Below are 72,089 nucleotides of genomic sequence, written 5' to 3'. Positions count from 1 at the left end.
AACCCTTAACAAATGCACGATGTTCACTTTCATGGAGGAATTTAATGGAAACTTAATGAGTTTATGGTATTAATGTGTTCATTTTAAAAATGTTTTAAGTTAGATATTACTATTAATGGACTTATTACTCACATTTCAAGAATCACTCCAATTATAGAGAATTTAATCATTAAAATTTGTCAAACCAGATAGAGAAAGCAGAAATTAAAACAGTAACATATTTTAAAGTACTCTTGAATTTAATACTGATGTTATAAGAAGGTGACATATAATAAGGAGGGGGTTCCTCATTTATATTAGTAAACAGAAATAAGGAGGGGGTTCCTCATTTATATTAGTAAACAGAAAACTGATTATTCACCCAAATTTTTCTTTTTTATGCATGTAATTTTAAAAAGAAGGAAGGATTTTTGAATCAAATGAAAAAACAAATAGTTAAATAAGCAACTACACTAGAATGTTGTGCTCACTAAAATAGATGTAAAACAAAGTGCCAAGGAGCAGAGAACAAGTGAAATTCATCACACTTAAATGAGAAAGGAGGAAAATGTATTCCAGAGAAGGTGATATTTGAATTTAGTCTTACATTCACATTAACTAGGCCCATGAGAGGTAGAAGGATATCATAGGCAAAGAAAATATGCAACATGGAACACTGTTTCAAGAGTTCATGGCATCAAAAGGGATATTGGAGTAGCTTGAATTAAGGTAGTGGCAGGGAGGATAAGAGAAGAGGATGAATTAGGGACCTATTTCAGATAGTTTAACATACCTTGGATGACTACATGCAGAGTGGGTGTTTGGGAAAATCTAGGGCATTTGCCAGATTTCTGACTTCGTTGACAGTAATATGTGGTAGTACCATCTGCCACAGTAGGGAATACAGGAGTAAGAGTGAGTTTGTAAGAAATGGGATGAGTACCATCTTGAACATGCATTTTGGAGATGCCTGTAGGAAATCCATGTGTCCCAAGAAGCTGAATATTTGATACTTTGGGTATATGACACAGAAAGAGATCTAAACTGAAAATATAGCATTGAGATTATGAGTATCTTATTTGCTTCAGGATATCTTGTTATACACAAGACCAAGTAGTCAGGATACATACAAACTTGTTTTGGTGGGGGAATCATTATTTTCAAAATTAGTGTCATAAAACATGTAGGCATAGTGTGTAATCAAAGCTTGATCTCCAGGACACATACCTGAATTAGAATTCTCAGGGGTCTCCCAAAGAGTAGACATTCTTGGAACATGGGGTATGGAAGAAGATTGGCTTCAGGTTGATATGACTGTGGAGCAGGGCTGAGAAACAGGTCCAAACGACCAGGCAATTAGGGCTTAAAAAGCAGGTGATATGCATGAACATTCACAGCAGCATTATTTCAAAAAGTGGAAATAACCCAAATGCCCATCAGCTGATAAATGAACAAATAGAATGAGGGATATCTATACAAGGAATATAATTCAGCAATAAAAATGAGGGAAGTGTGGATATGTGCTACAAAATATATGAAATTTGAAAACATTATGCCAAGTGAAGGACATTAGTCACAAAAATATTGTATGATTTGAATTCTATGAAATATCTTGAACAGGTGAATCTATTGAGCTAAAAAGTAGATTAGCAGTTTCCTAGGGCTAGTAAAGGGGAATAAGTCTGAGGGAACTGGAAGGCAATTGCTAAAGGGTATGAGGTTTCTTTAAGGAGTGATGAAAAGTTCTAAAATTGATTGTGGTATTGATTATACAACTCTGTGAATGTACTAAAAACTACTGAATTCTATACATTAAATAGTAAAATATACAGTATGTGAAGTATATTTCAATAAAGATGTTACCACAAAATTTTATAGGTTTATTTCATAAATGAATATTTCAGTACCTATTGCCTGTCTACCCCCAAAACAAATAATATTCATACGATGGATTGTTAAGTGAGAAAAACAAGTTTCAGAGTAAAGCATATCTCTTAAAAGTAAACATTGAGGAAATACCTATACTATATATTTGTGTTTGTGTAAACTGTATGATGTGTCCAAATGCATTCTACTGTCATGTTACTAAATAGAACACAAAAATTTATGGAAAGATAAACACTTTGCTTTCAAAAAAGAGTAGGAATGGGGAAGAAAGTGGACTGTTACTTGTTACCTTTCTAAATACGAGTCTAGACATTTTTCTATTCTTAAGATAAGCAGGCTATACTTTTATATTTTAAAATATTAGTACAAAATGTATAACCAAAACCAAATGTGGCTCCAGATTTTGAGTCTCCTTATAAAAGTAATGTCTCCCTTCCTCTCTTGCCTGTGTCCTACACTGAGCACCCATTTTGGCTCTCAGCCTAAAATAGAGCAATTCATCCCAGTTCAACCCAACCCTGTATTCATGGATAGAAAACTAATCCATGCTTAAAAATAGAAAAATAAAAAGGAAAAATTAAAGCAATGTTAGAATATTTGAAGATGTTAACAAGTATTTCATTTGGTTTTTAATTGACAAATAATAATTTTCATTAGCTTCTTTAACTATACATAATATTAGGGTTAATTTTGACATAATTATACAAGCTTGGGATATATTGACAAATAGTAATTTTTGACAAGCACCTACTCTATGCCTAGAACTTTACATCCAGCCTCTAATTTATGCCCTCAGAATAAACCTAGGAGGTAGGCATTCTTATCTCTACTAGACATACAAAGATTCTTACTCAAGGAAGTTAGATAACCCACCAAGGTTATATAGATGTGAAATTAGAAGTATGTGTCTATCTAGTTCTTTCTAAAACCTCAATAAGTTTTATATCAGACCCTTGAGTTCATAATTATGTTTTAAAAAGAAGCTGCTTAAACTATATATGTGCATGGATGAATATGGCATAAAGAATCCATCTATTATATATAATTGTAATGTACCAATAAAAATAAATAAATAACCATTAAAAATAAACTTATCAAGTTTTAGAATGAAGAAGGAATAAACTTCCTTCAGGCTGGACCAACACAGGAATATAGAGTAAAGATATGAAAGACACCAAGAAGAACAATGAAGTCTGGGAAATAATCTGCAGTCCATGAGAATTTTGGAGAATAGGAAGTATATTTTAAATGGTGATGACTTTGACAATTATTTGCATACTTCAGACTTTTTTTTCTGAGGATACTGAGATCCAGTCCCAGTTTTCAGAGACAGCAAGTTGAGTAAACATAACACACAAGAGTTCCATAGTCACTTCTGCCAGTATCCTAAAGGAAAATTCTTCATTCTGTCTAGGTCTCCACATTACCCCATATAACTTCATCCAGTTTCTATTTTTATTTGTTTATTTATTTTTATTGGTGAATTACAATTATTCATAATAGTAGGATTCACTATGCCATATTCATACATGCACATAATATACTTTAAATTGTTACAAGGTACAGCAATTTAATCCTACACCTCCCCAGATGAGGGTGAATAACAAATAAAGAGCACACAGTAAGGCTCCCATTAGTCCAGGCTAGGATTCATATTGTAACTGTGTCTTTGGGGACATTGGCCTTACAGACAGCAGTATGTTGGAGCGAGCTTGTACCAGTTTGCAAAGGGCTAGATGGTGCACAATCTCTTCCCAGTTCCATATTCAATGACATAATTGTGTACAGTGGGAACATTTATACCATGGATGCTGGTAAAAGTTCCAAATCTGAACTTTTTCTCTAAAGACTGCCTCTGGAAATTAACACAGATTGGAAGTGATAAGAGAACCTATGAGGAAGTTTTGAGCACATGGGAAGATGACAAGACAGAGAGGATGGCATGATATCCATTGCCTGACCTGACCTGAGTAAGGGTACTTGAACAAAACAGAGGAGCTCTCCACAGCAGAAGCATTGGGTACTAAGCACCACTATTTGGATATCCAAGTTGTGATCTACAGTGGGGAAGGAGAATTTTGTCCAGTGTGTTCTGTTTATTTTGTAGATGATGGCTTCAATAGTGCAACGAGAACTGAAGGAAACAATTCCTTTTTAACATCTTAAGGGTTCCCTCTGAGAGTGCTGGAAACAATGACAATGCCTGGCTCCATTTCTTAAAAGTTGCAACTAAAGACTGAGGTGGCCTTGTTTATGAGACTATGTGAGGCACTCCTGTGGACTCTCAGAAATAACCAAAGTTGACTTTGAAGGAAAAGGTTGGAGATCTGCTGTCAGTAGGCGGGGTCTATGATATAGCTATATTTGGACCTTAATAATAATATTGCCTCATATTTACTCCTCTTTATGAGATCTGCAGAATTCTGGATTATGGTTATTTTATATGCCCATTTGGATTTGGTTCAGATTGTGCTGGGATGAAGCCCACAAATTTGGATCCCATATGTCTGTATGATAGGCAGACTTCTAAGATGACTCATGATTCCTGCTTCTTGGCTTTTACATCCTTATATAATCCCTTCCTGTTAAGTGTGGGCAGGATGTAGGGACTTGTTCCTAATGAATACAATATGGCAAATGATGGACTGTCATTTCAGCAGACTGTCTCTATTGCCTTCTTAGTTTGCACACCTTAATAAGGCAAGTTACCATATTGTAAATGCCCACATTTCAAGGAACTGAATGTAACCTCAGGCCAATAGCCAACCCATCAGTTCAACAGCCTTTGAGGAACTGAATCCTGATAACAACTATGTGAGTGAGCTTGGAAGCAAATCCTTCTTCAGTTGAACTTCATGTAGTAAGACCATAGCCTTGAGTATGTAGTAAGAGTCCCAGGGCCAGAGGAACCACCCACCTAATTTATGCTTAAATTCATGACCCACATAAACCATGTGCTGCTTTAAGTTGCTAGGTTTGGGGATAATGTGCTAGGCAGCAATAAGTAACAGATATAGGCTGGGATGAAGGCCACAGACATTTGTGGATTCAGTTTCATATGTGCACTAACAATCATAAATACTACTACAAAAACAGGATAGTTAAAAGATTGCAGACTACTAAAAGAGGTAATACCCAGTGGTGTAAAGAGATACAGTGAGAAACAGACTTTGGAAAGACAGGTAAATCTCGTTTCAAATTCTGGTTGTCAAGCACAAGTCAAAGCCAAGGCTTGACAGATTTGACCAGTAAAGAAACATAAGTCCTTTTTAGATCCAGAGAATTTATTATATAGACACTGAAAGGAAGAACAGGCAAATACATCAGCTCTTCATGTCCCTTAAACAGAGAAACATTGAAATAAAAGCAGCTAAATGGCTATAGCATGAATGAATGCACATTTTCACGTTCATATACAAGAATCATTTTGCAATGCTATCAGTTGTCTACAAGTTAGAGTTGTAAATTTACTTCCATAGAATCAGAAGCAGGTAAGGGGGAAAGGTCTGTAGTTTTCCACTGAAGTACAAATTTTTCCTCACACCATTGTTCAAGTGCTATGAGAATATGAACTTATTTAAGATTTGCAACAAAGACTAAGAATGATAATGTTATTATCAGCATTTTGTAAAAAAAAAAAAAAGAAATATAGACCAGAAGTTAAACTGAGCCATTTAAAGTCACCCAAACTGAGTCACATAGCCATGTTTTGAACTGAGTCTATGCTGTGATGCACTACCTCTTCCTGCCTCTCAGTGGTAAGCCAATCAGCTTGGTTGGACAAAGGTTCTGAAGAAGGAAATATCAAAAAAGGGAAGTTCCCAACTATTAAGGTCAGGAACTCTAGAGAACTGAGAAAAGGCACAATTTAGATGATCAGGTTGTTCTTCATCTTCCAGAAGCTACTGTTTGTTGTCCTCTCTGAATCAGGAAAGAATCCAAAAGCAAAACAAAATGAAGTTTCTGTGAGGGGCAGTGTTTTCTTCCTTGTGTAAACAAGAAAACCAAGACACACAGCAGGTACTATTCCTAAAATTCTGGCAACTTTCGAACTATACAACAATTGCTAAGAAGTACCTCGGTCACATGGCAGCCACATTTCCTATTACTATAGACAAGTGAAAATCCTTGGTGCCAGGTTATGATGAGCTTCTTTTGTGGGCCTGGAAGCCCTTTATTTACTTTGAATCACAGAGACTGAAAACCTATAGTTGGCACAAAATACACTTTCTCTCACTAAAGCACTGCTAATCTATGAAGGAATTCCCCCCCCCCAGACATCTGATAATGTGTGGAGATTTGGGGTTTCATAAATGGAGAGTGAGGGGTATTAGTGGCCCCTAGCAGGTTAAGGCCAGGAATGCTGCTAAACACCTGCAATGCTGCTATCCACCTGCAATACACAGAATAGCACACACAACAACAAACAATGGCTGGGAAACCCTGTCCTAGAGGAAGGAGTGAGCTGAGCCAGTGACTTAGATATCACTTAGAACATCTCCAGGAAAAGAAGTACATTGAGAAAGAGGGGACAGATGGATGAGTACAAAATCAGGCATCACTTGCATCATTTTTTACTAAAATAGGTTCCTCAGAACAGCTATTAAGATGATCCAATGGAGTCCCAAATGGGTTTCTATCTTAAATTACTGGATTTACACACCTCCTAGAAAAATCAGACATCTGGCTCATGACTAGAGCCAGTAACTGAGAATCATGCCATAAAATTTAGAGTCTAAACAACCTTTCTTTCCATGCCTGCAACATCCTCAATCGACAATTAGGATCACCAGGCACCTTGCAAAATATCTGGACATCCATTTTTCTGGTTTCTAAGTAGACAAAGAAATATGGAAAACCTGAGGTGCTTCATTATTCAGCAGCAAAATTGATTCACTGAGAGCCCACAAGCATAACCACTTTAACTTAACAGGTGCATTACTATAATTTGAACTGCATAATAGCTAAGCCAAAAAGCCATTCAGTCATTGACAGATATAAACAAGCCCAAGAAATTTAAAAAGAACAGCCTACCCAGAATAAAACTCCAACACATGTTGAAAAAATAAAATAATCTTACTGACAAAAGACCTCACTCTACCAATATAAAAGAGAGAGGGAACACATTTTTTTAAGTAAGCAATACCAGATTTATATGCTTGTAAGGTAGCTCAAATGTACCCACAAAGACAGGAAGAATTTAATATGAATTTCTACAGTGAGACAGAAGAAAGAATAATTTAATCTGCTTTTATCTCTTTGAGAGATAAAGACGTTCACCTGTGACAATCCCCTGTGTACTTCATCTGAGAGTTAATTTTGAAGGTATACATTTACAGGACCAGATAGCAAAAGGCCCCTGACATTTCATTGTAAAATAAAAAGGTTGGACCTCTTATTGACCCTCTTATGGTTTCAAGAAAACACTTTAAGAAGAGGAAGTTTAGGAAGCAGTCACCTCTTAACCCTCAAAGAAAATTTCACCATTTTATTCTTATGTATACAGAGAAAAGAGAAAGGAGGAAGTACTTGTTTAGCTCCACCTAAGTACCAGGCATTTACAGTGTGGTCAGTTCTCATTATTTGCTGTAGTTATGTTTTATAAAATTACTACAAACATGGAATCAGCAAATACTGAACCATTGTTCCTAGTAGAAATGCAGGTTTAGATTCTGGCAAGCATATGTTCACATTTTTATCAACTGATCAACACATAACTTTCTTTGATTTATTTCTGTTTAAAGATCTTATCTCATACATATTGTTGACTTGTTACCATTGAACTCATGGCCAGGAGTACTTCATGCCTGAGTGAAGCTTATCTAACATACATATTTTCTCCATAAGGCAGAAAATCTTCTGGCACTTAGGAACACTAGACAACACTAGACAGCACTTCAGCACTACACTTGGGGGCCATTTTACACAGTTAAATATTCAAAGAAAAGCATGAAAATGCAAAAAATGTGGCACTAAATAGACTGGAAAAGGGTATTCGTTTACAGTATGAGAGCTAGAACAAGACAGAGCATTGTTTGTTTGGCTTCAGCTAGTAACATATGCTTTGGATAACTCAAAATTTTGCCATGCTGCTTCTCTTTGTGAATGTAAAACAGTCAAAGTATTATTCTTGGAGTTACAAATAAATTTTAGCAAGTAGGTGAATTCACAAATGCAGAACTATGAATAATGAGAATCAACTATATATTATCCTGTTTAAACTTTCCAGTGACTTTTCAAAATAGGCATTGTTATCTCTTTTTTACAATAAGTAGTCAATCTGTTGATGGAGAATTCTTGAGTTACCATAACACTGTGCTAAGACTTGAAGTCCATTGAAGGTCATCTAATAGCAACAATCAGACAAAGATCAGTGGTGGATCCCAAGAAGTAACCAGTCAGAGTGGCAAAAGAGAAGAATGCTAGGAGGACTATGTTTGCTGGCACATAGTGGAAGCTCCAGGAATTTTCTGAGTTTTTCCCAAAGCTGTAGAAGAGATTTGAGGAAAGAATTAGTTTTGTAACTTCTAGGCATGGGACGAAGCGATACTACTTTTTAAGTGTTATTATGGGATACTATTTTATCCAGGACTAGTGAAATGTGGAATATGTCTATAAGGTCAATAATGTTCTCCCCAGGGAGAACATTTTATACTAACCCTAAATATGGCACCATTATGTTTCTGTTCTGACTGAGGTTGTGTACATCTGTACAGAATTCTATCACTGATAAATTCCTATAGGCAAAGTTTGGGGATATCTTAAGATTACAATACTTGGCCTTAATTTAGGGAAATGGAAATTCTTAGTATTAGTCCACATTTGATATCTACATTACAAATTATTCTTCTTATAAAAGCACTGGTAGTTTAAAAGAAACTGGGACTAAAGGAGATGACAGATGAAAGGAAGTAAATTCAAATGAATTCTTAATATTCTTCATATATTCTTGTTTGATACCTGGTTGAGGATAAGTTAAAGTTTTTTATTCTAAACTTCATAACTTAAGAGAGTAAGAGGTTTCCATAAATACTTAATCCAGTTCTTTAAGAATGTTTTGAAGTAACTTCAATGAAAAATAAAATAAAAACATTCTGAAGGAACTAAATAAACCCTATTTTTTTCAAGTGCTGATGTTTCCAACTAGATTACTATCTAGAAATTCTAAGCTTAAAAAGCAAAAGATTTAAGAAAAGAAGTCTTATTTCTGAATCCTTAAATCTATTTGAGTGGAAATATGAGGTATTTAAAAAGTCTGTAGGGTTAAGTATCACATAATCGTTTTACCATAATATATATAGTGGCTTTTCATAGGTGTCAACATTTGAGGAAGTGCTATAATTGAGATCACAATAAAACAAATATGTCTTTTTTAAAGAATAAAGCAACTAAGCCAGCTTTAATGGCTCCCAAGGAGCCTTCATGCTTTTGTTTAAATACCTGACTGTCAGCTATTTAGGTCCATTTTAAAAGTTGCAATCAATAGAGAGTGCTCCCTTTTGTCAAAGTCAGTTGTAAAACTGCAAATAACAGACTGGTTGGCCAGGAGACAAATTGCATGAAGTTCTTACTCTGGTTTATTAGGGCCACATCTTGCAAATCAACCATGGCGCCTAGAGAAACATCTTGCTCCTAACTGGTGTCTGATGTCTTGCTAAATGAATTAATGAATGGGCATGTGCACTGGCAATACCAAGGGGACTGGGGAAGACAACGAACAAAAATCTCAACAATTTCACCAATCTCAACAAATAGGTTATACATCTCCAAATAGAATTTACTGCTTCTTCCTCTGAGTCTGATCTTTTCAGAAATATTCAACAATTTCACCTTTTGTTTTCTTGTATTATGGTTTTATTGTCTCTTTTCATAAGTAGGTAGACCAATAAGACAGATTCATCTGGGTAAAGGATGAACTGCAAAGGGGGATGAGTGAGAATGGGGCTATGAAGTAGGTTAAAAATCCTTCCTGCAGTAATACTGAAAATCTCAGTGTTGCAGAGTTATCTTTAAAAAGCTGATCATGCATAAGTACCTATGATGTGTCATTATATGCTAGGATATTCTCCCATTGTACTAATATTTACTATACCTGAATATAATGAGACTATTACCTTATCTCTACATGGGGTACAGACACCCAGGAAAGGAGTTTAAGACAACTCCTTTTACGATGCCTTGAATCTGCCATAAATATAATTATAAGACTTATGCCTCATCTTAATGTTTCTCCTATCTCTAAAAAGCTTTTTAGCTGTGATGAATAAAGTACCTTGAGATTTCTAAAATTGATGGCTAACACTTGAAGGGGGGGGACTCTGAAGACCAAGGGAATATCTTCAATTCAGCAAATATTTGCTGGGCTTATTGTATGTGATTGGCTCTGAGCTGGGTACTAAAAATACACATGAACAAGCTATGAGCCCTACTCATAAGCACTTTTAGTCTAGGTACCATAAACAAACATCTGTATAAACAAATAGCTCTATGATGAGAAGCATAAGTTGTGATAAATGCATGTATAATATACAGTGGGACCCAAAGGAGAGCATCATCAATTCTGTTTAGAAGATAAAGGAAAAGCTTCAAAGAGGACATGAAATTGAACCAAGCCCTGAGTAATGAGTCATTACCAAGGTAGCTCAACCCCTTACAATGAAGTGGTAGTCTTCAAACTTAAATGATATAATGATAGAAAGAAAAAGTTTTGACCTCTAAGAATTGATTTATTCTAATGGTATTTGGAAATGCACATACATCAAGCTGAGTATAAAATCTTTATGCTTTTTTCTATTGTAAAATCAAAACAAATTTACAAATTAAATATGATCAAAGCTACATTGCCAATAGAATCCAAATTAGCTACATTTCATTTAATGTAATGAATGTTGTTGCTGTCCTGAAACTAAGTTGCTGATGTTGCATCTTCTCTTTCTCTGGCTTGGTCAAATGAATATGTGCAAAGTAATATTCTTAAAAATAAAATAGCATGGAAGAGTTTATGAAAACAGTTGCCTTCCCTAGAAGAAACTACTATTTCTAATTTTGCTTCTCTGATTGATACTATTATACTTCTCAATAAATTACTTATGCTGATATCAACCTTAAGATTTTCTGATTTCTTGATTTTTAGATAGAGACAGTTGACTTATCTACTCCTCTTCCCTATATATTACACATAAGAGAACAACAAAAGTAGTCACCTGTGTAACATTATATAGAATTTTAAGCCTCCTTGTCTGGGACTATTAAACATGGGCTCTTCCTTTTTTCTCCTCATTTTGTTAGACTAGAATAATACTACCCCATCCTGTTTTCTCCTTCCCTTTCATGTTCCAACTATTGTCAATTAAATCTTTATTCTGCATGGTAACACTTATAGACTGACTTGTAACCACAGTTAAGTTTCTTATGATTTGGTTTATAGATTGAGTCTAAGTTTTAACAACCTATATACTTTGCTAAAATTGGTTTAACCAAATATTGTTCACCCTAGAACATTATGTCAAAGATCTCAGTGCAGATTAATATTTTCAACCCCTACAATAACAAAACAGTAATATGCCTGATAGGCAGTGAAGAATTAATTCTGATTTTTTTTTAATTTTTATTGTTGGTTGTTCAAAACATTACATTAATGCTGATTTCAAAGGTACAAAACTGTCAGCAAGAGGAATAGGATTGAACATGATGTTTAAAAATCATGTCTTTCCATCCTTTTCCATTACTGCTCTAGTTTTTTCCTTCTCAATCACACATTACCATAACATTTCAACCCTCACATCCCAGGGTAACTTGTAAGGCTTGGAATATGGCATAAAAACACTCCAAGGTCATAAGACATTTGCAGTTTATTATGCCGTTTGAAAGAGAGAAGAGGTTTGATAAAATGAAATATTAAAATGCCTCTCCTGAAACTCTCCTGGAATCCTGTGGCCATCACTGCACAAAATGTTCTCCTTTAGTACAACAAATTAGAGCCTTGGGGGACCCTAGTGGTTGTTTGTTATATTTAAGCATTTAGCCCACAGGCATTTTAAGAGGATTCCATAGGATTCTCCTTAGTTCCTTCCCAATGTTATTTTCTTGAGCTGATCTTGGCAGATATATATGCCAGCTTATTTAAGCAGGCGCAAATTTGGCCAAAAAATCTATAGGCATTCAAAGGTCCTAAAAATGGGCTAATACAAGAGATCATTGAGAGTTAAGAGTGGGATACTAATTACAAAATATCATCTATTTTGCATGAAACTGAAGTGCCAAGTCACAAGAAACATATAGACAACAAAATGGCACCTAAGATATGCTTTCCTTTGTATGACAGAAAAGCCTCTTATTGAAAATGCACAAAGATCAATAATATTGTGGTGAATATTGTGGTAGACCACTCAGATTTCCCTTCAAGTAGGAAGAACTTTACCCCTAGCTGCTGGGAGTGCTATTGGTTATCAGCCCTCATCAGGAACTGCCTCAGCTCAATCTAGCAGATTGGATCAAGCCAGTGTTTTCTTTCTAGGGCAACCTTGTCCAATGATAATCTATTCAGAAGGCATCAAGGCTCAGACCCAGGGCTCATCCCTGAACAACTTTGAAGGAACATCTCACCTATGAAGTTTTTATGGGACTAACTGACAGAACTGCGTTCCAGCTCCACTTCTCCCTAGCCCAATCCTGCTTCCTTCCATAGGTCTTGATCCCATATAGGCCTAATAAATAGCCTCAGACCTTAACTCCAAGTTCCATCTTCAAATCTGCTTCTCAGGCAATCTGACTTGTAACAGATGGGAAGAACTATGTGCAAGTATTTTTGCCAAAAGGCATTCTGATGTCTCCGAACCTGTGGAAGCAACCATTTAATGTGTGTATGGTATTTCAAAGTTTATTTACTGCTTTCATCTCATCAGCATCTCAGATACACTCTGAGTCAGGGGCAATTTTATCTCTGTTTTACAGATCAGAAATATGAGTCTCAGAAAACTTAAGTGATGGATAAATGATTCAATTCACTAAACCACTGGTGGGACTCCTAATGATGATGAGTGTTAAGAGTGGCCTTAGGTTGGGAGCCACTGAGTTTGACTATAACCTCTTGTATAATTTTTCCACTGCCACCAGAACAAATGACCACAACCCTAGTGGCATGCAACAACACAAATTTATTATCTTACATTTCTGTAGGTCAGAAGTCCTGGTGGGCTTAGCTTGTTTCCCAGCTTCATATTTCACAAGACCAGGAACAAGCTGTTGCCTGACTGGGCTTATGTTAGGAGGCTCTAAGGGGGAAAAAATCAGTTTTCAAATTAATTTATTCAAGCTGTTTAGTTCCTTGATGGCTGTCAACCAGGGAATGGTCTTTGTTCCTAGAGGCTTCCCACATTCTTTCTTACACTTTCCATGTGCCCCACCCCCACTCCAGCATCAGTAGGTTAAGTCCTTGTCATGCCTCTAATCTCTTTGAATCTGCTGCATCTCTCTGAATGCCTCTTCTGCCCTCCTCTTCTGTGGCATCATCCTTCTGACTCCAGCTGGAGAAAATTCTTTACTTATAAGGGTTTATGTGATTAAATTGAACCTGCCTGAGTAATCCTTATTACTGTCTATTTTAAGTCCTGTAGCCAGAATTACATTGGCAAAGCCCCTTCATGGCAATACCTAGATTAGCATTTGATTGAATAACCAGAGGATGGGAATCTTGGAGGAGCATCTTTGGAACTCAGCCTACCACATTTCATCACTTGTATATCTAAAGCCAACAGCAGCCCCAAGGTCCAGGAAGCAGGTGTCTCAGGTACATTTGGTCTTGCTAACTTTGATTGCTACTTTTAAGAGGTTAACATTTCTGAAATAAGGCACTATGAAAATCAACAAGGTTACACATCATGTTTACACTCAGCCCCCATGTCTTTGAGATATACCACCATATACAGTCCAAATAATATTGGTAGTTTTTTATGGGCAGGGTTTGGCAAATGTTCCTAATCATAGTATTTACCTATTTCCCAGGGATCCTTTCTCTGCATCCTGATGCAGTGCATCTGTGAGGGGACTGCAGGAATTTATAACTTTTGAAGTAACTCTAAGTCACCTTATCCTAAAGGAAGAAGAGGATACACTGTCATAAGACTCAGGTCCTTTCCTGCCACTAGGCCTTTATGTTTGCTGTTCCCTTTGTCTAGGTTATAACTTCCTTTGCTTTTCACAGGTCTACCTCCTTTCCATCCCTCTGATTTCAGTTTTCATGTTCTTGTCTAAAAAGAACTTTACTTGACCACCTTATCTACTTGAGATTGTCCTTCTCCCTAATTACATTTCAGTTCCTCACTGTTTTCATTTCCTCTACAGTACTGATCATCATCTGCACATGTTTTATTAAAGTATTTACTTGTCTCTTATCTATCTCCTTAACTTGCATGCAATATTGAACAAGGCAAGGATGCTTTTTTAAAATTTTATTATTTTTAAAAACATTTATATATGACAGCAGAATGCATTACAATTCATATTACACATATAGAACACAATTTTTTACATCTTTGGTTGTATACAGAGTATATTCACACCAATTCATGTCTTCATACATGTACTTTGGATAATGATATCCATCATATTCCACCATCATTTCTAACCCCATGGCCCCTCCCTTCCCCTCCTACCCTTCTGCCTATCTAGAGTCTGTCTATTCCTCCCATGCTACCCCTGCCTACCCCACAATGAATAAGCCTTAGCAAGGATGCTTTTTTTTTGAAAGAGAGAATTTTTTAATATTTTAGTTTTCAGTGGACACAACATCTTTGTTTGTATGTGGTGCTGAGGATTGAACCCAGGCCGCATGCATGCCAGGTGAGCGCGCTACCGCTTGAGCCACATCCCCAGCCCTGCTGCCTTTTTTGAGGTAGCAGTGCTTTTCATATATCCTCTATTTTGTCCTTTGAACTTAAGTTCTCTTGCAGATACTATTTATTCAGCCAATATAGTATTTGAGGAAGGACAGACCTTGCAGGTGAATCCAAGGAAAGGGCAGAGAATGAATTCTGGGCACCATAGAAAGAACCTCTTTGGGTCCCTTTTCTTCACTGCCACTAGGCTTGATAACCTCACTGGTCAGAATTTCACTCCCTGACCTCTTCGGAAGAAAAACACTGGGAGGAAGCATGACCCTCCATTGAAATCCATCAAGCCAGAACAGGGTGGAGAAGTAGATGCCAAATGTGACTGGTCTTCCCACACATCTCATCAACTCTTTACCTGAACAAAGACTCAGCCCCAAGAAATTCAGCAACCTGAATCCTGGGCCTGGGCCAACATCCTTAGCAAGGAAAGAACAGTCTGCAGTGATGACTGTGCTGGAGAAGGTTGGGGCAGGGGTCTAGAATACTTTCCTCCAGCCAATTCTTTCAGGTAGCCTCCAGCAACTCCCCCACTCACTTCCAGTCCTCCTTCTTCAGATCACCACAGACCAGACCAGTGCAAAACAGCTTCCAGAGTCCCATTTACAAAGGTTATTATTGTCCTGTTGTTATCAAATTCATGCTTTAGTCTCATTTTGCCTCTGCAGACTCACTATCTTGATAGGAAACTGATGGTCTCAGGTATCCTGAGTAATTTTTTTTTTAATTTTTTATTGTTGGCTGTTCAAAACATTACATAGTTCTTGATATATCATATTTCACACTTTGATTCAAGTGGGTTATGAGCTCCCATTTTTAACCCATGTACAGATTGCAGAATCACATCAGTTACACATCCATTGATTTACATGTTGCCATACTAGTGTCTGTTGTGTTCTGCTGCCTTTCCTATCCTCTACTAGCCCCCTCCCCTCCCCTCCCCTCCCCTCTTCTCTCTCTGCCCCCTCTACTGACATTCATTTGTCCCCCTTGTATTATTTTTCCCTTTCCCCTCACTTCCTCTTGTATGTACTTTTGTATAACTCTGAGGGTCTCCTTCCATTTCCATGCAATTTCCCTCTCTCTCTCCCTTTCCCTCCCACCTCTCATCCCTGTTTAATATTAATCTTCTTCTCATGCTCTTCGACCCTACTCTGCTCTTAGTTACTCTCCTTATATCAAAGAAGACATTTGGCATTTGTTTTTTAGGGATTGGCTAGCTTCACTTAGCATAATCTTCTCTAATGCCATCCATTTCCCTGCAAATTCTATGATTTTGTCATTTTTTAATGCAGAGTAATACTCCATTGTGTATAAATGCCACATTTTTTTAATCCATTCATCTATTGAAGGGCATCTAGGTTGGTTCCACAGTCTTGCTATTGTGAATTGTGCTGCTATGAACATCGATGTAGCAGTGTCCCTGTAGCATGCTCTTTTTAGGTCTTTAGGGAATAGACCGAGAAGGGGAATAGCTGGGTCAAATGGTGGTTCCATTCCCAGCTTTCCAAGAAATCTCCATACTGCTTTCCAAATTGGCTGCACCAATTTGCAGTCCCACCAGCAATGTACAAGTGTACCCTTTTCCCCACATCCTCGCCAGCACTTGTTGTTGTTTGACTTCATAGTGGCTGTCAATCTAACTGGAGTGAGATGGTATCTTAGGGTGGTTTTGATTTGCATTTCTCTGACTGCTAGAGATGGTGAGCATTTTTTCATGTACTTGTTGATTGATTGTATGTCCTCCTCTGAGAAGTGTCTGTTCAGGTCCTTGGCCCATTTGTTGATTGGGTTGTTTGTTCTCTTATTGTCTAATTTTTTGAGTTCTTTGTATACTCTGGATATTAGGGCTCTATCTGAAGTGTGAGGAGTAAAGATTTGTTCCCAGGATGTAGGCTCTCTATTTACCTCTCTTATTGTTTCTTTTGCTGAGAAAAAACTTTTTAGTTTGAGTAAGTCCCATTTGTTGATTCTAGTTATTAACTTTTGTGCTATGGGTGTCCTATTGAGGAATTTGGAGCCCGACCCCACAGTATGCAGATCGTAGCCAACTTTTTCTTCTATCAGACGGTGTGTCTCTGATTTGATATCAAGCTCCTTGATCCATTTTGAATTAACTTTTGTGCATGGCAAGAGAAAGGGATTCAGTTTCATTTTGTTGCATATGGATTTCCAGTTTTCCCAGCACCATTTGTTGAAGATGCTATCCTTCCTCCATTGCATGCTTTTAGCCCCTTTATCAAATATAAGGTAGTTGTAGTTTTGTGGATTGGTTTCTGTGTCCTCTATTCTGTACCATTGGTACACCTGCCTGTTTTGGTACCAGTACCATGCTGTTTTTGTTACTATTGCTCTGTAGTATAGTTTGAAGTCTGGTATCGCTATACCGCCTGATTCACACTTCCTGCTTAGCATTGTTTTTGCTATTCTGGGTCTTTTATTTTTCCATATGAATTTCATGATTGCTTTCTCTTTTTCTATAAGAAATGCCGTTCGGATTTTGATTGGCATTACATTAAACCTATAGAGAACTTTTGGTAATATCGCCATTTTGATGATGTTAGTTCTGCCTATCCATGAACAGGGTATATTTTTCCATCTTCTAAGATCTTCTTCTATTTCTCTCTTTAGGGTTCTGTAGTTTTCATTGTATAAGTCTTTCACCTCTTTTGTTAGGTTGATTCCCAAGTATTTTATTTTTTTTGAAGATATTGTGAATGGAGTGGTTGTCCTCATTTCCATTTCAGAGGATTTGTCGCTGATATACAGGAATGCCTTTGATTTATGCGTGTTGATTTTATATCCTGCCACTTTGCTGAATTCATTTATTAGCTCTAATAGTTTCTTTGTAGACCCTTTTGGGTCTGCTAGGTGTAGAATCATGTCATCTGCAAATAGTGATAATTTAAGTTCTTCTTTTCCTATTTTGATGCCTTTAATTTCTTTCGTCTGTCTAATTGCTCTGGCCAGTGTTTCGAGAACTATGTTGAACAGAAGTGGTGAGAGAGGGCATCCCTGTCTTGTTCCAGATTTTAGAGGGAATGCCTTCAGTTTTTCTCCATTCAGAATGATGCTAGCCTGAGGCTTAGCATAGATTGCTTTTACAATATTGAGGTATGTTCCTGTTATCCCTAGTTTTTCTAGAGTTTTGAACATAGAGGGATGCTGTACTTTGTCGAATGCTTTTTCCGCATCTATCGAGATGATCATATGGTTCTTATTTTTAAGTCTATTGATGTGGTGAATAACATTTATTGATTTCCGTATATTGAACCAGCCTTGCATCCCAGGGATGAATCCTACTTGATCATGGTGCACAATTTTTTTGATATGTTTTTGTATCCGATTCGCCAGAATTTTATTGAGGATTTTTGCATCTAGGTTCATTAGAGATATTGGTCTGTAGTTTTCTTTCTTTGAAGTGTCTTTGTCTGGTTTAGGTATCAGGGTGATGTTGGCCTCGTAGAATGAATTTGGAAGTTCTCCCTCTTTTTCTATTTCCCGAAGTAGCTTGAAAAGTATTGGTATTAGTTCCTCTTTAAAGGTTTTGTAAAACTCTGCTGTATACCCATCCGGTCCTGGGCTTTTCTTAGTTGGTAGTCTTTTGATGGTTTCTTCTATTTCCTCAATTGATATTGGTCTGTTTAGGTTGTCTATATCCTCCTGACTCAATCTGGGCAGATCATATGACTTAAGAAATTTATCGATGCCTTCACTATCTTCTAATTTATTGGAGTATAAGGATTCAAAATAATTTTTGATTATCTTCTGTGTATCTGAAGTGTCTGTTGTGATATTGCCTTTTTCATCCCGTATGCTAGTAATTTGAGTTCTCTCTCTTCTTCTCTTCGCTAGCATGGCTAAGGGTCTGTCGATTTTGTTTATTTTTTCAAAGAACCAACTTTTAGTTTTGTCAATTTTTTCAATTGTTTCTTTTGTTTCGATTTCATTAATTTCAGCTCTGATTTTAATTATTTCTTGCCTTCTACTTCTTTTGCTGTTGTTTTGCTCTTCTTTTTCTAGGATTTTGAGATGAAGTATGAGATCATTTATTTGTTGGTTTTTTCTTTTTTTAAGGAATGAACTCCAAGCAATGAATTTTCCTCTTAGAACTGCTTTCAATGTGTCCCATAGATTCCGATATGTTGTGTCAGTGTTTTCATTAATCTCTAAGAATTTTTTAATTTCCTCCTTGATGTCTTCTGTAACCCATTGATCATTCAGTAACCTATTGTTCATTCTCCAAGTGATGTATTCTTTTTCCTTCCTTCTTTTATCGTTGATTTTCAGTTCCATTCCATTATGATCAGATAGGATGCATGGTATTATCTCTACTCCTTTGTATTGTCTAAGAGTTTCCCTGTGACATAATATATGATCTATTTTTGAGAAGGATCCATGTGCTGCTGAGAAAAATGTGTAACTGCTTGATGTTGGGTGGTATATTCTATATATGTCAATTAAGTCTAGGTTATTAATTGTGTTATTGAGTTCTATAGTTTCCTTATTCAACTTTTGTTTGGAAGATCTGTCCAGTGGCGAGAGAGGTGTGTTGAAGTCTCCCATGATTATTGTATGGTGGTCTATTAGACTCTTGAACTTGAGAAGAGTTTGTTTGATGAACATAGCTGCACCATTGTTTGGGGCATATATATTTATGATTGTTATGTCTTGTTGGTGTATGGTTCCCTTGAGCAGTATGTAGTGTCCCTCTTTATCCCTTTTGATTAACTTTGGCTTGAAATCTATTTTATTTGATATGAGTATGGACACTCCTGCTTGTTTCCGAAGTCCATATGAGTGATATGATTTTTCCCACCCTTTCACCTTCAGCCTATGTATGTCTTTTCCTATCAAATGCGTCTCCTGTAGGCAGCATATTGTTGGGTCTTGTTTTGTGATCCATTCTACTAGCCTGTGTCTCTTGATTGGTGAGTTTAAGCCATTAACATTTAGGGTTATTATTGAGATATGGGTTGTTCTTCCAGCCATATTTGTTTATTTATGTTACTAAACATGGTTTGTTTTCCTCTTTGATTATTTTTCCCCCCTTTACTGTCCTACGTCCCACTGTTGGTTTTCATTTTTATTTTCCATTTCCTCTTCCTGTAATGTTTTGCCAAGGATGTTTAGAAGAGATGGTTTTCTAGCTGCAAATTCTTTTAACTTTTGTTTATCGTGGAAGGTTTTAATTTCATCTTCCATCCTGAAGCTTAATTTCGCTGGAAACACAATTCTTGGTTGGAACCCATTTTCTTTCAGTGTTTGAAATATGTTATTCCAGGATCTTCTAGCTTTCAGAGTCTGTGTTGAAAGATCAGCTGTTATCCCGATTGGCTTACCCCTAAATGTGATCTGCTTCCTTTCTCTTGTAGCTTTTAAAATTCTCTCCTTACTCTGTATGTTGGGCATCTTCATTATAATGTGTCTAGGTGTGGGTCTCTTATGATTTTGCACATTCGGCGTCCTGTAGGCTTCTAGGATTTGGGATTCTGTCTCATTCTTCAAGTCTGGGAAGTTTTCTCGTATTATTTCATTGAATAGATTGCTCATTCCTTTGGTTTGAAACTCTGTCCCTTCCTGTATCCCAATGACTCTTAAATTTGGTCTCTTGATGTTATCCCATATTTCTTGGATGTTCTGCTCATGGTTTCTTAACAGTCTTGCTGAGCTGTCTATGTTCTTTTCAAGTTGAAACACTTTATCTTCATTGTCTGATGTTCTATCTTCTAAGTGTTCTACTCTGCTGGTAGTATTCTCCATTGAGTTTTTAAGTTGGTTTATTGCTTCCTGCATTTCTAGGATTTCTGTTTGTTTTTTTATAACCTCTATCTCCCTGTATAGTTGATCTTTTGCTTCTTGGATTTGTTTATGTAATTCATTGTTGAAGTGATCTTTCATTGTCTGATTTTGCTGTCTGATGTCTTCCTTGAGACTCCAGATCATCTGAAGCATGTATATCCTGAATTCTTTATCTGACATTCCATCTGCTGCAGCTATTACCTCTTCTAACGTTGAGTTGACCTGCATTGCTTGTGGTCCTTTCTTTCCTTGTCTCTTCATACTGTTCGCGTTCCTTTCTACTTGGTGAAACTATTGTGCTATTGAATTTTCCCCCTATATATTTATATTGGTCTTGTATAGTTGCAAAGTCTCCCTCGCAGGCGCGGGCGGCGGCTCTGCCCCTCCTCCAATTGGGGCAACGTGCCTACCACGCCGTCAGGCCGCTGGGCCTGCTCTGCCGGTCGGTAGCAGGTCCGCCTACCTTGCAGGCGCGGGCGGCGGCTCTGTCCCTCTGCGGGCCGCTAGGCTTGTTCTGTCGGTGGTCGCAGTTCTGCCTACTTTGCAAGCGCAGGCAGTGGCACTGCCCCTCTGCAGGCCTCTGGGGCTGTTCTGCCAGTGGGTCGCAGGTCCGCCTACCTTGCAGGCATGGGGGGGGCGGCTCTACCCTTCCTCAGGCCACTGGGCCTGTTCTGTCGGTTGCAGGTCTGGCCTGTTCTGATGGTGGTCACAGTTCCGCCTACCTGGCAGGCGCGGGGGGTGGGGGGCGGCTCTGCCCCTCAGCAGGCCGCTGGGCCTGCTCTGTGCGTGGTCACAGTTCCCTCTACTTTGCCGGCGCAGGGGGAGGGGGCGGCTCTGCCTCTCAGCAGGCCACTGCTCCTCTTCTGCCGGTGGGTCGCAGGCCCGCCTACCTTGCAGGAGTGATTGGAAGCTCTGTCCCGCCGCGGGCCACTGGCCCTTTTCTGTCGGTGGTCACAGTTCCGCCTACCTGGCAGGCGCGGAGGGTGGGGGGGCGGCTCTGCCCCTCAGCAGGCCACTGGGCCTGCTCTGTGGGTGGTCACAGTTCCATCTACCTTGCCGGCGCAGGGGGAGGGGGCGGCTCTGCCTCTCAGCAGGCCGCTGCTCCTCTTCTGCCGGTGGGTCGCAGGCCCGCCTACCTTGCAGGAGTGATTGGAAGCTCTGTCCCGCCGCGGGCCACTGGGCCTTTTCTGTTGGTGGTCACAGTTCCGCCTACCTGGCAGGCGCAGGGGGTGGGGGTGGCTCTGCCCCTCAGCAGGCCGGTGGGCCTGCTCTGTGGGTGGTCACAGTTCCCTCTATCTTGCCGGCGCAGGGGGAGGGGGCGGCTCTGCAAGGATGCTTTTATATCTTCCTATTAGGCTTAATAAACTGCTTGATGCTCAATGAGTGTCCAGTAAATGAATGAATGAATGAATGACAAACTGCAACAAATCCATGAGTGTGGCACCCTATTCCTATAACTACTGAGCCATATCCCCAGCCAATTTTATTTATTTTTTTTATTTTGAGATACAGTCTTGCTAAGTTGCTTAGGGCCTAGATAAATTGTTGAGGCTGCTCTTGAATTTGTGATCCTCCTTCCTCAACCTCCCAACTCACTGGAATTACAGGTACAGGCCCCCATGCCCAGGCCCAATAAGAATATATGAAAAAATAAAATAATTTGGTCCAATTTGAATAAACTTTTGAGATGTGGATTCAATAATCAGTGTAATGCTAGAATTTTAACTATTGAGAAAAGGAAACCCTTTTGTTTTATGAGCACTTATTGCTTTTTATCCATATTAAGGTTGACTATCACAGTTGTTTGCTTAAATATGTACCCAAATGTATATAGGCTACCAAGTAAACATTAAAATTTTAGGCTAAAATCTATTTTGAGTGCTTCTCTCTTGGTTACTGTAAGTGGTGAGTCTAAGTCCTACCCTTTAGGGAGCTAAAGCTTTCTATGAAACTGATTTTGCTCATGTATGTGATAGGATTGATTCATGAGTGAGTGAGCAAATGCAGTACTTTCTCTTTCTTTCACTAGCTCCTAGATCCCTTCTCCATCTTTCTCTGTCCTTCTTTGTGCCCCAGTAGAGTGACCTATGTGAGCTACATCACTTGATTCTCACCTCTACTTCCACCCCATGCCACTGGCTTCTGGTTGGTTTCAGCTAAAGGGAAGTACCTGGAGAGTGATTTGAAAATAGGAGATTTTTAAAAAATGGCTAAAGTACTCACTACCTTGGATCTCTGCCAGCTTCACACCATTCTTCTGGTATCACAATTTCTGGGAGTGGGGGAACTTCCATGTTTCCGGCTATCGCTGTGCCTAGTAGATCTGTTCCCACCTTTGCCTCACCAGGCCTAAGATTGCCAATAGCTTTCTAGCTTTCTAATGTTGCTACATGCTGATACCCCAGTATCCTTAATGGTACCCTTAACTCCATCCACACCTCTAAATAGTAAATAGTTCCTTCAGTAAAAAAGAGCTCTTCAAAACTCCCAGGAGAGTTATACTGTTTTCTGCTTGGAATATATATATATATATATATATATATATATATATATATATATATTCACTTTCTTTGGCCCAATTTCCATTCATTTCCACTTAGATGATTATAAGCCTAGAGAAGCTAAGAGGGCATTCCCAAGATGTCATCTCCTACCTGCTATTTATGACCATTCAGGATGGTAGGTAAATGTTTTCCAACAGTCTTTTGTCTGTCTTGATACTTCTGATGTTTTAAAAGACTGAAAATGGCAAAATAAAAATAGTTCACAATTGGACAGGGGCTTTTTTTCTGCTTAATTGAAATTAGAGTTGAGAGTTTAAAGCTAATTTGGATTTCTTTAAATGAGGAAGCCTACTTGAGTACTTACTTTTGAAAGCTTAATTGTTCAGCTTTGGAGCATTTTCATTTATTTTTGAATGATAATAAATCATTTGAGTGGCCTGTTTTGCTTGCAAAGTGCTTCATTTGGCTCTATTTCAAGAAATGAACATGGCAAACAATACTTGTAATATGAATGGTTCAGAAAACAAACAAATAAAAAGCTGATTAAAAAGTCTCCATTCTTTGAATCACAATAAATGGGTCCTAGCACTTGAACAAAACTCATGGATTAAGTATTTACCACTTTGCCTACTTGCAAAGAGGCCACTTTCTACAAATGCGTTTTAAAATACCTTATGCCTACTAATACATCTAAATTTTTCTATTAAAATTTCATTCAGGTAATGAAGTGTTACATGGAAAATGCTTTGGATCTTGGATGGAAAGGAGACATCAGTAAAGTGGAAACATTGGACATGGATCTATCCTTAGATATCGTTGTGAGGCAGGTTGCTCAGAAAACACACCAAGTCCCAGTTTTGTCTAAATAGCCAGCCAGTGATTGCTCCTCACAGGACCCATAACTGTCTCTGCAAGGAACAGCCCCAAGCCTGAGCATTTTAGGATATTTAAAGGCAAAAACCACATCCGGGTTGACATAGCTGCAAACAAGCAGGTACAGAAGCTGAATTGGCAGTTAGAGAGACAATGCAATGGGTATGTTGGTATTTCCCATGGGACTTTCCAGGTTGGTATAGCAGCAAGCAAGCAGAAGGAAAGGTGGTCAAAATGACTCTAGTTCAGAATGTATTAGAGAATGGTTACTGTCTAGACAATCAATCTCTCACAAGGTACATTGCCCCCCCCAAAAAAAATGAAAACCAAAGAGAACAATTTTACATTGCATAAGAATTGCTATTTTGTGTGGCCAAGTATGTTATGCTAGGCAACTATTAATGGATACAGAGGAGGGGCTTTCCATGCATTTCTTACAAGATATGGAGTCTCAGGGTAAAATGGAGTCTGTTTGGTCATTGCCCATATAGCCTGGCCCATAACACTATGACATGTTCTGGAAATAAAATTTTCAACAAGTTACTTCACTTATAGATGCTTTTGGTTTCTTGTCTTTAAATAAATAGTAATAAAACCACCTAACTTCACAAATAATAACATAGTTTGTGTTTCCTCTAAGTAAAGCCTAAGACCAAGATAGAGGATAGGTTGTTCACTTGGGAGGTAATCCCAGAAAGTGGAAATAAGAGAGCAGTATGAGTCAGGGAAGAAGAAAGATAAGAAAATACTGCATGAATGAGCTTGTTGCCACCAACTCAAACCAACCAGGGCATCAATGAAGAATGTTCCTCAAAATTGTTCTGCTGAAACAAAGAAGGATGTGTTTTTGTCTAAAGCATTTATCCAGAGACTTTCTACTTGCTGAAGATGGCTACCAGATAGTAAATCTCTAGCACCTCCAGATGTGCCCACACAGAAGTTAATAGAATCCTTTGGGGCCCTGGGGCAGAAAAGAAAAGTAAGGCTCTATCTGTGTCCTTGAGATTGGATATCCTCAAGGTATAAGGAGCTATCCAACACAGACATGCTGAAGCCATGTGCATGTGATATGTGATAATGTGCCTGTTACAGGAAATATGCTTTAGTTTTTTTTCCCAATACTGGATATTGAACCCAGGCCAAGTGTTCTACCACTGAACTATATCCCCAAATCCAAGAAATATACTTTAAAAACTTTTGTTAAGGTCTGACTTAAAGGAGATGGAGTGGAGAAGTGGAGGAAGAAAGGTTTGAAGAGACATCTGACGTAGAAATGGCAAAGTTCATGACTAGCCAAAAAAGAAAAACCTGGACTGAACTTTATATTTCTATTAAGTTTGAAACCAATGGAGTTTCTTTTTCCACAGCAGAATAGGTGGTAAGATGAGTCAATGAAGAGGTTTTATCCTGAACGATGTCGGCATTTGAATCTAGTTCCCTCCATGTCTGATGTTTCCTCCTTTTGGAGGGATATCCATGAATGTAGTCTTTCTAACCTCTCCATCTAAAAATGACCTGTTTGGTATGAGATAATAAAATGGACTTGAAGAGCCCTATTCCTTTTTCTGCCTCCTTTCTTAAGTAAGGCTATATATTTTTATTATCTCTATCCCTAGTCTTTTATCATAGGCCTGTAGTTTTCAGAGATTCTGATGATGTCTGATTGATTCTGGAGATCAGTGTTAAGACGTTCACTTATGCACAAATATAAGCCACATTTTCCAATATCATAAGTGTTGTCTTTCCCTATAGATTTAGAACTCAGGTAGTAAACAGGGATGCTATTAGTGCTTCTTGGACCCCCACAAATGAAGACAAACTAGAAAGAACTACCAAAGTGCTGCCCATAAACTACAGCTCATTTTAGAAAGACCTTGGTGGTAAACAGAGAGTCTTTAATAATTATGCAGAAATAGGCTATGTTTTGGAAATGAAATAGGAGAGCACACATTTCTAGGAATTTAACAAAGGGGTAGCCAGAAACCTGGACAATGACCTTAACTGATCAAATACACAATTGTGTATGTGTTCAGAGTGTGTGGGTAGAATACACTGAAATACTGGAAATATAAAGGGATGGAGAAAGCAAAATATTTCATTTTGGAGCAAAATGTCTTCTTAGGACATCTAATTCACTGAAAGGTGCAGCATTTTCTGACTATTTCTCTTTCAGGGTCAGACAGCCAATTTTCCCTATTACCAAGCATCGTGGCAGAATTATTATCTCTTTGTGCTTGAAAGGGCCTTAGGAAATTAATCCAGCTCCCTTATTTTCTGCCCCCTCTAAACCAAGGTGGACAAAGTTTTTCATAAAGAGTCAGATAGTAAATATTTTGGTCACCACAGGGTTTCTGTCACACTGCAACTCTGCCATTGTTCACTGAAATCAACCATAAACAATATCTTAAGTGAATGGAATGGCTGTGTTCCAAGAAAACTCAATTTGCAAAAATAGGCACTGTGCTAGGTTTGACCTGCAGGCTATACACTGCCAATCTCTGCTCTGCTCTAAACCAGTGCTACTTAAAATATGATCTGCAGACTAATACCTGTCCAAAACAAATGTTTGTCATTAGTACATAGTAAGCATTTAAAAACTTGCATTATAATTTCACATTGTTGACACCTAAGCACATTATTTTTGGATTGTATTTTTTTAAAAAAATATATTTTTTTAGTTGTTGATGGATGTTTATTTTATTCATTTATTTATATGTAGTGCTGAGGATCAAACCGAGTGCCTCACACATGCTAGGCAAGCACTCTACCACTGAAAAACAACCCCATCCCAAACACATGATTTTTTAAAATAATTTATTCTTATTATATTTGCCAAAAGTATCAACTGCTGATGAATTAGAAATAAAACACCTAATCCTTCACTCATACAGTTTGAAAAGTAATTCTCTAAATGTCATGCATCTTCTCCTCTTCCAGATAAGGAATAAGATTCAGAGCATGGAGCTGATCAGTGTCTAACCCATTCAGTTAGAGAAAGAGTAAGGATTTGAACCCAAGTTTTCCAATTCCTAGTTCAGTGATGTTCTCTTATATGGCACAAATTTCAGTCAGTCTGAATGACTTCATAATTTACAGTCTTCCTAAAAGTCCAAAGTTCATTTCTTTGAGCCCTTAAGTCTGCACAGAAGGTCAGGTGGTAATATGCCAGGTGATTTTCTGTCAAGGTGGAGGATAGAACCCTCTAGCATCTAAACTGTTACCCCTGTTTCTGGTGCTGTCTGGGCCCAGGATTTTGGTCCAGACCAGCCTTCCTTTTTCCAATTATTGATTTAGTATTCTGCAACTTCCAGGCTAAATACATGGGAGAAAATGTAAATAAAAATTAATTCAGGTATTCCTTTTCATCTCTACCCCATGCAAAATTACTGGGTCATAAGGGGAGTCCTACGGCCCTCAATGAAACAAAAGGTATATTATTCTAAATATTATGTGTCCCATCTATTTCCTACCATCCGCCAGAAGATTTTCAGCCCTCACTTCCCTAGGAAAGAAATAGCTACTTATATATCCAAAGAGAATCCGAATAGCTATTAAAAATGCAATGAGTAATTAGGGCCAAAGGCAATGTCAGAGGAAGATAGAGCATCTGACAGAATTTGTAGAGGACTCTTAAAGCCTACAAGTCTAAATGATGCCAAGATTCATTGACCGTGTCAGCAAGATCAGCTTACAGAATGGTTACTTAAAAATGAATGAAAAATATTGATTCAGAAATGAAAAAGATGATGCACTAATATAATTCAGCCCATGAGATAAAATGACCACACCACGGTAGGTCAAGGATCAGTTTTAGATGTAACTGCTGAATTTTATTTTAAGGACCTTTAGATGCTTAACAAGTCTCGTTTTCAGATTTCACTGATTTAGTGTCATTGGTGAATGATTTAGGACTTCGGCCAAAGTTCATCTATTCTGAATAAACTCTACATATATCAGAGACTATTAATATTAGACATTTGTTATGGACTTGATTCATAATTATAGACTTATTTCTAACTCTACATCATTTTTTCTTTTCCCTAAATAGAACCCTGAAGAATCTTGGCTGGGTGACATGACAAGCTTATTTGTTTCATTTTGTTTTTAAATATCTGCATGAAACAAAAGGTACTTGTGTTAAGACATCCTATAATTTAGATATTCTTAGTTCTTATGAGCCTTTTCTTTTAATTAATCTAGATTAATATTGACTCAGATATTTTTTAGCTATAGATGAATATAATCCCTTTATTTTATTTGTTTATTTTTTTAAATGTGGTGCTGAGGATTGAATCCAGTACCTCACATATGCTAGGTGAGTGCTCTATCAATCACTGAGCCACAACCCCAGCCCATTGACTCAGATTTTTAATATCATAGTACTTTTGATATATCTAGGGCAATGAAAACATTCAGGCTTACCATAAAAACAATTGTGATGTGACCTAGCAATCCCACTTCTGAAATTATATCTAAAATAGTTAGAAATAGGATCTCAAGGAGATATTTATATACTCACATTCATGAAGCATTAGTCACAATAGCCAAGGAGTACAAGCAACCCAATGTCCATTGATGGATGAATAGATAAAGAAAATATGGTGCATAAACTCAATGGAATGCTGTTTAGACAAAAAAAATGACATCATGTTACAAGGTACAATATGGATGAACCTAGAGGAGATTATGCTAAGTGAAATAAACCAGTTACAAAAAGACAAATATTGTATGATTCACTTATATAGGGTAGATATAATAATAAAACTAAAATAATCAGGAAATAGAAGGGTGTTTTACCCAGAGCTAGGGGGAAAGAAAAATGATGTATAGTTTTAATGGGTATAGAGTTTCAATTTTGCAAGAAAAAAAATCTAGAGGTCTATTGCACAACAATTTGGATGCAATTAATACTACTGAATTGTACACTTAAAATGATTTAGATGGTATATTTTGTGTTTTCTACCATTAATTTAAAAATAATTTATTTAGTACACACTAAGCTTCTTTATATATCACCACGGAGGTTTAGGAAGCACTGTGCTATAATGGGAAGACTCTACAGACTGTAGCATTGATAGACCAAGATACAAATTCAGCCTTGTCATTTAACAGCTCTGTTGTATCAAGCAAATAAAAGTATTTCTCTAAGCTTCAGCTCCCTTACCTATGATATAGTCATCTCATAAGAATGTTGATCAAACTAAAACTAATCATCAATATAAAGCTTCCAGTATGCTCAAAAATGATAGCTACAGTGATAATAATAACAACAATGATTATGATAGTGATAATGTTGAAAATGACAACAAGTTGTTGCAATGTGCTATGAGAAAAAAAAGAATCAAAGAATTCCCAACCCTAAAGTCCTATTAGTGCTTTGGGTTTTCTCTATTGGTTTCTATCTAGCAGAAAAGTACAACCTTCAGTTTTGCTTAGGATGGTGGTGGGTCAAGGCAGGGGCAAACTGATTCCTTTATGTAACAGAGTCATTTTAAATGAGAGTTGTGGAAATTCCTATTTTTCCAAATTCTTTATTTTTCAGGAACAAAATAACCTTCTCAAATCATGATCTGAGCCTGGATATCAAAGAGTTTTGCAGGTATTAGCCATGAAAATGATAGTCTGTGTTTAAATGCCAGGAAGAAATCATTCTGCGCCACACTTTGTCAACTCCATACTCAGATACATTCATCTTTATGCTCATGTATGTTAGCTGTCATGCAGTCTGTATGTTTTATGGTTTATAGTCATAGATGATAATGCCATGAATTGTAGTTCCTACAGCACTGTCTGCAGTATGGATTATTTTTAAGGCCTACCTTTTGAAACTTTCATTTTAGGAAAAGCCAGTCATGAAGTATCAGGATTTTGACTCTAAAGAATTTTTAATATAGCATACTAGGTTATTATGAAATACAAATGAGAAGAAAATAAAAATGGCCACATAGCTGAAAAGTGGTGGGGTTTTTTCCTACAGTAATCAATAAAAAATTAAGTTTTCAAACAAATTTCAGATTTTGATTATCTAGGCCAGAGGCTGGCAAACTGTTTCTGTAAACAGCCAGAGAATAAATACTTCAGGCTTTGTAGGCCACAGTATCTCTGACAAAACTATTCAACTCTGTAATTAAAACAAAAAAGCAGTCATAAATAAAATTTAAATAAATTAGCATGGCTACATTTATGGACACCAAAGTGTGTTCTAATGAAGTTGTATTTTAAATATCAAAATATGAATTTTATGATTTTCAGTTATCATTAAGTATTATTATTGTTTTGATTTTTTCAACCATTTAAAAATGTAAATGTCATTCTTAGTTGGCAAGCTATATAAATGTAGGCCATCGGCCATATTTTACCTTCAAGCTAGAGTTTGCTGGCATCTGATCTGGGCTGTTTACTCTTTGGAATGTTGTCAGTACCAACAAGCGTCATTAACATTCACATAGTAAAATCCAAACATCTTAGATCATTATGAAGACATTTGTCATCTGACCTGAATTTCTCTCCCATTGCTATGCTCTAGCCATCCTCTCTCCAGATATATCCATTTTTCATCATTACCAGGACTGTCATATTACCATGCATTTTCCTCTCCCTTTCTTCACTATTCCTACATGGTAAAAGCGTACTCATACCTTGAGATGCAACTCCAGTGCCATGGTCTCCATGAAAAATTCCTCAAAGGACTTTTTGCCCCATCAGAACAAATTTGTCATGTGCTTCTGGTTCATAATTTCTTTTGTATACCTCACCTGTGACATAATAATATAACATATTCTCACTTTTTGTCTATATCACAATCAGATATTCATCTCTGTGAGGACACAAAGTGTGTCTTATTAACAAGTGTGTGTTCCCCAAACTCAATTCTAATGTTTTACTTTTTAAAAATGTTTTATATAACTCATAAAACAGTGCTTGTATAAAAGTTCATACAAAGTTATGAGGGAGCATACAATTCAAAACAATGTCCCAGGTTTTACATTTAGTTTTCTAATGATTCATTCAAATCAATGGTAAATTGCAGACATTATGCAATATTTCATTATCTTTGATATAACTATACTCATTATTTTGTCTCCTCATATTATTAACACTGATATCTACTTTGTACAGGGTCTGCCCTTGCTAGAATGTCAGAAAAGCATTAAGACTGGATCTACAGGAAAATCTTTCCAAACAACAGTAATAACCTATGGGCCTCCACCCCTATTTGAAAATCCATATCTACACAACCAGGTAGGCCAAGAGCTCAATGACCTCCAACCAAGAGTCTTGAGATCCCACTCTCAAGAAGAAGGCCTTTGATGGGAAAGATAGAAACTGAGGCCCTCTCTGCAGGAACCTAAATGACCATACCATACCAGGCCAACAACTCTTACTATTTAAACAGCCAATCCAGTCACTTTTAAGTAGACCCCATTTTTTGGTTGATGATTGCTGCTGATTATTCTTAAAAGGAAAGGAAGGTTTGGTATCAACACTGAAAAGGAAGGAACACACTGGCATTGATGATTCTAGATGCACTTTATTCCCTGTCAAATTTTTGTCATAGTGTAGACATGGCAACTTGAACTGAAACAGAATTTGAATACTTAGTACATTCATGACTATCTTCACAAATTCTTTAACAACTTACTAACAGAGAAAACCATAACCACTGTCACCTACTGTGATTTACTATTTTACTTAACATCAGAATGTATCTGTGCTAATTCTCTTCAATCCTTAAGATACAAGTCAAAAAACAATCTAAAACACAAAGAAGTAAAAACCAAAACTTTAGATGGGGGAAGGAAGAGGGATGCCAACAGATTTTATGAAACACAGTTTTGTATTTCTAATATTTCATGTAAAAAAAACAAGCCCACCAGAGCCACATGTATGAATAGAGATGTGAGGATATCATCCAAAGTCAATTCTTAATATAGCAGGTGTTCAATAAATATTTGTTGATGAATGAACTTATGAATGTATTCAGACACATAATCAGAAAGTCTAATATTCCTATAAACATAGCTCTTCTTTGCTTCCTTACAGCCATGCTGGGAAGAGGGTAGAGAACAGCTTTCCTATGACAAGGAAAGAATTCCTGAGGAATTGCCAAACATTTTGTGCTACTTGTAATATGAGCCCTTACTCATGCTGGTGGCAAATGGGAACAGTTTTTATGGCTTCATATAACAAGGGAGTATTTCACAGAATTCTTAGCAAGTAGAGATATAAGGAAATCACCCAATTCCATCAGTCCTTGTAAAATGAGTGGGCAGAACTAAGAGAGATGGCAGAGCCCACAGAAATCCTCCTGGAGTCAAGGCTCAGACACAGCAACTCTGAGGAAGGGTTTGTTCAACTCTACTTGATTAAATAGACATTTTTATTCCTTTGTGATAAATAACTAGAAGTAAAAAATTCTGGGCCAAAGTAGCTATTGCTTAAGCTAATAAGAAAACTAAGCTTTCCCCAAGTACCATTTTAAATTTCCACCAGTAATGTACAAGAGATTGAGTTCTTCCATATCCTCAGTACATGGTCTACTCAGTACTTTATTTTTAATCATTATGGTGAATCTCTAGTGGTATTTCTTTTTTGTTATTAGTTTTATTGGTTCTTTTTAATTATATATAACATTAGGATTCATTTTGGCAGAATTATGAGAGTATGGAATATAATCTGTTCTAATTCAATCTCCAGTACTTCCCTTTTCCCTCCTCTCCTCCCACTCCCTCTTTCCTTCCCACTACTCTACTGATCTGTCTGCTATATACTTATAGTTTTTTTTAAATTAGTGTCTGTGGATGTACATGATGGTGAGATTCACTATGGCATATTCATATATGTACATAGGAAAATTAGGTCAGATTCATTCCATTGTTCTTCCCTACCCTATCCCTCCTCCCATTGCTTCATTCTCCTTTGTCTACTCCATCAAAATTTCTTCTATTTTTGTCCCCCTTTACTTTGGATTAGCTTCCACGTATCAGAGAAAACATTCCATATTTGACATCTTGGAACTGCCTTATTTCACTTAGCATGGTGGTCTTCATTTCCATCCATTTACCAGCAAAGCCATAAAGTCATTCGTCTTTATGGTTGAATAATAGATAGATAGGTAGGTAGGTAGGTAGGTAGATAGATAGATAGATAGATAGATAGATAGATAGATAGATAATCACATTTTCTTTATCCATGCATCTGTTGAAGGGCACTAAGTTTGGCTCCATTGCTCAGCTATTGTGAATTGTACTGCTATAAACATTGATTTGGCTGTGTCACTGTAGTATGCTGATTTTAAGTCCTTTGGATATGTACTGAAGAGTGGAAAATGGGTCAAATTGTGGTTCCATTCCTAGTGTTTTTTTGAGGAAAGTCCATACTGCTTTCCAGAGTGGTTGTACTAATTTGGATTCTCACCAACAATGGATGAGTGTACCTTTTCCCCTACATTCTTGCCAACATTTATTGTTCTTGTATTCTTTTAACTGAAGTTAGATGAAATTTCAGTGCAGTTTTAATTTGTATTTCTCTAATTACTAGATTTTGAACATTTTTTCATATTTTTTGACCATTCATATTTCTTCTTCTGTGAAGTGTCTGTTCAATTCCTTTGCCCACTTATTGATTGGGTTATTTGGTTTTTGGTGCTAAGTTTTTTGAGCTCTTTGTATATTCTGGATATTAATGCTCTGAGGTATGGGTTGCAAAGATTTTCTCCCATTTTTTTACCTCTCTCTTCACACTCTTGTTTCCTTTGTGATGAAGAAGCTTTTAAATTTGATGTCAGGCCATTCATTGACTTTTTTTATTTTAATTCTTGCACTTTAGGAATCTTATTAAGGAAATCAGTTCTTGAGCTGACCTGTTGGAGTGTTGGGCCTACATTTTCTTCTTAGCAGATATAGGATTTCTAATCTAATTCCTAGGTCTTTGATCAACTTTGAGCTGAGTTTTGTGCAGGGTGAAAGATAGGGGTCAGATTTCATTTTACTACACATGAATTTCCAGTTTTCCCAGAACCATTTTTTAAAGGTATATTTTTAAATGTATATTTTTGACATCTTTGTCTAGTATGAGATATCTGTTACTTATGTGGATTTGTCTGTGAGTCTTCTATTCCATTGGTATTCATGCCTGTTTTAGTGCCACTATCATGCTGTTTTTATTATTATACCTTTATAGTATAATTTGAGGTCTGGTATTATGATGCTTCCTGCTTTGCTTTTTTTTTTTTTTTTTTGCTAAGGATTACTTTGGCTATTCCGGGTCTATTATTTTTCCAAATTAATTTCATGACTGATTTTTCTATTTCTGTGAAGAATGTCATTGGAATTTTGATGGGAATTGTATTGAATCTATATAGTGCTTTTGGTAGTAGGACCATTTTGACAATATTAATTCTCCTATCAAAAAACATGGGAGTTCCCAATAACAAATCTGCAAGTTTGAGAACCAGGGACACAGATAGTATAGCTTGTTTCAAATAGAAAAGCATTAGAAATTGTAAGGCTGCTACTACTAATTTTGAAATCTGAAGACCAGATTCTAGAGGTCTGAAGTTCTGCTATCCAAGAGCAGGAGAAGATGGGTTTCTCAACTTCAAGGAAAAAAAAAGGGCATGGGCCAATACTCCTAATAAATTCTCTCTCATATATACATCCGTTCATTGAATCAACTGCGAGCTTTGGTTAAAATCCAAGTGACCATATGTATGTGTGTATTCTAATATGTTAGTCTATAATATGTTAATTTTATTTTTCTCTTGATATTAGTAACCATCAAGGTATATGTAAATCTTCCAATGTGTTTTCTGATTTCTTGGTGTATATGTCAGAATCAAAGAAAATTAATTCCCTACCTTGCTTTTATACGTTGTGAGAACTTATAAAGCCAAAATAAGTACACTATTATTTCATAATTGTAATTTCAATTAATAAATAATAAAACTCACACTCAAAATATTATATACTTAAAATAAATTTGTATTGTTACTACATGAAAATTTATACCATTATCAATGAGTCCTGTTGCATGGCATTTTTGTGTAAAATTCAGAATGCCTCTGGTGTTACATATTAAAATTGTGAACAAAAAATAAAGGAAGAACATGGGAGGTCTTTCCACTTCTAAGGTTTTCAATTTCTATCTCATTTTTAAGGTTTGGAAAATTCTTTGATATTATTTCATTGAAAATAATGTACATTCCTTTAGTTTGTATTTCAGAATCTTTATCAATTCCATTGAATCTTAAACTGGTATTTTTAATGTTATCCCAGATTTCTTCAATATTATTTTAATGGTGTTTAAACATCTTTTCTCTATGGTCAACTTTATTTCCAAGATTATATACTTAGTCTTTGATGCCTGAAAATCTATCTTCAAAGTGCTCTAATCTATTGGTGATGCTTTCTATTAAATTTTTAATTTGGTTTATTGATTCCTTCATTTCAAGGATTTCCATTTGGTTGCTTTTCAGTGAACTTTCACTCCCTGCATTTTCTCTCTGACTTCACTCCTTACATTTTCTTTTAGCTCATATAACAGTTTAACTATGAACTTTCTAAAGTCCTTCTCTGAAATTTCCTCCACTCTGCTATCAATGAAGACCATTGTTGAAGCATTATGAGCTGTTCAGGGTGATTTGTTCTCTTGCTTTTTCATATTGTTTGTATGTCTACCCATTGATGGGTATAGTTCTCACTTCTTTTAAGTGAAGAACTATTTTGTGAGTTTCTCTCTCTTAAGAGCCCTGGGTTGGATGAATGTGCAGATAATAATATTTTAAGTCAATATGTAACCTCTGCTGATCCCAATATCAGCACCACTCTAGACATGCCACTGAACCCTATTTACTAGAATCATTTCAGAGACAAGCTTTGTTCTATTCAACCTTATAAAAACAAAAACTCATTGCAATTGTTCTCTATGTTTCATCAAATTTGTGTATAAACCTATAATACATTTCTGTAATAGGTCAAAAAATTGTTGAATTTAGTAAACTTACCATAACCTTAAGTGAGGGCTAAAATGAGGAAGTAAGAAAGATTGGGCAAAAAGAAGAGGGGGAAAAAATACAGACAGTAGGAGGGAGAGAAGAAGAGAGAAAAAAGATATAAAAGAATACTATACAGCAAGATAAAAAGGAAAAATAGATGAATGGTTGGTATTTGAGGTACTAGAGACAATGCAAAAGGACAAATAGGGGTTAAGAGAAGCAGGAATAAACTAAAGCTAGGAAAACAAAGATAGGAAAATTGATTCCAATTAATATTTTAAACCACTAGATGAAATACATTCAAATGGGTTGAAGGTACAATGTTGGCTATTGGGTTACCAATTATCTTTCAAGTTAAAGAGTTATTTATATGATCAAAGCTGACATTAGAGTTGTTTATAGTAAGCCATGTTCATGTGAAGAAAATCCCTGTTTGAATTTCATTGGGGTTTGGACATTTAGCAGATGTCCATCTGTCTTTGGCTGTGGATCTTTCTTGAGTTGCAGGGGCACAGGATCCAGTTCCCTAGTTGCTATGCACCTCCTACTGGTTTTTCAGCTCAGGGGTCTGCAAGTGACTGATAGGAGGGTGCAATGTGGTGGGTTGGCTGTTTCCATTGTGTGCAGTAGTTCACTATGCAGGCTCTGGAGTGTTCCTGCCCCCCTCTATAAGATCTTTTTCACAGTGAAGATTCTGGTGGCTGTCTCTGAGTGCAGGAGCTCTGGTTGTGGGTTTTCCATGGGTGTCTGTGGTTCACAAGTATTCCCCCAGCCAATGCTGCCCTCTGAGGCACTGTAGTGAAAAGTCTCAGGTGGTTCCCCTAGACGCTGGTTTCCACTACCCCAGGTTGTGGATGGTGGGCATTAGTTCCCTCTGTTTGGTAAGTCTGATGCAAGGTTTTGTAAGTATCCAAACAAATGCCCTTTCACTCACCAGTTGTGGTCACAAGTCAGGCTATGTACCAGTTAAGACTGAGATCATCCCCTTCCTGCTGTGTAGACTCTGGTAATTTTCTACTGTGCTTCTATGTCACTGAATATTCAAGCAGTTTCCCTCTGGTATTAACCTGCCATCCCAGGGACCATCCCTCCTAGGCTTCCACAGTGCCTCCCTACAATGGAAGTGGTTTGGGGCCTGGTGAATCTGCTTTCCTCTGTTCAGAGCCAAAGATTTTTTTTGTTGCTGTCTTTGAGTCAAGCAAGTGGATGCTGTGCAGAGCTTTGCCTGAGTGGTGGAGACTGAGCAAGGTTAAGAGCACTTCCTGGCTAGGTCCCCACCAGCCCATTTTTCTTGTTTGTGTGAGGAGGGAGAGGGAGTTTCAGCAATTTTCAGCTAGTAGTAGTCCTTGTAGGAGCTCTTCTTGGCTGGATTCTTAAGAGATTTCACTGCAGGTGAGTTCCTTTGCAGCTGTCTAGGTGTGAGATGATGGAGTCCTGATTTAAGGGGGCAACTGGTCACCTGAAAGATCCATGAGATACCTGCAGACCCCAGCTCGGTTTTCATTTCATGATTTGTTTTTAAGCTGTTTGCACTGTTTTAAGGATCCTTTGGTTACTGTCACGCTTTAAATTTTGTCTTTCTTTCCAAATATCTTTAAGTGGGTGTGCTTAAGAGATTTTTCTGCTTCCCTGTCTCTCTTTTTCTTTCTGTTTCCCCTCCTTCCTTACCATCCCTAGGTCTGGGTTTGGGGTCAGGACACTCTGGGTTTGCTTTCTACTCTGCTAACCTATCTTCCAGTCTATCTAGATCTCAGACATTGTAACATTAAGTCTTAGAGCATTTATTTTATAACCCACCTCTCAATTCTGCTTTTCCTTTGCTGCCTCTTTGCTGTATCGTGAGGACATCAGAACTCACTGCCTAGCTTGATCCCACCATCTTCCTGTCTCTGTAGTGGTATTTCATTATGATTTAATTTGCATGTTCCTGATGCCCAGTGATGTTTAAAACTTTTTCATGTGTTTCCTGAACATTTATATAGCATCCTCAGTAAGTTGTTCAAGTCTTTTGCCCAATTTTTATTGAGCTCTCTGTTTTTTTACTGGGCTATAGGAGTTCTAGAGTTTGTCATATTTTAAAAAGAGCCTTGCAAATAATTTTCTGAGCATTTGACCAGAATAAATGTAGTTTGGTTCACTGTATTTCACTACTGTCTCACCCATATATAGTATTTATACCCCTCATCATACTCCTAAGTAGTGATACCACTTACACCTCTTTGCTTACTGAACTGACATATACTTTCAACTTGCAGCTGAATTACATGATTTCTACCACAGGTTGCCACAAAAATCCACAACTTTCCAATATAATATATGAAAATAGATGTGGGAGATATTGAATTTCTCATATTGCTATCAAGCCTGTTGACCAAAAGCTATTTGATTCACAAAGCCCTTCCTGAATAGATGGGTCAGTGTTTATTTTCATGGATTTTGCTGTTCTAAATCAAATCAAACAGCCAACAAGCCTTTATTGAGTGCTCTAAGTCATCTCTATAAGGCATTACATATTAAATTCCAGTTCACAAATCCAATTCCTCTTTTTCTGCCCCAAGTGTTATTTGCTTTCTTTTGAAAGCCTGTATTAAACCCTTTCATCATTTTTAGTAGCCAGATAGCCAGTGGGGAAATCAAATTATTCCTCTGAATCTTGACATCATCATAATTCTAGTACAAATAACAATAATCATAATACTAATAAAATATTAACTTTTCATGATAATTCATAGTATGTGCATACAATTCAATTATACTTAACAACTACTCCATAGGGTAGAAATTACCTGTTTCACTGATAAGGAAATAGTTTCAAAAAGTAAAGAAACTCTAAGCCAAGTACAATTCTTCACCTCTATAATTCTAATTATTTGGGAGGCTGAGGCAGGAGTATCGAGAGTTCAAGGCCAACCTGGGCAATTTAGTGAGACTCAGCTCAAACATAAAGAAATAAGTAAAGAAACTCATTGAAAGGGGTAGAGCAAGATGGCAGCTAAAATCTTCCAGTGATTGATCATTTCCCTAGAGACGCACCAGTTTGAGCAGCTATTCATATACCAAACTACCTTCACAAGAACTAAGGAAGCCAGGTAAGAGAGTATAGTGCCAGGTTTTGGTGTATTAAAAAGAAAAAATGCAATGAAGAAGTCAGAAAGGAAAGAGTCACCAATGTCTCCCCTCTCCCAACTGAAAGCAATATGGAGAGAAATGCTTCCACTTGGGGGAGGGAGAGGAAATTAACTTTCAGGCCTTAGACTTGAAACTCAGTACCAGACCCACCACAGCAAATCCATGTGCCAGGTGGAGCCCCATGATCACTACCCCCATGCTATAACCACAGACTGAGCAGCTAGAACTGCATTAGCCAGGCAATTGACTGCATTCACAACCTCTCCCCTCAGATTTGGGCAGCAAAAGCAGGAGCAAACTCCATCCACTGGGCAGCAGGACACAAAAACTAGCACAGGACTTTATGTTGGAGCTTAGTGCTGGGCCCACCATAGCAAAACTCAATACAGAAACCAAAGACCCTATACACAAACCAGAGCTCACAGATTGAGGCTCCAGACCTATCCTGACATTAGGTGGAGACATGAGTGCTGCCTGGAGGGATTTGAGTTTTTGTCTGCATATTGCCAGCCTTAGAGCAGGCCTACAGTTACCTCCTCCTCTCCAGACTGTACAAATCCCTGCAGCTATGAGACTCTGGTGAAATCCAGCTTATTATCAGCCTTGGTGGCCAACCGACTCTCTCCATCACCCATTCCCCAATCTCAGGCAGCATTGCTATCCCCAGGCTGGTGTTTGCACAGAGTCTCTAGACATGCCCCAGCACTAGGCAGAGATGTTTGTTCCCTGAAATGGACTTGCATCACTACAAGCTGTGGCGCACCTGAGACTGTGCAGGCCCTTGTAGCTAAGAGACTCGTGTGTGGCCCAACTTAGTATTAGCCTTAGTGGACAAAGGACTGCTTTTACTTACATGACCCCAAACTGAACAGCATGTCATGGAGCATAACTCTATTTGCTGAAGTTGTGACAGGGTAGTTGGCACAGGACTTTGCCTTAGAATTCAATGCCAGACTGGAAAAACCTAACACTGGGCAGATCCTAATGACTTCTGCTCCCAGATCAGAACCTGCAGATAGAATCTCTGGAACAGGCCCCGTGTCAGGTGGAGATAAATGGACTCTGTCTGTGGAACTGCTCTTCAGTCTAGCATCACCTGTGGCTCTTTGCAACAGTCTTGGGCCACAAGTTCACCTCAACAGCATGCAGTCCATATCAGTGTGTGGGTCTTGGCCCTACCCCACTGCTATGCTGATCTTGGCAGGCCAGATCAATGCATTACATACCTTTATGGTGTTCTTGGTCACACGTATGACATAGGAGCTTGGGGCTGGTCTCTTGACAGTGATTCTGCCCAGAGCCAGGCAGAATCCCATAGTGCCCAACCATAGACTTTTGACTAAGTAAAAATATTCACATATAGTAGGTTAAATTTAACTCAACCAAGTCTATGCCAAGATATTTTTCAATAAAGCTCTCAAAGTTTAAAAGATAAAGAAGTTGTTTTCAGGCAGTAAGAAAAGAAACCATACATAGGGGTGTCCCAATTCATCTGACAATAGACTTCTTAGGAAAAACTTTATAGGTCAAAAGACAGTAAGTATCATGGATTACATGCTACTTGGATTTTGAATTACATGAAGTTTCCATAGTATTAAAGGGAGAAAAATCAACTGAAAATTGTATAACCAGAAAATCTATCCTTTAAACATGGAGAAGCAAGAAAGATATACCTAGACAAATAAAAGCTAAGAATATATATATCTTCCAGGCCTCTTGTACAAGAAATACTAAAGGGAGTTCTTCAAACTGAAAGAAAGAAATGTTAATAAGAAGAAAACATCTGAAAGCATAAAATTCACTCATAAGAGTAACCATACAGACAAATTCACAAAGTTCTAATATTGTGAACATGGTGCATAAAGCCATATCTTTAGTATGAATACTGAAGAACAAACAATTAAAATAACTACATTAATATGTTAAGAGATATACAATATAGAAATATGTGAAGTGGGACATCAAAAAGTCAAAATGTGGGAAGGAATGGTATGCATGTGTAGAGGTTTTTAATTTGTATATTTTCTCTGTTCCTTTTTTGTTTTGTCTTTATAAGTTGCTATAATTTCAAAATAGCTTGTTATAATCAAAAGATGTTTCTTGTAAGTCTCATGGTAACCACAAAGTAAAAAATATAAGAGACACAACAATCAAAATTAACAAGGAATCAAAACATATTTACCAATGAAGGAAGACTGTAAGAGAAGGTGGAAGAAAGGAATTACAATAAAATCAGAAAATAAGTTACAAAAATGGCTGTATCAAGACATTGCCTACTGAAAATTACCTTAAATGTCCATGGATTAAATTCTCCAATTAGGAAGCATATAGTGACTGAATGGAAAAAATAAGACCCCACTATATATTTCTTACAAGGAAATCATTTCACCTTTAAGGACCTTCATAAACTGAAAGTGAAGGAGTAGAATATAAATGTAATCCAAAAGAAAGCAGGACTAGCCTTATTTATATTAGATAAAATACAGTTTAAACCAACAGCAAGGAGAGACATATCATTATATGATGACAAAGGGGTCAATTCATCAAAATAGCAATTGTAAATATATATTCATCCACTTCTGGAGTACCTAAATATATGAAGCAAACATTAATACACCCAAAGGGACAGATATATTCCAGTATAATAATAAAAAGGGACTTGTAACAGCTCACTTTTGGCAATGGTCAATCATCCGGGCAGAAATGGATGATTCCAAATCAGCCAAGAAACAAAAAAACTAAACTGCATTGTAGGCCAAATGGACCTAACAGATATCTACAAAATGTCCCAACCAACAAGAGAAGAATATACATTCTTCTCATCAGCACTTGGAACATTCTCAAGGATATATCATATGATAGTCATAAAACAAACCTTAATAAACTTGAAAAAATAAAATAATAGTAAATATCTTTTCTGAATACAATGCACTAAAAGTAAAAATTGATAACAAGAAAAACTTTGGAAACTATGTAAATATATAGAAATTAAATAATTTACTCTTACCAATAGATCAAGGAAGAAAGAAATCAAGAAATTTTAAAATTTCTTTTAAAAATGAAAACAGAGACATACCAAACCTATGGGTTACAGCAAAGGAGTACTAAGAGGGAAATTTATAGTAATCAATGCCTACATCAAAAGAAAGAAAGAAAGAACTCACAAAAACAACCTATCACTACATCTCAAGGAACTTGAAAAACAAAATTAAGTCAAACCCAAAGTTAGTAAAAGAAAGGAAATAATAAAGATAAGAGAAAAAATGAAATAGAGACTAATGGAAGCTAACCCACAAGAAGCAGGGTGAGGGGAAGAATAGATGTACAGTAGATTAGACAATGGGAAGTGGAGGGAAGGGAGGGGGAATAAGCAAAGAAAGGAAAGTGGAATAATTCTGACATAGTTTTCCAATGTACATATATGAAAACAACACAATGAACCTCACCATCATGTACATCCACAAGAATGGGACTCTAACTAGAATAAGGTATATTTCATGCTTGTATAATTGCATCAAATGGATTCTGCTGTCATATACAACTAAAAAGAACCAATAAAACAATTAAAATAGAATGGTGTCTTCTAGAAGTTAAGAATAGTCAGGGAGGGAAGGATGAGAAAAGGTTGATCAATGGGTAATTAATTAGAGCAAGAAGTTCTGGTGTACTATTGCTATTGGATTGTAGTTATTTACTGTGTATTTCAAAATGCTGAAAGAAAGGATTTTGAGAGTTTTCACCACAAAGATATGATAAATGAGAAGATGGCTATATTTAACCTGAGTTAAACATTACAGGTATGCATGTATCAAAACATCGCATGATATCCCATTAGTATATACAACTTTTATGTTTTTATGTGTCACTTAAAAATAAATTCAATTAATTTAAAAAATGAAACTCATCTGAGATCATGTAAGTATTGACCCTTAAGGAGAAAATCTGATCCCTTGTTTCATAAAAGAGATTACTGGTTTTTCCACATTGCAAGGAATGATTTTCCAAAGGTGAGGAGCTGATTCCAAAATTAGATATGACAGCACAAATGTAATTCTTACTAAAAGCTTCTTTAAAATGAGGTAGCCTAGGAATTTGGTTCCCTTTTCAGTCTGTGTAAAAAATATTTCAATGACATGTTCTTATCATTTAAAAAGAAAAGTCAAATAGTTGAAAACTTGCAAAGAAGAATTAAAAGTCAATTGAAGTTACACTACAGTTAAGTTCATAACCCACTTGAATCAAATGTATGAAATATGATATGTCAAGAGCTTTGTAATGTTTTGAACAACCAATTAAAAAAAATTTGAACATCCTTCCAAATAGCTGATTCTGATTTCCTCTTCACTTTGTTTCTCATGGTCTACACACACACACACACACACACCATATATGTAATTTGGATCATGTGGTGCTTTTGTATTTTTATTGCCAGGTGTCCTCAACCAACCCTAAGATGTCCTAGGGTGTGCTCCTCATGTGCTGGGAAATACTAATCTACTATTACAGTCCTGTACTTCACCAACTTGCTTCCTCTGCTGCTGAGAGGGGTATTGTGAGCTATATCTTGGCTCTGCAGGGCACTGCTATCCTTGCCAGGTGAATGCTACCACTTCCCCACCCTAAGTTTTCAGAAGGGAACATTATTATCTTATTATTCTCTTCATCCTAAATGAGTAATACTATATTTATTTCCCTATCTCATGTCAACATATCACCACTCAGACTATGCCTTTTCACAAGACTTTATAGTGAAGCTGGCAAAAAATAGAAAGTTAAAAAAAAACAGGAGAGTTTGTTAGCAGTAACCCCAATAAAGACCTATCTTTAGAGTCCCTCAGGAAAATTCTTGTCTTTGCTCCCAAGCAACTTCCACAGGCAGTTTATTTCCCACTACGAGAAGCTCATGGGGTTTCTTCAGGTATCATTCTGATCCTAGGTTACAGAAAGAGAAAGGTTCCTTGCTTCATTGTAATGGCCACCTGATCAGTCCTTATTTTATGTTATTTTAACCTCTTTGCAGGATGGTCAAGAGGGAGAATAATATGGTGTGAACCTCATTCAGCTACAAAGATATGGTCCTTAAACATAGGTAAGAGGACATCCATTAATGGAAAACTTTATTAGATATGGAACATCAGGATTTGAATTTACTAATTGATCTTGGTCCACTAGACGTTAAAGCAACCTATCTCAAACCTGTTTGAAACCAGTTACCTGGCATCAGTGACACTAAACTTAGAGGCAATCAATAACAATGAGCCTGCCTCTTGTGCCAACCAGAGAAATCTACTCACGACTCTCCTTATTTGGTGTACTTTTTCTATTTTGTCCTATATCTCTCCCTTTTAACTTCTGCTCAGTAACATGCATTGACTTCACACCTGAGTTACATAGCTCTACTTTTACAGGAAAACAACAAATTCAGTTACAGGACTAATTTTATTTTTTACCATTTATCACATAAGTTAAATTCCCAAAGTTCCCATTACTCAGCCATAAATAAAACTATGTGGAAGAACAAAAATCTCATTAATCCATTTCTGGTTTACTTCACCAATTTTCTCAGCTGCATTTTTAGCACTTTCTCCCTGGGAATTAAAAAATTATATATGTATGTATGTCTATACATATATAACCATAGATAAATATAAAAATGTGCTATATGGCATATATAAAATATGTTGTTATACTTAAATTGAGTCCTACTGAAAGTACTCATTTTTTCACTCATCAATATGTCATGAGCATCTTTTCATATCAGTAAATATAGATTTACACTATTCTTTCTAAAAACTAAAAAATTCTATAGCATTTCTCTATCATAATACCTTTAACAAGTTTCAATCAATACACATCAAGGCTATATATCAGCTTTCTTTTGTCCAGTGGTGATAAAAACAAATTCAAATAAATTTATTCAAAAACAAGAATTTGTAGGATAATATAATTGAAAATGTTATGAGCAGATCAATAATGGCTGGATCCTCAGGCTGAACTCTCAACAAGAACTGACCTCTGTCTCTCACTTTGATTCATCCCTGCTCTTTCTCACTTTTAAAATTTACTATCTCTTCTTCCATGTTGCAGGGAAACAGTGGAAATATATTCACTCTTATGGTTGGTTTTATGTTGGGTTAGCATATATGCTGGCCTATAAAATAATCATTGTGATCAGAATAGATTAATTTGATTGATTACCCTGAATTGTCATCACACAAATGAGGAAGAAAAATCATGGAGAAGCATGATAGACAGCATGGGAGAAGATAGTTCCTCAAAGTAAGATCAGAGTGCATTTGCCAGATGACAACAAAATAATGATGCCAAAACCAACGAATAAATCACTAGAAAAAATGGCAGCTAAATCTCCTCAAATACTGATGTAAAGATGATAAATAAAATATTTTCCAAAAATCTACCAGCATATGCACAACTAAGTTTCATTTATCCTAGAAATTCATAATTTTTTCAGTATTTATATATCAATAAGTTACACTTACCATATTGGTAGGTTGAAGAAGAAGAATACATATCATTATGTCAAGAAAGAAGAGAAAGAGGGAAGAAGAAAACAACACTGACCTGAATCAACTCCCTTTAAAAACCTTTCCTGGAAACCTGCCCAACAACTATTCTCACCTTTCATTGAGCCTTCCTCATCTTCAAGGGGCTTCGAAAAGTCTGGACACACTGATACACCCAACAGTAAAGGAGTTCTGTTACTAAGAAAGACAGGAAAAATAGACCAGAAGAGATGACTCTTAAACTCTGCATATCTTTAATTTCGTATCTACTTGACCTATCAGAGACAGAGATGTAAATCATATTCTACCATGCCATTTCTTACGAAACTTTTTTTTCTGTATATCTTGCTGTGCATTTTACCCTTGTTTTAAAGTGACCCTTGTTTTGTCCCACATTCTTTTATTTTAAATCACTCTGATTCTTTTTGTTTTCTACTATAATCAGCATTTATTTATACATATTATACTTAATATTCTTACATAAAGCATGCTTTTATTTATTTAAATATCTAGCTTGGAGCTTCATTTTTTTACCACTGGAGATTGAACCCAGGGGCACTTAACCACTGAGCCATATCTCCAGTCCTTTTTATTTTTTATTTAGAGATAGGGTCTCACTAAGTTGCTTAGGGACTCTCTAAGTTGCCGAGGCTGGCCTTGAACTTATGATTCTCCTTCCTCAGTCTCCTGGGCTACTGGGATTACAGGCATGCACCACTGTGCTCTGCCATTTTTTTAAATATAAATTAATTTTTATACTTAGTGATAAAACAAACACATTTGGTTATAAATAATCTTTCACAGTGTTTATTTTTTTCTTGACAGTTCCTTTCTTTTTTCTTCTTCACATTCGTTTTTGATGTCTTTCTTATCTCTTGGCTTCTTTCTGATAATTCATCTTAATTTAAATTTTAATTTTTGGTACACATTTCATCTCTGAAGTGTATGATTAATTTTAAAATTAACAATTAATTTTAAAATGGAACAATGTCTACTAACAAATTCATTGGAAATGAAAAAAAATTCCCACTCTTCTCACTTCCCAAAATTTTTTTGAGTTTCATCTCTTCTTGTGATTTTTTTGACCCAATTATTTATCTTAAAAGTATTTATTTATATCACTGTAACTGGTAAGTTTGGATTCTAGTTTACAAGCTAGAAACTCCCAAATGGCTTAAACAAATAATGCTCATCTTTCTTGCTATTGTTCACTTGCACCTCAGTCCTGTTTTGGTCTGGTCCTCAAAACTTCAGTCCCTCACCTCTCACAACCATGTGTCAGCTTCATATGTAGAAAAGTTTCTGTTAGCTCCAAAATCATTTATCAACTTTGACTAATTTTATTGTGCCTGGTCACTATTCTCTGGAGACTTGGTTAAAAATAAATCCCATTTTATAGGGGTTTTAATGTTTTATTGATTGCTTTCTTTAGTCTTTTCCACCTTCACTCTTCAAAGGTAAAGTACACCCAAATTGCATGTTGCAAGAAAACCTTCAATATTTTATTCTATAATCTAAAGTGGGAAAACAAGGCAATCAATTTTCAGCAACATGTTTTCTCATTCTCTGCCAGAGCCAGAGGCACATTACCATGAAAACTGTGTTGTCTTTATGAAAACAAAATGTGCATTCCATCAATGGACACAAGGGAGAAGCTAATTAACTTGCACCAGAAAACAACTATATTTAATCTTCTTGGACAAAATTATATGAACAAAACTCAATCAGTTCAGATTTGCTCAGCAGGCTTCTTGTGAAGTTTTTCGTCTCATAAGGAGTTTGTTCTTGCTTATCTTTACTTGAAAGAGTTCCCAACTGGACAAGGATTGACTTGAGACATGAAATTTTATGCCTCTAGGCAGGAATAATATTAAAAATATTTTATGATTAATCAGGCATGGGAATGGACCAATCAGAATGGATACCAGCTATAAATAATATGTCAGATATTTAAGTGGACAGCTTCTAAAAAGAAGTTGTGACTATGAAAAGCCTTGTCTTATAGGATGAGACACACCCAGAGGCTTCTAACTCCTTTTTTTCTTCAAATCCTGTGATCCTCCTTCCAGTTGGTTCTCCATCATTAGTTTAAAACCTACTTTCAGGCATATCTAAGGAAAACTAACTGGAATTTATGGGGAAGAAGCCAGAAGGGGTATAAATAAAAAATAATAATTTTAGGCAAGTATATGAATTCAATAATTTTCTATAAATGTAGAATTACTATAAAAGTATATTCATGTGTCCAAAACTGGAGCCTAAAAGTCCAAGGATTTGAGGTTCTTTGCAGAGGTCCACCAAGAAAGTTAACTACTTGAGCGTTACTGAAGAACACATATCCATTAAAAAAGAATGTTTTCCTCTGTAATTAGAAAAATCCAAATGTCAAATAAAAAAGAAAAACTTCTTAAAATTTAAAACAAATGAGCCTAATTGTTTAGCTTGATAATATAACCAGAGGAAATAATTAGTTCAAGTGTCCTTAAAACACAGTGCTTTAACTTTGCATCATTAGGATATACAGTACAAAGAGAAAAAAAATAAATGCAAAGAAATCTCATAAAGTAGTTTTATTGTTAACATTAATACAGCATTGTTATTTTGAAACTATTTTTGTATATCAAAGGGTAAAGAAAATAAATGGCACTCTCCAAGATTTTTCTAGTATAAAAAGTCATATGTATAAAACAAATAAGTAAAATGCTGAAATATTAAATTTAAATTTTAAAAAATCAATATAAATACCGTGTGTGTCTGTGTGTGTGTGTGTTCGTTCTAAAGCTGTCTGCTGAAAGCACCTAGAAATAAGGACATATCAGAAACTATGATTCATAAACCCTATTAACTACTGAAAAGAAGCAGGGCACTATAGAGAAAATGTTATTTCTAGGTATAGGATATTAGAAATGCAAGGTGCATCTTGAACATCCTGTTGAGCCAGACGGAAAGGACATATTCAAAGACTAATGGGATTCAGTCAAAAAACCACAGAAGCTAGCTTGAAGGAGTTCCCACTGACAAAATTTTGGGCCATTTAAAAATTGAAAAGTATAAAGAGGCTGTATATTTGAAGAATGCAATCAAATTTTCATAATATTATAACTAAAATTGCCTGGCACATTCATAAATCTTTGCTGCAATAAATGAAAATTGCATGCCTTCCAAAAAATGTAATGACTATCATTAATTGAAATGCATTACCTATATTAAAATCCATAAATCTGAAAGAAGAAAACAACAAAACTCTTCTTTGCCATCATTGCAGGAGATTATTACATCTACTCTTTAGCCTAAAATTTGTATTTAAAAAAAAACATTTTTCCTGGTTTGCAATAGCAATTATATTTTAGAGTAATAAACTGATAAAGCTAATGAGAAAGCTCTTATTCAAAGTAAAATGATACCTGTTAAGTGTAGGATGGATGATTGAATTAGAAAGCCACTAGTTGGTATCCTCTTATGTATCCTTTCAGCCAAATGATTATCCGTAGATGTGAAAACCACTAGGTAAACTGATGGTAGGGAACTGAATAATCACATGGCATTAAAGAATTACCACAGAGATTAAAAATTGCTTGCCAGTGGAAAATGTAACTTTACAAGGGAAGGATTTGGTTATCACCACCTTAACCCAGTGACCTGTTGTCATTATTGAACAATAATGGGACAATCAGAGATAATAAGCCCCCTGAGGTGATGTGGTAGGAAATGCACACCATCACTTATGAAATATTCCTCCCAATAAGTGTGAATGTGAATTAAATCAAGCCTGAAGATCCAACATGCATTTTATAGGAAATACATGGGTTAGAGGAATAAATGATATCATAAGGTAAAAATTGAATAAGTCCAGGAAGTGTAATTATTATATGAAGCAGTTGGGTTCCACTGACCATCAAGGGCTTTGCATAAATATCACATTCTTTACACCGTGCAGGTTAGAACTCACAGGCAGAAGTTTCTTAAGTAGGATGTGTGCAGAACAGAAAGCATCATGAGTGATACTACAAAAAAGGGACTTTCTCATGAATGGTCTTATAAAAGAGGGAGCCTAGGAATTGTGGGCTCGGGAAAGTGAAAGACAAGTGATTGTGTCATTGTTGTCCTCTGCAAATAAAGCCTGGCAATCCTGTGGAAAGTTGAAGCCAATGTGCAGCACCTTCTGCTGGGATAGGGAAAGCCAATTCCAGCTAGTGGAAAACCTGAAAAAAATCACCAAAGGCCATTCAGTGGACAATTCTGTTTCCATAAGAAAGTGATCTCATATAGGACTTCTAGCCTGGTCTCCTCAGCATTTCAGTGGATGGGTGGAGGGATGATTTGGGGGGAGGGTAAAGAAATTTAAGGGAGATCACAATCATATGCAATGCATGCTGTGATTGGATCCTGGTTTGGCAACTACAGAAATTTTAAAGTGAATTGAAGGATAGGTTATATTAGACAATTATTGTGAATTGTACTAGATAATTACAATCATGTAAATATTCCCTATTATTTCTTTAGATACACATACTGAGTGTTTATGGTTCAATGTTGTGGAGTTTAGAAATTAAAATACTTCTGGCAAAAATAGATGAAGCAAATATGGAAAAATCTAGGTGAGGGATATCCAGTATATTTCTATTTTTCTATTTAAAAAAAATATATATATATACACACACACACTTATTGGAATATATACATATTGGAATATATATATATATATATATATATATATATATATTCCAATAAGTGTGTAATGAAGTACATAAAGCCTTCAGATTTAATTATATATTTTAATTAAATATATTCCATGTTAAACCCACTTGAATCAAAGTGTGAAATATGATATATCAAGAACTATGTAATGTTTTGAACAACCAACAATAAAAATTTTAAAAAAATATATTCCATGTTAAGTAAAATATTCAATTACATATATAATTATACATAAATAAATATAAAGAATGAGAGTTTACTATATTATCATTTTCTATCAAGTACTAAATGATTGCAAGCAAGTTGAAGATTTTAATTAAAATAATTAGAGCATCAGTAGAAGTCTAAGCAGGGCCTGAATTATTAATAAATGTGCTAACTGGATGGTGCTGCTGAGAACCTTAGCTCATTTGGATTTAATGGTAGCATACATTATTTCTAATAGTAGATTTAAGATTTCTATAGCATTTTGTTTTAAGGCTTATTTTCAAACATATCAAAATATTGAAAAATAAACATTCCTTCCACCTTATGCCACTAATTCCCTCCCCATAATGAAAACATTATCAGTGTTTTTTTTTCCTCCCAAAAAATTTTCCTATGCAGATTCATTATAAGCCTTCCATACTTTTATATAGCTGCCTTACTATTTTGTGTAAGGAAAAGAAAAGGAGACACAGAGACAAAATGCAGAGGAAGGAAAGAAAAATAGCAGAATGGCAGAGGGACCAAGCTGCCAAGCTTTATTTATATCAATAGGTTACTTTAGGTCATTTGCATCATTAGTACATATTGTATGACTAGGCAGGTTACAGACTTAGCAACACTATACAGCTTATATCTCAGTTACATACTGAGTTGCAATATGCAATGTTAGGAGCTTTGTGCATCTCTCAGGAAAGTCCATTATATAAAGTTACTGTTATGTAGGCAGGTTTAGGCTCAGTGAAACATTGTGGTTGTGTAACAAGAGAGTTCCTTTATTCCAAGGAGCTGTGTGCCTAAGATCAAGGTCAAGGCTGATAAGTCTAACACAGAGCCTCCTCCTAAAGGACATTGCTACAGCAGCCAAGCATCCTGTGTCTTTGCACAGAAGTTTTTCCAGCAGCTGCGTCTTGCACAGAAACTTCCTACCAACCAGGTATTCTGTGTCTTAAACTTCCTAGCCACCAAGCATGCCACTGTCATGAAGCTATCAGAGACCTCAATCCCAAACACAGAACCCCTACAATTTTGATTTTAGGTTTTGTTTTGTTTTAACATTTTATTATAACTTTTTGAAACTTTAGTTATCAACTTTTAGTTTTAAATTTTATCAGGAAAATTCCTAACACTCAAAAGGCAAAAAATAGTCTAATTAATCCCCATGTACTCATCATCCAGCTACACTACTCTTCAGCTCAGAACCAATCTAGACTCCCTTTCTTTATCTCATCTATACTCTCTTTCCTTTAATCTTCATAATTCATAGATCATTATGAAGCAAACATTGTTTGACCCAGAATGCTTTAATGTTTCTTTGAAATGTGTTGTTCTTTACATGACTTCCTCATTATTACGAAACCAACAAAACCCCAAAATTATTTAGTATCATCAAAATATCCAGTCAACATTCAAATTTCCCCTGGGTGGTTCATAAATGCACTTTCGAAGTTGATTTTCTTTAGGATTCAAACAAGGTTCATGTGTTGCATTGGCCTGAAATGTCTTTTAGTTTTGTACAATTTATATGCAGTTTTATTTAATAATACTTCTTAGATGCCGCAGTCCGGCTGCAGCAAAATAACTGGGGGGTGACGAGCAACTTGTGTAGATTGATACAGCAGGAGTAGGAGCCATTTATTGCAGGACAGGAGCAGTATTTATACATTCCACACAGCTTATCTAATTAGCATAAACTAGATACATCAGTCAACCAATAAGGAATCTCCACACTTAATGGCTCGCTTTTGTTACTTCTCAAACCACTCCCTCTGGCATTTTGCCAGGCACCATCCAGACTTGTTTACGAACTCTAACATTCCCCTGGCAAAATGCCAGGTGTTATTTTGACTTGTTTACAGACTCTAACATTTCCCCCTTTTGTTTAATTTAAATAAGGACCATAGTGGTTTTTACAGAAACACCATAAATAACCTGCTACAAACAGAAAGGGAGGATACAAAATGCCACAATACCAAGCCAATTGATGGCTCCATGCAAGAAGCCGTTGGAAAAATTATACCAGCAATGACAATGTTAGCAAAGATACCGAGTTACAATTTGTTATAGATTACAGTTTGTTGTCTCAGTCCAGGTAAAGCAGTCTCTCAATAGATTAACTCACAGTCCAGGTAAATCACAGTCCAGGTAAGTTCTGCAGGCAGCTAGCTTAAATCACAGTCCAGGTAAGTTCTGCAGGCAACTAGCTTGATCCGAAGTCTCATCCGATTCTCAGTGGAAGTCTCGTCCGGTTTTCAGCAACACTGGAAATTCTTCCACCTTGCTCTTCACCGGCACTGGGACGAAGGCAGGAACTCTGGATGGCTAAAGAAAATCCTGTAGCATTCTACTAAGAAAACAACCTTCTGAACAATTTAGTACATTATCTCAAGGTTTTTTTACATTTGAAATAGGCCTTAATAGTGCTCATTACTCATCAGCTTCCAGGTGTGGGAGAACCTTTGTAGCTTAGTTATTGGCATTGAAAATGACCAAACATCAGGGACACCAGTAGCGTCTTCTGCTGGCTGTAGTGCCTGGGCAGCCCCAGATGGCCCTGGGGAGTGTCCCGGACTCAAACTGCTACTGGGCACAGGGAGCAAGAGCCTGCGAGACTGTGCCTCCAAGTCAGGTCTAGATTTGGGCTCTCAGCAGTGGAAGAGCCGGCTGCCGCCATTTGGAAAGCCCTTGCTGCGCCATGACCAGCTCGCGCATGTGGCAGCTGCGGCGCCGATTCACGAACCCTCCGGTAACGAAAAGTATTCAGTAATAGCCTTTTGCTGCAACTTTTTTCCTGATAATCCTTCTTCTTCTGAACTTTCTTTTTCTTTCTGACTAGAGTTCCTGGGCTTCCATCAACACATGCCCTAACTATTCTTGGTTCCACTGGGGTGCCTTCTTCCCTTAGTAATTTACTTCTCACCCCTTCCATATTTTCATCACAAAGACAATACAATACACTGAGACAAAACAAGACACAAACATACTGTATCAATCTTCTCCATTTTCTCGAAATGGCCATTTTTCCTCTCGCCCTATCTGCCTAGGGACGAGCAGATTTGCTCCTGTCCTATCTAGGGACGGGCAGCTTTTTTTTTTTGTCACTTACCCCTGAGTGTCCCGGGGCTCCCCGTAATGGGCCACCATCTGTAGAAGGCCGGCTGGCTGCCAAATAACCGGGGGGTGACGAGCAACTTGTGTAGATTGATACAGCAGGAGTAGGAGCCATTTATTGCAGGACAGGAGCAGTATTTATACATTCCACACAGCTTATCTAATTAGCATAAACTAGATACATCAGTCAACCAATAAGGAATCTCCACACTTAATGGCTCGCTTTTGTTACTTCTCAAACCACTCCCTCTGGCATTTTGCCAGGCACCATCCAGACTTGTTTATGAACTCTAACATTCCCCTGGCAAAATGCCAGGTGTTATTTTGACTTGTTTACAGACTCTAACACTTAGAAATCATTCCAATGACCTATTTTATTTGTTCTATAGTGTGCCATTGTATAGGTGTCCCATAATATATTTTATCTAGTACCCAGTGGCAGGCAGCTAGGTTTTTCTAAGTCTGCTACTGTTATAAACCATACCGCAATAGATAGTCTCAAACATACTTTTTGTGCACATGTGAAAGTATATATGTATACTTGTAAGACAAATTTCTATACAAGGTATTATTCATTAAATAGTATGGGGCTTTGCAATTTTGAAAGAAACTGACAAATTGTCTTCTGAAAAGATTTCCCCAAACATGTTTCTCCATATCCATATCAATATCAAGTACTGTAAAATTGCCTGCCTACATTATAATAGGTGAGCAATAGTAACTGATGTTTCATTTTCATTTTCTTAACTAAGAGCAAAACCATATTTTTATGTTTTTAAGACATTGATACTTTGTTTCCAATGAACTGTATGTGATCTTTGACCACTTTTCAATTGGACTGTTAGCCTTTTCTTATTGACTTGCATGCCTATTATATATAGTAGGGAAATTTGTTACTTCATATATATGTTGAAAATACATTTTCTTGTTTTATTGTTTGCCTTTTAATTTATTTGTGCATTTTCTGATACATTGGATTTTTTAAAAAATTCACATGCTGTGATGGTTCATATACAGTGTCAACTTGATTGGATTAAGAGATGCCTAAGATTAAAAGCTACTGGGTGTGTCAATAAGGGTATTTCTGGGAATGATTAGCATATGGGACAGCAAGCTGAGGGGGAGACACACCATAAATATGGGCAGCACAGTCCAAAAGGTTAGGGGTCTGGACGGAACAAAAAGTTGAAAGAATGAGGAAGTAGCAGCAGATGCAAGCTCAGTCATTCTTGAGTGCATGCTTTGATTGCTGCTGTGATGGCCTGAGAACATCAGACTCCACCTCCCTCTGACTTCCAAATGGGACTCTGGCCACAGACTGTCCAGGGAATTACCAGAACTTCAGTCCTGGACCAGTGATACATCTTTGTTCTGGAACTCCAGCTTCTTGGACTGGGCAATTACTGGTTCCTCCAGCTCTCCCACCTGAAGACAGCCATTGAGGGATTATCCAGATTCTGGTCTTGTAAGACAATTTAATAAATCCCATTTTTGATGATAGACAGACAGACAGACAGATAGATAGAAAGATAGATAATCTGTTGGTTATGTTCCTTTAGAGAACCCTAATACACAACCTCTCTTATATCTATCCCATGATGATAAAATTTCTTCCATGCATCTTTATACATTGGCATGAGAGTTTTCAAAGCTTTCTGCATATCTTTGTAACAAAAAAAGAGAGGCCAATTTGGCTGAGTGATTCCACTCACATCTTTTATCTTCATTGTGAGCACTTAAGGACTCAACTTTCTCAATATAGCACCAGCTTATCCCACCAAAAATGAATACTTTTGTCAACTAATTTTTAGAAATAATGAATAACTTCCTGGATGGTCTTTATTTTCCTTTATTATGTTTAATGATGTAACTGAGTAATTGAAATAAATGATGATTAGTGCTATTTCTCTTGAATATTAATAGAATTTCCAATATTGGTTAATTGATTAAAGCATTTAGTGGAATTGTTGCCTAAAAAGTCCTCTTAAAACAAAAGTAAAAACAATCTTTAATAGAAGGAGCTAGAAGTCATATTTGGTTAGCCTCTTAATGCATAATACTGGATAATGGAAGAGGTAACTTGGCCCTTTTGTTGAAAATGATGCTAAGAAGTTAAATGAGTTGCCCAAGGTCATACAGGGAATAAGTGCTGGAGCCAGGATTCTTACCCATATGTTGAGAGCCACAGCCAAGGGGCCCCAGCAAACTTCCAGCTGCCAGCAAACTTCCAGCTGCCAGCTGATGATTGGCTCACAGCGGCCCCAGCAACATCTAGCTGATTGGCTCCTCTGCGGTGATGCTCATTGGGCTGTTTCCCTGCCCTTTCAGACCACAGAGCTGCTCATTGGGGGACTTTTTTGGCTCCGCCCACGTGACCCAGCCAATCGGCCTCAAGAGCAGGAGGATTGTGGGAGGTGGAGAGAGGCTTGTGTGGGAGAGAGAGGCTTGTGGGAAGCCGGTGGTGGCAGTTGGGGCTCTGAGGGTTTTTCCTGAGAGGCTGTTTTGTTTGGCGTGTGTGGTTCTAAAAATAAAGTTAGTTTCTTTTGACAAGTGGCTCCTGATTGTGCCCAGCCAGACTGCGGCACCCGTATTTGCCAGTTTGGACTCCAGCCACTATCCCGTGTTTTCTCAAAAAGGTAATTTAGAAAGTAGAAAGGGTATTAATGTGAGGAAACCATACTTGGAAAGTAAATTTGGGGTGTTGTTGGTCCTCATTTATCATGCAAGACAATAGTTTCTGCATTTAATAAAAATACTTTGCTTATATAACCAGGAAACATTTATCTTGCCAAAATGTGCTATATTTTGTCTCTCCTTCCCACAATTTTCAAGGCATCACACTATGCTTTTTATAGGATAAATTCTTGATATTTGTTGAATGGACTCTTATTGCTACTCAAAATCTCAAAAGAAATTTAGTGGTTGGTTGCTACTAATGAATCTTGACATTATACGCATTTGCACATGTATATGTAAGATGTTCACATCAATAAAATTTCCTATTTTTTACTGTGAAGATATCAAATCATTTGAAGAGGACATTTCAATTATTAAATATAAAATCCAGAACCTAAATTCGACCAAGGAAATACAATCCAGATTTTCATTTTAATACGCAAAACTGAAGTAATATATAAATAAAAGTAGAATTCTTCAACAAAAAAGTATATGCTAAGATACAGATTTGTAGATATATCAGCCTACTGAAATCTTAATGTGTAAATTATAATTTTAACAACTTTTATTGAATATTCTCCATGTGCTGGGTGCTAGATTTAAGTTCTATCTGATTTACCTCATTTCATCTTCTTAATACACTTTTGAATTACTATAAAATGTCCCCATTTTACAGGTAAGAATACTAAGGCTCAGAAGTCAAGGTAGATTTAGAACTTGAATTAGAGTTATGCAATATTGACCATCTAAACATTTCCTGTTACTCGGTGCTGATCTGCTAGAGCTTAAGGACTCAACTTTCTCAATATAGCACCAGCTTATCCTCCAGTGTATGGCATGACTCAGATGAAGAAGGCTTAAAGAATGATTCATACTTGATAAGTCTTAAAAATCAAGGGATAGGTAAGATTTTAACTAGAAGAGAAAAGAAATGCCAACCACAGGAAGAGAATCATGAACATTATTACACTGGGAATCATGGACATTAATATTTGACAAGTGGATTATGCATTAACTTCAAAAATGTGATGGCACTGGCTATTTTTAGTAGTAATGGCCCCGAACTTTTTTCCATCTCTAACAAATCAAATCAGTTACCAGCAATAAAATCACCTTCTTTTCTAAGATATACATTCCAGACAAGTTAGGAAATGGGGTGCTGTGAATGGTTAACAATAGAGAAAATAGAATGTAAAATTGAGCTTTGTTTTAACCTTTTTAAGTCAAAACAATGAGTGCTTTCACATAAATTCTATGATAAATACAATCTGAAAGTTGAAATGAATTTAGCATGTTACTGTCCTTTGTGATGCAATCAGTCTTATCAATTACAGCCACAGCAACCCTGAGCACCTTGTGAAGAATTGCCAATGAAAGTACTAAAATAAGCTTTGCATAGGCTGGGAGTATCATGACATCTGTTTTCAAAATTACTCTCCTGTAATTGTTGAATCTCATTATAGTTGGTAAAAATTGTATTCTTTCACCTGGGATAAGTGTCTGTGATTTTAAATAGGATCACTTTAGAAATGATGATTGTGACACCATGCTAATATCACAGTTTTGCTATGGTTGCTAAAAGGAGAGGATTCTTACCAATGACTTCTATCACTCTGGATATTCATGGCTGTGGGCAGCAATGAACCTTACATCAAAGGTGACTTTGGCAGAAATATAATGTAATAGTTTATGCACCAGAAATTCCAAAAGTAGAGCAGCTTCAGGGATTCAACAGTGTCACTGAAGATGTGTGTTCTTTCTGTTCCTCTCCTCTGAAGACTTGAAAGTTGCCAAAAAAAGAAAGAAAGAATAAGCAACTTATGATAAAGCCTATAGGGTTGACTTTATCCTAAAGCATGCTCACCTTATAGTAGTAGGACAACTGTTGTTGGCAATCTACACCCATCCACCCTCATTTATGCCTATCAAGTGAAAGGAAAGCTTCTTGTGGGTCTCTCCTAAGGCTGAGAAACCTTCCTTCCCAGATACCCTTGGCAAGTTTCTCTCTTTAGTACAAACTGGCTTAGGGTTGTCCAGGCCTGAAATAATTACTTGAAAGAAGAATGGAATTTCTGTAATTGTTTTGGATACAAAGTCTCTGGTGGTAGGATGGACTCAGGAGAATTAAGCACAATACCTACCATGCCATGCTATTTTAGTTCATTATTAAACTTTTTAGGACATCAAGGAAGCTGTCTGCAAAAAACAGAAGTAATCCCAAGAAATACAATTGAACTTACCAGTCAGTCTCTGATGTATCACAGCCATCAGTGCTATCACTTCATTATTTTTGTGGTCCCAAAGATATTTCTCTATGTCTACCCCCACCCTACCTCTCTCTCTCTCCCTCTGAAATTCTCAAAAAGGGAAAATTACTTTCTTCTTAAGCTTTCAGGATTCATGATATTTCTCTTCACATTGGTGTCCAGCAACATCTCCATCTTTACCTTTTTTTAAAACTTTTTTTTAGTTGTCAATGGACCTTTATTTTATTTTATTTATTTATATGCAGTGCTGAGAATCAAACCCAGTGCCTAACACATTGCCAGGCAAGTGTATTACCACTGAGCCACAACCCCAACCCCTCCATCTTTTACCTTTACTGCCATCATCCAGTATTGACTCTGTTCAGGTGCATGAGTAGATTTTATGATAACTTTAGAAGCATTCTGATTAATAATAACTACTTATTGGTCAGTTGTGGTATAATTGAAGTAATTCATAAGTACAACCCTGAAATCCTTGAGGCAGTACATTTCCAACTTCAATGTGTATACAAATAACAATTATCTTATTAAAATGCAGATTCTGATACAAATGAGTATGTCACTGTCAGCAAGAGCAAGAGGACCTTCAGAAAGGCATGGTGAAATAATGGTACATGAATACAAGGGTGGGAACAGCAAAATAAGACCTCAAGAATTCATATTGCTTCATCTTATTCCTCCTTTTCATTTACCAATCCTAGATCTCATCTTAAGCAGTGCACTGACTCATGGTACAGCAACTAGAAAAACTGCATGTTAGATCCTGTGACCAGTTTTCCAGTTGGCTACCTGGCCTCAGTCACGGTGGCCAACTTGTCTTTGTATATTCCTACCAAGCTCTGGAGTTCTGAAGATAGATGATACCTGTCTGCTCTGCTGCATTCTCCTGTGATATTTTCAGTCTTGTGCCTGAACTTAGCCTGAGGGACCCCACAAGAGTAGATTTGGCCAACAAAGCAGAAAACGTGCAGGAGGGGCCTCCAGAAGTGTTTGAGTAGCTTCCTGTTTCTCCTTTTACACCAGTGTTAGGAAGAATGATAGGCATAGAATGATTCCATTTCTCTCATCTAGTTCAGCGCCTTTCCAAACTAAGCATCTCCTTTTAAGCGTTGCTGAAAACCATTCATCAGTTTCTGCTTGGACTCCTCTGAGACAGCTCATTCCATTTTTTGTGGGGACAGCTCTATATTTGAGAAGTTCTGTATTCTTAGCTGAAAATGGCATCACTGCATTACTTCCTTATGTTGGCCCCATTTCTAATTCTTTCATTCCTTTTCCACTTGGAAATTCTTTAAAAAGTTAAAGATAGCTATTGCTTCCCCTAAGGTTTCTCATCTCCCAGTGAAACATGACAGAGTCCTTTAATGATCCACATTTAACATAATCTCCACACTTTATTATTTTAGTAATCCTCACCTGTTTCTCATTTATCAATATCCATCTTCAAACTCCTTTCCCAGGATATTACCTAATAGCATTTAAATATTGGGACAAGTCCCTACATAACACTACACTAAATATTTCTCCTGGATAAGAATTATTTGCTTGTTTACTTGTTTTCTTGCTTGTTTAAATGGCTGATTCAGAGGACAGACTTTTATGGCATTTGAGTCAACTAAAACATCTAGGGACTTTCTCATACTCACACACAGCAACAGCTATTAAACCAGCTATTATTCATCCCAGGAGATCATTGGTACAAAATAAAAGACATGGTATTTAGACTCAGAAGACATGCATTCAAGCTCTGGCTCTTATGCTTACCAACCTTGGACAAGTTACTTTGTCCTTTCTGGGTCTCTGCTTTTTCATCTGGAAAATATAATTTCTCAGAAGATCTGTGTTACCTAATTAATGGGATTCTTTGATCAACTGAGATAACACAAGTCACTTTCTTGACTGAAACCATGATAAAAATTTGAGTAATGCCCCAGTTAATACCTCATGCTTGTACAATCCTGAACCTATTTAATAACTGAAGATACTAAATCTGTAGTAATGCATCAGGATATTTCCCAATTCAAAAAGACAAATAAAATCAATGAGTTTTGAACCTAAGTTTATAGCCACAGTTTATTCTAAACCAATTTCAATATGGTCACTCTCTTTTTTATACCCATTCTGGTTTTTATGCTTGTGTTTCAGAAAGAATTTGAGGTGGGGCTGGGGTTGTGGTTCAGTGGTAGAGTGCTCGCCTCGCATGTGCGAGACCCTGGGTTCAATCCTCAGCACCACATAAAAATAAGTAACTGAAATAAAGGTATTGTGTCCAACTACGACTAAAAAATAAATTAAAAAAAATAATTTGAGGCAAAAAGAGAAGGAAAAATATGAAACATCTGTGTACCAATCTATAAGAATGAGCAAAATTTGGTGTTTGATATTAATTTTTTTGTTTTTACAACCTTACAGATGAAGTCAAAACTCATTTTTTAGTCCTTCCTATCTGCCATCCTTTCCAGAGTCAAATGCTGGTACAGAGAGCTGTGCATCTTCCCTGTCCATGTTTTTGTGATTTACTACAAAGATAGACATCCATAGACCACATATAATGGTGATTTATATATTTAAAATTGTGTGAATGCTATTATGCCATGCTACAAATTGCTGAAGAGCTGCCCTTGTTGAAACATGAGGTTACATTGATTCATACTAACCAATTTATGCAATCTACACAGAGAGCACAATGTATTTATAAATTCCTCTATTGGCCAATAATTAAGGTGTTCCCCAGTTGTTTTGCAATTATAAATTATGCTACAGTGTTCATTGTTCTAGAGATCTCTGGTACCTCCTGTGCTAGATTTTTCTCAAGGATTTATCCCTCAAAGTGAAATTGTTGGATTCCAGGCCATGCCAAATTTTAACAACAAATATTGTCGAACTTCCATACAAAATGTAGGACTAATAAGTGGAAATTGCACCCCACATCTTTCCAACATTATCAAGTGATTTTGTGATTATCATTTTAATTGGTTGAAAATGGCATCTCATTTTAATGTTTCAGTTTGACTTCCTTTTCATAAAGTTACTAGGCATTTATAGTTCTTGTTCTGCAAATTGCCTATGCTTATTTGTATTATTTTTTCTAATGTGACTGTAAAAATCCAGTCACTTAAAATTACAGTTCCAGAGATCAAAAGTCCAAAATGGGTTAAAATCAAGGTGATGGCAAGGCTATACTTCTTTCAGAGGCTGAGGGGGAAATCTGTTTGTTTGCTGACCTGTGTACTGTAGGATGTTTAGCAGCATCCCTGGGCTCTACCTGGATTTAGTAGCAAACCTCTCAGTTCTGAAAACCAAAAATATCTAGATATTGAAAATTTCCCCTGTGGGGTAGAATCACTCTTAATAGAGCTTTATACTCTAAATCAGACTTCTTTGTCTCCTGTTATACTAACTGAAAGTTCTGTCAGAGATGAAAGTAGATGCACAGATGGGAAAGATTCTATATCTTCTGGAAATTAGAATTATGTAGGTAACTTAGGAAAGTAAACATAAGACTTCAAATGTTGGCCACATGAGATAAGCTGCCCAAAAAGGCATAAAAGCAAGAACAATGATAAACAAAACTGAAGTTTGTGTTCTAGATCATCTTGTATTGGAGAACATGAATCTGTATATTTCTAGTTATAGTATGCTTGGAAATAAAGACTTGTTTTATTTCTAGGTTATTTATAGGTGAACATTGTCTCAATATGCTATGTGTACAACTGAAGTGAAAATTCCTTTCTCATTTTAATCTACTCTCATTTTATATTAAAAAGAAATCATAATCACACATGATGTATAATAGACTAAAATAGGTTCTTTCCAACTGTACCATGAACCTGAAAATTAGATGAGAAAATAATTATGATTTGAACAACAATTTCCATATAATTACAGGATTTTTCTATAGTTTTCAGTTTTTCCGTTTTAAAAGTACAAAATTTCCCCTTGTTTTATATTATTAAATTGTTCTAAAGATGAAAGACACATGTAGTTAACACTCTTTTTTCATTTTTTTTCCTCAATAGTTGAGGAGAAACAAAGGACCTAGATCAAAACTCTCAGATAAATTGGTTTTTCTTGGTCAAGTTGATTTAATATTTTATGCTTCTAAGATGTGTCCAGATAAACCATGGCCAATGTAATTACTTACACAAACCACTCATGAACCCTTTTGCCATTCCTACAGATCTCAAAGATACAAATTACCCCTGGAGACTAGGGGAGGCAGAGCCTCAGTTATAGGGGCAGTGGAAGACATTGTGAGCAAACTTGAGCAAGCTTAGAAAGAATCAAGTGATGGAAGAAGAGAGCTGGGATGGAGTTGCAGGCTTTGGTTTAATGGATGAAACCAGAAGTTCCACCTGCTCCAGATTTCCACTCCTGAGAAATGAGGGAAGAAAGGCCATGGGAAGACAAAGATTCTAGACTTAGATTAGCTGTATGCACAGGCCTAATGGAAGACAGGAGCCCAGACTGCAACTCAGTTGTATCAAATGTACCTTCTCTGAAGATCAGAGAGACACTCATGTTGGGGAGGGGTGAGGGAGTTGGGGGGAAAGCAGACATCTCTGTGGAAAGCTGTTTGGTTTTTCTAATTCACAAGGGGTAGAAGAGCCTTTTGGAAAATGCTAACTCCAGGATTAGAATTTAAACATATTCTCTGACAGAAATGATAACTCTTGCAAGGCCAATTTATAGCATATACTCAGAGCAATAATGTTAATATATGTTAAATATTAATAATGACTGATTGTATCAAGGTTTCTTCCCAAGTTTCATTGCCTGATGAAACATCCCATTTTTCAAAGTCCACAGACAGTTCAAATATAATGTGTCTAATGCTATAAGAGGGTTGCATATAGATAGCAGGAAGAAAAGAGATTATGATGCAATACAGAAGATTGAAATACATATCGGCATGAAGGAAGCACAGAGACAGTGGAGAGAAGCGGGTGTTGATAAGAGAACACAAGCCAACATTGGAAAACTTTAATTACCCTTGGGTGAGGTTGGCTTGATCCAAAGAGGATGGAAGGTCAGGGAAGGAATGAGGGTAGAGGTGGGATGGGAATGACATGACCAGCTTCATTCCTTAGAATAATCATTATGGCAGCAATTAGAGCATGGATTGACCAGTCAGAAGGTAGGAGACCAGATGAGAGATGATGGAGGACATGGGAGGAGGGCTGGGATTAAATAAATGGATTCAAGAGTGCTCTGCAGAGAAATTGTTGGTGTCTCTTCCAACAATCTCTCCCTGATGGTCCTTGCCTGATGAACATCAGGCCTCCCTCCACTGTACTTCCCTGCACTCCAGTTTCCTTCCACAGTCATTCCCCCTACATTCAACTTAAGCAAGAGATAGAGTGTGGGTGCAAGGAAAGAGGCACAGAAGGGTAGTCAGAAGCCCTATTTTTTAATTCCAATTCTATTATTTGTAGGCTCTGAAATCTTGAGCAAATTGCCTAAAATTTCTAACAACTCTTTGTTCCTGCAACTATAACATGGAAATTTCTTTTTACCTGATATCATAAAGTCTTTGGTTTGAGGCTCAAGTATGATAGTGCTATAAAAGTAATATGAAATAACCAACAATTGCTGTTTCACTAATATTGTCTCTATATCTACATATTACCCCCTCATCCCCTTCTCACACATGTATATAGAAACAATATAGGGAAGACAACAGCTTACCATAAAAGAATCTGATGTGAACAGAAAGTCTTAACTTTTTACCGAACTAGACCTGTAACTATGGGAAAGTCACAGTTCTCCTGAACCTTGAATAGCCAACATTTATTATGAAGAATTAAATTTTACTCCATGCATGCATCATTATGTCACAATGAACACCAATATTATGTATAACTATAATTCATTAATAAAAAATTTTAAAAAATTTGTTTGCTAAAAAGTAAGACAGTTTTAACTGCTCGACATGTTCTAACTTATTTAATCCACAGAAAAACTCCATAAGGTAGGTGAAGAATGATATAGCTATCATTCTTCCCATTTTATAAAGATGGATATTTGGGGCACACAGAAAGAAGTAACATGCTCAAGCTACACAATAAGTGGGGGAACTGGAATTCTATTCTAGGAAGTCTGTTTCTAGAGCTCACATCCTTAACTGTTATGCTTGCCTTTTAGCTCTGAGTATTATTTCCATATGGGCATTTTATTCTTGTTTAATGAGTGTATTATTTGTATTCTCCATTTTCATATTTAACTCTATTTATCTAATGTTTAGCAACATTCAAATTTATCTCATAATTTCCTTGGAATACTCTCTCCATCAGTATTTTAGGGATAGGCAAATTCTACAAAGATACGCTATGAGTCATTCCTTCCTATTTCAAAATACTTGATATTTGGTGAATTCAACCATTTTTCTAGGGATCCTATTTTCCTAGTTCCTCATTTCATATCCCAGTAATTCTTTGAGAGGAAACCATTTCTAAATCCACCCTCTCAATTTCCTTTATCACTTGTTTGTGGTCACCAGTTTTATTTGACCCTTCCAATATGTTCTTAAATAAAATCACATGTGACCTTAGTCAAAAGCCCTTTATCCTTGTAATCCACAGAATTTCTCAATCTCAGCTTTAATATCAAAAGGTAAGTTTAAAAAAAACAAACTTGGAATTAATGAATATTTCATTCAATAAATATTTATGTCTTCATACTCTGTCATGCACCTAAGATGCATAAACTACATTGAATTCAGAATTTTTCAAGCTTTATGCCTGCCCTTCCCCTCTCTCTCTGTCTCTCTCTCTCTCTCTCACACACACACACACACACACACACACACACACACACACACACACCACACACACAAACATGCATATTTTTTAAAAATTCTTTCACTTTTATCAAGGACCAGTGAAAGATTTTCTAAAGCTCAAGAAACACCTCTGAAATTTCACCCTAGTATTCACCCACAACTTCAATCATGATGCAGGATAACATTTAGAATTCTTCCTCTTGTACTGGTGTGTAGCTCTGAACCTATTTATAAATAACCTATCTTGTAATTGGGCATAATCAAAAAAGTAAAAAACATTAAAATCTGTTCAATAGTCATTTCACATTGTTTAAACAGTATGTAATTCAGTAGCTTTCAATCTGGGATGATCTGGCACCCTGAGGACATTTGTGATATCTGGAGGCATTTTTGTCACTGCTGTAGGGGAGGGCATTACTGGCATCTAGTGGGTAGAGGCCAGAGATTCTACTGAACATCTAATAATGCACAGGGCAGCTGTGCCTCCCACACAACAGCTCCCCTCATGCAACAAAGAATTACCCATCCTAAAATGTCAACAGGTCTAAACTCAAGAGACCCTTAAAACCTCTGTCAACATTTAATACAATTTATGCTTGCACAATCCAATGTCCTGAAACATGCTCTTCTAACAATTACATAACATTTTAGCCTGCAGACAACTTCAGTGAACCTAAAGTTCCCTCATATTTCATTCATTCTGTAAATAAAAGTATGGATACTATCAGGTTATAAAGATAAACCAGGCCCAAAGCTTATGTAGCCAGAAAAATCAGCCACCCACAGCCATTTTTGACAGTTTTAAAAATTCTTCATTTTAAAAAACAAATAAGCCAACCTAATAAAGTAAGCCAATTTTTTTTCTTGTAATTTAATTTCCTGTTCTCATAATTTCAAGTTTCTAAGACTCAGTGTCATCTGATCTCACTTTTGGCTTGATTTTATGTTCATATGAAAGGATATATCATATCAGCCTTCTTAAGTTTCTAAATTAGAGAATATGTTCTGACATATGACAGCAAAAATTGCACCTTCAGGTGAGATCCAAATCTGAATAATCTGACATAGGCTATGCTGGAAAGGGTTATGTCTTTTCAGTTATCATAGAGAAAAATGTGATTCATTCTTCCCAACCTCATTTCCACAATGAGTTGCCCTTGGAAGAAAATGGCGCCCCTATCAGTTCCTGATAGTTACAGCTTTTTCAACTTAAGACTAATGGCAGTTCTTTGCTTGGCCTAGTGCCACCAAGGACTCTTGGCTCACCCCAAAATCAATCCTCTCAGATACTCTCTTATTTTCATTTAGTAAATTTAGAACATTATGAAGAACCCTTCAACCCCTCTCTGGGATGATATCCAGGAGCCACTTTGCCTAAACAAAGTCATTGATTTTAATGGAACAAATGAGAAAGCCAATTCGTATTGTGTGGCATCCTGACAAAATGGATAAATGCTAGGACTCATTTGTACCAAATTCTATTCCTAATTATAAAAACAACTCTATAACCAAAGCAATCTTTCAAAAGAGTAAATTAGATGATGTTACTCCAAGGTTAAACCTCCTCCATAGCTTTCCATTACTGTTAGGATAAATTCCTAAATCTGCTGTACAGCCTGTAATGTTATCTTCTAATCCCTTCCTTTCTCACCAGTCTTAATGCACTTCCTCTCCATTGAATTCTGTGCTCTTCTGTTCTGGAACTCTTTACATACTCTTTCTTTTTCCAGGAAAGCTTATCCTACGCACACCTGCTCCCTTGATTTGCTTAGGTAATCCTTCTCATCTTTCAGACCTTGGCTTTAATTCATTTTCTCAAAGAAATCTTTTCTTCTTTGCATTAGTCTGCTAAAAAAATTCTATTGGCCAAAACAATTCACATGGTCAAGTCCCAAATCAAAAGGTAAGATTATATAATAAGGCCAAGGCAATAGTATAGAAGTATAGAAGAAGGGGGAATTGGAGTCAAGAAACAACATTAATCTTCCATGTATACAGGTAATGTCTAGGCATGAAAGAGTGCTTATTTGTACATAATCAATTTATTTATAAAGTTGAATGGTTTATCTTTCAAGTTCCTTGTCTAAGTATGTCCTCTACCTAAAGCCCCATCGCAACCCCACAGCATCCTAGTAATATGTTAAGATTATTTCCTTTAGAAACCTCAACAGCTTATTATTTCTCAAAATTCTATGGAAAGCCAATCTAATAGGGGCAAGTCCTAAGCTCTTGTGAACAAGAAGGCAGCCATGTGCCTGAGAAAGTGAAAAACATGCCAAATGGAGTCAACCCAGATATTCTAATCTGACTGTAAGTAAAACTTACAAAATATGGACTACATTCAGACAAAGCCACCTTGTGACATGTTTGGAACAAGGCCAATCCACAACCACAAAAAAAAAATGCTTCAATAACTCTCTTCTGATCAGCATAAGTAACTGCTACTTCTTGACACTCAAGCTTGCTTTAATCCTTCTGCCTGCTTGATAAACATTATTAATGTACCCAATCACCAAACTGTCCCAGCTAGAAGTTGTAATTCTTTAAATCTTCCTGAGAAGATTTAGCTCAAGTTTATGCACTCTAAGGTGGTTTCTTGACTCCAATTCCCCCTTCTTATATCCAGATCCACAGTTCTTCTGGGCTAAACATATCCCCTTGTGGTAACAAGTTTAATAAACCTAATTTTGTTTGAGATGCGTTCCCGGGAGTGTTTAGTCTGTGGGCTTGAATTCACTCCTTTTAGTACTCATTCCTATTCAAAGAGTTAAGAGCGCTGACATGGACCTGGTTGAAAACACACTGAATTTAGGATCTTTAAATGATATCACCAACTGAATTTAGTATTTACACTGACTAGAAAATGTCCTAGCTACTAGACTAGTAGTCACTGATAAAGCATGATGTCCCTCTTCTATAAATTCTGGATTGAATTGTCAGTAATATATTCATAGTGATTAAATTTATAGTGCCTAGACTTCTGTTATGGTTTAGATATGAGGTGTCCTCCAAAAACTTATGTGAGACTATGCAAGAATTTTCAGAAGTGAAATGATTAGATTATGGGAGTTGTGACCCAATCAGTAGGTGTGGCTGGAGGAAGTAGGTCACTGGAGGCATGATTTTGGAGTTTATATTTTGACCCTGGTGAGAGAAGCTCTCTCTCTGCTTCCTGATTGTCATGTCCTGAGCTGCTTTCCTCTGCCATGTTCTTGTTTTATGATTCTCTGCCTCACCTCTGGCCAGAGGTATGGAGTTGGCTGACTGACCATGAACTGAGATCTTTGAAACCATGAACCAAAATAAACTTTTCCTCCTCTAAATTGTTCTTTTCGAGTCTTTTGGTCACAATAACAAAAAGAGCTGACTAAGACAACATCCAACAAGATAAGAATCTGTATGAAAAAATCCATCCCCCACCATAGTAGCTCCTTTTCAGACACAAACTTGCACAGAGTAAGCAAAATCAGTTCTTTTTAAAAAATATTTACTTAATTTTTAGGTAGACACAATATCTTTATTTTAAATTTATGTGGTGCTGAGGATCAAACCTGGTGCCTCATTCATGCTAGGTGAGCGCTCTACCAGTGAGGCACAACCCCAGTCCCAGCAAAATCAGTTCTTACAGGGACCAAGATACCCATTCTTCAGAGTTAGTATGGCCCAAATCCCTGATTCATTTACCCTCACATTTTTTCCAATGAGAAATTTGTACTTTATTATATAACAATGATTTCATTTGAAGTTTGAAGTTACTGAAGAGTGAAAATAAACAGCATTTTTTTTTTTTTTGGTACCAGGGATTGTACCCAGAGGTGGTTAACCACTGAGGCACATTCCCCAGCCCTTTTTATTGTTCTTATTTTGAGACAGGGTCTCACTAAATTGCTGAGGCTTAGTTTGAACTTGCAATCCTCCTGCCTCAGCCTAATGAGTTGCTGGAATTATAGACATGCAGCTTCTAGCAGTTTTGATCGATTATCCAGATTCTAAAATTGTACACTATCATATTACTAGAAGACATGCTCAGCCTTGTAGAATATCATTAATAATAGAATTATCAGTAATTGTCATATTTTCCTGATATAAATTGTTATTTGGAAAAAATAGATATGTATTCAATATCAACCTGTATACCAGATAAAAAAATGTTAAACCCTATTGAAACATTTTCTCAGATATTCAACTAAAATAGCCCTAGAAACAGTAACCTACTTTGTTCAGCATAGTTTAAATTCTGCAGTTTCATAAAGAAGATGACTATTTTTCAGTCAAATGAGGAAGGGGATGGATAAGGGATTTATGAATATTGATTGTGATTTTATAAATATTATTGCAGAGGTCTGAACTCCAATGTTGTCTTGGCTTGGACTTTTTTCTTCTATTCCTAATTTAAAAGACAATTATACAAAGGTGGTAGACATTAGAGCAGTTTGCAAATTCACCTTTCTCTGGGCACATGATCTGTTTGTATTTCCTCACCCTGCTGAACTCAGGGTGGCCATGAGCTTCTCTTTAGTCGATGAAATGCCAAAGGTGATGTATATTAATTTCTTCCAGGAGAAAGCCTTCAAATTGCCACTGCTGGACTCCCTTTTGTATCATTTCTATCACCATGGTAGCCAGCAAGACTCCTGATAATGTAGGATGATGAGACATGGAACACAGGCCCCCGGCAAGCTCAAAATGAACATGTGTAATGTGAAAGGGAAATAAGCATTCATTAAGTAATAGAGATCTTTCACAATAGTTTTCACAACATAATCTAAACTACAATAGAAGTCAGCATTTCTGTTTTTAAAAATAAGACTTTGGAAATAATACAAAGGTATATAAAGCTGCACAGAGTAGCCACTAGATGTATGTGGCCATTGTAATTAAAAATTAAGTAAAATTGAAGTTTCATTTCCTCAGCCACACTGACCACATTTCATGCTTGATAGTCATATATCACTTGTGGCTCTTGAACTGGAAAACAGATACAGAATATTTCCCTCATCACAGAAAGTTCCATAGGATATCACTGAACAGTTCAACCAACAGTAAAGTACTCAAGTCATTGCCCATGCCCCTCCCCCAATCTCATCCTAAAGGTTATGCTTCTCTATAAATTGTTATGTATCTTTCCAATCCTTCATCTACATTTCATTACTTTTTCTAGGGTTTTACATTATAAATATAATTCCATCTACATATATACATATACATATTGCTTGGTTACTTGCCATTTTGATTTAACTAACAAAATGTCCTTGTGTTAATCAGCTTCTCATGCCTGTGACCAAAATACCTGACAGGAATAACTAAATGAGGAAAAGTTTATTTTGGGCTCACAGTTTCAGAGATTTCAGTCCATAGTCAGCCAACTCCATTGCTCTGGACCTGACACAAGGCAGAATGTCATGATAAAAGTATGGGGCAAAAGCAAGCTGTTCATTTCATGGCAGACGGGAAGCAGAGAGAGAGAGAGAGAGCACTTGTGCAAGAAGCAAAGGACAAGGTACAACCCAAGTGCATACTCCCTGTGACCCACTACTTCTAGTTATGCCTCACCTACCTACAGTTGCCACCCAGTAGCCCTTCCAAATTACTAATCTACCAAAAGTATTAATAACTAATTAATAATGTATAATCCATCAATGGATTAATCCTCTGATGATATTACAGGTCTCATAATCTAATTGTTTCACCTCTAAATATTCTTGCATTGGAGATGATGTTTTCAACACATGAGCTTTTGGGGGGGGACATTTCTAGATGCAAATCATAACAATCTTGAAAACTGTTCTGTGTCTTATATAGTCTCTTGATTTTTACTTCAAGGATAAATAATAATACATTTAAGGAATTGTCATAATTTTGACCATTTTGCCTGTTAGAATTTTCAGTGATTTCTAGAATTAACCTCTCAAGGCACACTGGCAAGGATCCTTCTGATTCTTTGCCCATGTTTCATGTTTTGCTCTGCTTTGAAACAATACGTGATACATATTGCATTATGATTTCTCTTTTTTCCCTTATATAATCGTAAAATTTGAAGATTAGGTCATTTATGTTCTCCTAAATCTTCTCTAATACTTTCATAATTTTGACTTTACACATGCCTTTTGAATCTAACTGAAATCTATTATTTAGTAAATAAATACATAAAAATTAAATTGTGTAAATTAGGAATCTAAAATATTGGTTTCTTCCATGTACATAGCAAATTATGTCAGTTTACCTTCCTGACTAGTCCATCTTTGTTTACTAAATTCAGTCATCTACTAATTACAAGTAAACATTCATCAGTTTCCCAATTCCCTTGTCTGGCCTATTATGTTAGTTTTAAGTTCTATAGATTTTATTTGAAGTACTGTGGCTTTATAGAGAATTTATCAAATATTTTGTTTCTGATATGGCAATTTATCTTCAATACACCTTTATTAAAATTCTCTTGGTCCTTTTTCTATACATTTTCCAATCTATGTGAAGGACAGAATTGGATTGCCAACTTCCTTTTAAAACTTCTTGTTGGAATTTTGAATTGGAAAGCACTAAGCTTATAAATGAATTTGGCAAAAGCTTGCATTCTTATAACAGTGAGTTTTATCATCTAGAAACATGACATAACTGCATTTTTCAGATATTATTTAATATCCTTCAGTAGAAATTTCTTTTTCAGTTTTCTTCGTATAAGACTTACAAATTGTATTATATTTAGTGCTGGTTTATTTTTAAATATATTTATTATTGTTGTTTGTATTATACATGTAATCTTTATATTATTTTA

The 72,089-nt window shown here is 36.5% G+C and overlaps 1 long non-coding RNA gene across 1 annotated transcript; it reads right to left on the bottom strand.

Moving 5' to 3' along the window:
- Positions 1-23,139: 23,139 nt before the first annotated feature.
- On the bottom strand, positions 23,140-31,736 carry LOC124079090 (uncharacterized). Its single transcript, XR_006847143.2, has 3 exons — positions 30,571-31,736; positions 28,452-28,554; positions 23,140-23,294 (listed from the first exon to the last, which is right to left on the bottom strand). It is a non-coding gene; the product is annotated as an uncharacterized LOC124079090 (long non-coding RNA).
- Between the last annotated feature and the right edge of the window lie 40,353 nt (positions 31,737-72,089).

Source organism: Marmota monax, unplaced genomic scaffold (genome assembly GCF_021218885.2).
Source record: "Marmota monax isolate L192 unplaced genomic scaffold, Marmota_monax_Labrador192_F-V1.1 WCK01_AAM20220418_F8-fsc00089, whole genome shotgun sequence".
NCBI classification, from domain to species: domain Eukaryota; kingdom Metazoa; phylum Chordata; class Mammalia; order Rodentia; family Sciuridae; genus Marmota; species Marmota monax.
The sequence above is the reverse complement of the archived record's forward strand: the minus strand, read 5'-3'. Positions and strand labels throughout refer to the sequence as shown.